At 40.8% G+C, this 65,079-nt stretch overlaps 3 protein-coding genes across 5 annotated transcripts in view; all 3 read right to left on the bottom strand.

Annotated features, from left to right (window-relative positions):
• The window catches only part of LOC133622945 (solute carrier family 2, facilitated glucose transporter member 11-like), a 19,111-nt gene extending 11,374 nt beyond the window's left edge, over nt 1–7,737 (bottom strand). The window contains exons 1-8 of the mRNA XM_061985804.1: nt 7,227–7,737; nt 7,051–7,149; nt 6,816–6,976; nt 4,149–4,273; nt 3,936–4,065; nt 3,699–3,847; nt 3,302–3,489; nt 2,529–2,639 (exon numbers count right to left, since the gene is read on the bottom strand). Coding sequence (XP_061841788.1) covers nt 2,529–2,639; nt 3,302–3,489; nt 3,699–3,847; nt 3,936–4,065; nt 4,149–4,273; nt 6,816–6,976; nt 7,051–7,149; nt 7,227–7,307 — 1,044 coding nt within the window. The 5' untranslated portion in view covers nt 7,308–7,737. The remainder of the gene's footprint in view (nt 1–2,528; nt 2,640–3,301; nt 3,490–3,698; nt 3,848–3,935; nt 4,066–4,148; nt 4,274–6,815; nt 6,977–7,050; nt 7,150–7,226) is intronic.
• A 9,060-nt stretch (nt 7,738–16,797) lies between these two features.
• On the bottom strand, nt 16,798–19,557 carry LOC140679280 (probable RNA-binding protein 19). Its single transcript, XM_072914371.1, has 4 exons — nt 19,522–19,557; nt 19,255–19,440; nt 16,880–17,006; nt 16,798–16,811 (listed from the first exon to the last, which is right to left on the bottom strand). The coding sequence occupies exons 1-4, from the start codon at nt 19,555–19,557 to the stop codon at nt 16,798–16,800; spliced, it is 363 nt and encodes a 120-aa protein (XP_072770472.1).
• Nucleotides 19,558–33,336: 13,779 nt separating this feature from the next.
• LOC133622944 (solute carrier family 2, facilitated glucose transporter member 11-like) lies at nt 33,337–61,291 on the bottom strand. Of its 3 annotated transcripts, none has more exons than XM_061985801.1 (12): nt 61,184–61,291; nt 55,795–55,893; nt 55,560–55,720; nt 52,434–52,558; nt 52,221–52,350; nt 51,984–52,132; nt 51,587–51,774; nt 50,813–50,923; nt 44,658–44,759; nt 44,498–44,573; nt 44,294–44,421; nt 33,337–35,143 (listed from the first exon to the last, which is right to left on the bottom strand). In XM_061985801.1, the coding sequence occupies exons 1-12, from the start codon at nt 61,223–61,225 to the stop codon at nt 34,949–34,951; spliced, it is 1,506 nt and encodes a 501-aa protein (XP_061841785.1). In that variant the 5' UTR covers nt 61,226–61,291; the 3' UTR covers nt 33,337–34,948. The 3 variants fall into 3 exon arrangements, with proteins under 3 accessions (XP_061841785.1, XP_061841784.1, XP_061841786.1); XM_061985800.1 differs by lacking the exon at nt 61,184–61,291 and adding an exon at nt 55,971–56,061; XM_061985802.1 differs by lacking the exons at nt 33,337–35,143; nt 61,184–61,291 and adding exons at nt 42,333–42,505; nt 55,971–56,061.
• Nucleotides 61,292–65,079: the final 3,788 nt, after the last annotated feature.

Genomic DNA, 65,079 nt, shown 5'->3' with positions numbered 1-65,079 from the left:
GAGTCCAACCCTCACTGGAAACGTGTCCGACTTACTGCCGGCAATGCGGACCAACCTCTGACACTGATCATACAGGGAGCGGACCACCAAAATCAGACAGTCCGATACCCCATACTCTCTGAGCACTCCCTACAGGACTTCCCGAGGGACACGGTCAAATGCCTTCTCCAAGTCCACAAAGCACATGTAGACTGGTTGGGCAAACTCCCATGCACCCTCAAGGACCCTGCCGAGAGTATAGAGCTGGTCCACAGTTCCACGACCAGGACGAAAACCACACTGTTCCTCCTGAATCCGAGGTTCGACTATCCGGCGTAGCCTCCTCTCCAGTACACCTGAATAGACCTTACTGGGAAGGCTGAGGAGTGTGATCCCACGATAGTTTGAACACACCCTCCGGTTCCCCTTCTTAAAGAGAGGAACCACCACCCCGGTCTGCCAATCCAGAGGTACCGCCCCCGATGTCCACGCGATGCTGCAGAGTCTTGTCAACCAAGACAGCCCCACAGCATCCAGAGCCTTAAAGAACTCCGGGCGGATCTGTCGGTACCTGTCCGCTGCCTCAGGAGTCCTATGAGCCAAAAGAACCTGATAGGACTCCTTCTTCAGCTTGACGGCATCCCTCACCACCGGTGTCCACCAACGGGTTCTAGGATTACCGCCACGACAGGCACCAACTACCTTGCGGCCACAGCTCCAATCAGCTGCCTCGACAATAGAGGCGCGGAACATGGTCCACTCGGACTCAATGTCCAGCACCTCCCTTGTGACATGTTCAAAGTTCTTCCGGAGGTGGGAATTGAAACTCTCTCTGACAGGAGACTCTACCAGACGTTCCCAAAAAACCCTCACAATGCGTTTGGGCCTGCCAGGTCTGTCCGGCATCCTCCCCCACCATCGCAGCCAACTCACCACCAGGTGGCGATCGGTTGAAACCTCCGCCCCTCTCTTCACCCGAGTGTCCAAAACATGAGGCCGCAAATCCGATGACACAACTACAAAGTCGATCATGGAACTGCGGCCTAGGGTGTCCTGGTGCCAAGTGCACATATGGACACCCTTATGTTTGAACATGGTGTTCATTATGGACAATCTGTGACGGGCACAAAAGTCCAATAAAAAAACACCACTCGGGTTCAGATCCGGGCGGCCATTCTTCCCAATCACGCCTCTCCAGGTTTCACTGTCGCTGCCAACATGAGCATTGAAGTCCCCCAGTAGAACGAGGGAATCACCCGGGGGAGCACTCTCAAGTACTCCCTCGAGCGAATCCAAAAAGGGTGGGTATTCTGAGCTGCCGCTTGGCGCGTAAGTCAGGACCCGTCCCCCCACCCGAAGGCGGAGGGAAGCTACCCTCTCGTATACCGGGTTGAACTCCAACGTGCAGGCTCTGAGCCGGGGGGGCAACAAGAATTGGCACCCCAGCCCGTCGCCTCTCATTGTCGGCAACGCCAGAGTGGAAGAGAGTCCAGCCCCTCTCGAGAGAACTGTTTCCAGAGCCCTTGCTGTGCGTCGAAGTGAGTCTGACTATATCTAGCCGGAACTTCTCGACCTCACGCACTAGCTCAGGCTCCTTCCCCCCCAGCGAGGTGACATTCCACGTCCCAAGAGCTAGCTTCTGTAGCCGAGGATCGGAGCGCCAAGTGCCCTGCCTTCGGCTGCCGCCCAGCTCACACTGCACCCGACCTCTATGGCCCCTGCTATGGGTGGTGAGCCCATTGGAGGGGGGACCCACGTTGCCTCTTCGGGCTGTGCCCGGCCGGGCCCCATGGGGACAGGCCCGGCCACCAGGCGCTCGCCATCGTGCCCCGCTTCCGGGCCTGGCTCCAGAGGGGGGCCCCGGTGACCTGCGTCTGGGCGAGGGAAATCTGGGTCCTTTATTTTTATTCTTCATGGAGGTCTTCGAGCTGCTCTTTGTCTGATCCCTCACCTAGGACCAGTTTGTCTTGGGAGACCCTACCAGGGGGCATAAAGCCCCCGGACAACATAGCTCCTAGGATCATTGGGACACGCAAACTCCTCTACCACGTTAAGGTGGCAGCTCAGAGAGGAGAAATAAATAAATATAAATTATATATATGAATGATGTAAATCCTCCCGACTTGGTCAATTGAAAAGTGTAAAGTGAAAAGTGTGGGCACCCCTGAATTAAAGACTGACTTTATAGTTCTGATGTTTGCTTTTAGGAATAGTTAGCTTATTTTGTATACTTTATACTCCAATTTGCATTATTTTCTGTGTATTGAGTTCAAATGTCATGGTTTCAAATACATTCAAGTTATATGTTGTGTCTAAAATAAACAATTAAGCCAGCCTTAGATAAAAAAAAGAAAAGAAAAAAAAAAGGGTCGCTAAAGAAAGTAATCTGAGGTCTGGCAATGACGACAAGCGAGTGTACCTTCAAAAATGATTTCTATTTTATGGTAAACGTACAACTTATTGTTGCTTTAGCCCTTTTCTGCACTACTACAGTATAAAACATCACATGCCTAATAGTCTTTGCAGCAAATGAAATGTAAAATACTCACACATGTCAAAGCAGTGAGGCATTCACAGGCACCAGTGCCCAAGGTTGCATACGGTATTTTGTCATTAGGAATTCCTGCTTCTCTGAACACATATTCTGCGTAAAAATAGATCTGCGTAAAAAACAGAAGAGAATAGATTTAAAATTAATTGTTCATTTATATACAAAGTAACCAAATTGAGGCTTTTTTTTATGATCCACATTGCGATTTGTAGTATGAAGAAGACATTTATAGCAGGGGTATTCAACTAAATTGTTTTGGGGCCATTTTATCCAGTAGGAAAATGATCTTTCCTTTTTTGTATATTTTTGAGAAACAGCATCCTCTATGGTAGATATTTGATTTTGGTCTATTTGTCAGAGTTACAGGAGATATTTCTGTAAAAAACTAGTCAAAGATCCTCTCTATGACAGCACTCAAGTGTTTTTAAGAATCTGCTGCAAAGATATGAGTGTCTCACAAGTTTTTTTGAACTGAACTTGCGGGCCACCAGTTGAATAGCCCAAATGGTGAAAAAGAGAGGATCTAAAATGGAACCTTGAGGAACACCACTAGTATAACTAAAGATGTTGAACAAATAACTGCTGACTGCATCTGAAGTAAACAAAATACAGCAACACCTTAGTTACATAAATCACATTGTAATTACCAAAAAGGAAAGTACTTAGAGAGGTGCCTTGAGGAATGCCTCAGTTATGTATAAAACAAGTTTGGACCCCAGTGTTCTGTGTTTGCTACCAAGGTCTGCCAATGAGTTTTCAGTGGTCACATACGGCGTTGATTCCATTGAGCTGCTGAGCTGCATTGAGAAGCATGATGGTGATAAGCTGCCAGCGCATGTCGCGGTCCGCCAACAGTTCCCACGGCTTTTTGGCCGTGATTCCAACCAGGTTGTTCCTCTCGTTCTCAATTTCCTCAATTTTTTTTTTACAATTTGCAGCACCGTGGAGTTGCTTTACGGCTGCGTGGGAGAAGAGACAACAATGTGTTGACTGATGTCCTCACATATCTGGAATGGCACAAGGTCCTTTTTTTGTGAAAATACAAAAAGATTGACTGCATCAAATATGATCAAATACTTGATCTTCTGGTGATGAAAGCATATGTTTCTGCCTGTGACGATTTCTGATAAAATCATGTTCACTGAACAGAATCAGACAGTCCTTTTACCTTTTTTGCATCCCTCATCATCTCCTCTGTCAATGAGGAGAAAGCAAGGACTCTCCGGGAACCAGGGGAGGGTCAGGAGCTGCATGATCGCTGGGATAGCCGTGGTGGACAGCAGAATGGGCCAATACTCTTCTCTACCCAGCAGCTCTCTGTTGAACCACACAGCTTGTCTCGTACTATACACACACTTCCAAATATTGACATGTTACGCCAGTCATAACAACAAAATATGTTTACTTGAGCCCCATCACTTGTCCAGTCAGGATCCCCCCAGTGAGAAAAACAGAGGTCCCCATTCCCATGAGGCCACGGATGGCAGTCGGAGCGATTTCGGTCAAGTACAAAGGTTGAACACAAAGGCCAATGCCTACGTATATGTAAGTAACACATGGTCACATATGGTAAGCAAACATTTGTTGAACATTCTAAGCATATTTCATTATGTGTCACCTGCATTTACTCCAATAATAAGACGGCCGATGATGATGAGTTCAAACGATCCTGTTCCATAGCTCAGACCCATCATCAGTGCAGCAGTTATTGCCAGAATGTTGTTAGTCAACAACGTCCCTTTCCTGCAGCAACATAGACGTATGACCTTATATGACATGAAACTGAAGCCACAACATTAGGTACACCACACATCTAATGAGAAAGTTGTCAACTCAGTTTATCCATTGAACAAAGTGTGTGGTTTGTAGTTGTCTGAGGTGGACTGTCTTCTGTGAACCCTTTGGAACAGGGGTGGCCACACTTTTTCTGCAGTCGAGCTAATTTTCAATTAACCAAGTCGAGGGGATCTACCTCATTTATATACATAGTTTATATTAATTAATTATTATTTTTTTGTTAACAAGTTAAAGGTGTTTAATGATAATACAAGCATGTTTAACACATATAGATTCCTTTCTTTCATGAAGACAAGAATATAAGTTGGTGTATTACCTGATTCTGATGACTTGCATTGATTGGAATCAGACAGTAGTGCTGATAACGTCCGCATTTTCAAATGGAGGAGAAACAAAGTCCTCCTTTCTGTCCAATACCATATAAAAGTGGTTGTTTTTTGACATCTTATTTGTCCAGCTTCCATATTCATTTTTATACACTTTACAATAAATACATTGGCGGCAAACTCCGTAGCTTGCTAGCTTGTGCACGCCAGCTTTCTGAGACTCTTATTTTGTTAGCGCAGGCAGGAAGAAGCAGCGCTTTTATTGTGAAGACAGGAACTGTGCAGTCGGTCTTTAGAGTTTTGACAGCAGGTACGGCGCGAGAGTCTGTTGAAATAAAAAGTGTTTCTCGCCTTCCTGTCCATTTATTCTTAATAATGAGCTTGCAGCAACCAGCGTCATCTGTGAAGAAAGTGACGTCTTGGTGAAGATCGCAAATTTTTAGGTGTATTTTTTTAATGCCTGGCTGGCGATCGACTGACATAGCCTCTGCGATCGACCGGTAGCTCGCGAATGATGTTATGGGCACCCCTGCTCTGGAGACTTTCAATTTTCATTATATTCAAAGCCAAACAAGACATAAAAGTCCTTAAAAATATTTTGTATTAAAAAAAAAAAATGTTGCCTCAAATTTGTTAATAGACTTCAGTCCTAAAAAAATATATACATTATTTCAAGGTTGTTGTTTTTTTGACAGGTTAAAATGACTAAATTAACTAATATTACGCAAATGTAGACTAATTGACAACTGTGGCATCATTTGATCAAAAGGCCTTCAATGGGTTAAAATCAGGGCTGCCAAAAACAACTCCTTAACTCATGTGATTAATCACAAAAAAAATGATGGCATGAATCATTTGTCACCGCAGATTAATCAAGCAAGTTTATTTTGACAGCATATGCTCCTTTATCTTAGTTGGGGATGGTTACCTGGTGTGCTCGCTTCCAAATTTCACTTCAAAAATACATCCAGACGGACGGGACTTTATATTACATAATACTTTATATTATACTGCTACCAAGTTTTGAGCAAACAAATGATGAGTAAAACATTTTTTTAAATGTCACTGGATGACATTCTGACAATAAAATTGTACTTGTGTCCAAACCATTTAGTTAATATAATAACATAATTTCATGAATACGGTTCGGGTTCGGTGAATGCGCATATGAAACTTGTGGGGTTCGGTACCTCCAACAAGGTTAAGAACCACTGATTTAAACCATGCAAGCGAGTAATAACTTGTGATTAATCATGATTAATCCAACTAAAAAAGTGATACAAATTAAATAATCATTTGACAGCATTAGTTAGATTTTTTTTTTTTAATTAAATGTTTGGTATTTTTGTTTAGGACTGAAATTGATTAAAAGATCTGAGCAAAGAAACAAAGAAAAAAAAATCCCAAATGTTTTTATGCCTTTTGAAAAATGAAGGACTTTTATGTAAGGCTGCAACAATTCATCAAATAATTACTATTAATTAAACTAGAAAAAGCTTTGATTTATATTCTTTATTAACTGTTTAATGAGTGTAACTAATTAATATTGACAATTCGTACCGCATGGAGTGCAGGGAATGCGTGAAATATTAAAATGCGTGAACATAGTTTCCGCACATGACAGCGGTTTTGTGGGGGGGTTGTGATCTGTGTGGCAGCGAACAGCGAAGATTTTTAAAATGTACTTTTTCCTTAATACACACATGTTAAAAGTGCAATTTCAATAATGATGATTTGCATTTATTAGAAAAAAAGAAAGAAGGTCTTGGCATGCAGAAAAATTGATGTGTATTTCAACAATTTTCCCTAAAACAAGCTTAGCAGCTATGAAGTATGTTTTATCCGATTCACACAATCGATAGCTGCAGGCCTACTGATATGTCCTTTTAGGCTTTGGGGTATTGTGAAATAACAAGTGCAAGTGTATCATTAACTTGTGAAATAATTGGACATTGACATTTTTAAATGTAACATTAAAAAACTCTTATTGGAAAAAACGCAAACTAAAACTGAAATGACTGAATTTACTGAAAGGGAAAAAACATTTCTGATGAAATGAGATAACCAAAATACGGCATAAAAAAGTAGCTGCCGGATTGTTCACATTGCTCTTGTCTTGGATCATAATTCACTGTGATTCATTAAAAAATGTAAATCCATACCTCCCCAGCTTTATTGACAATGTTCCTCCAACTGTCACTCCTACTAGTCCTCCAAGGGTAAATATTGACACAATGATGGACCACAAAAAGGTGAGAGCGTCCTCTGCAATTCCGGTCTGATAACGCACTGTCCACGTTTGGTTGATGAACTCTTGCACATGCTACAAACATGGAAAATATAGATATACCACATTGATCAAAATGAGAAAATGTCCCAAAAATAGAGCAGTATTACCTTAGTGGGTGCATTAATGATGGAGACGTTATATCCATACTGGAAGCTTCCTCCTATACAAGCAGCAAAGGTTGCCAGAAGAAGGGATTTGTTTGGAAACTCCAGGAAAGACAGGCAAGCACAAAGAAGAAAACATTTAATTTCACCCCACTGCAAAACAACTTAACACAACATACCTTTATACCCAGTCTTGTTTCTTCCGGCTGTTTAATCAACAAGGGCGTATATTCATAATTGTCCCTATTATCTTTCGGCATTTTGTCTGTTCCCCACACAGCGTCCTTCTTAAGCTCGCTCTCGAAAGAAAACCAAATCTGACGGGAAAACAGTTTTATACTGCAGCAAAACACTGTTCTTCAGTCATAACAATATGACCGTGGCCTGTGAAGAATCGATACATTTCCACTTGGAAAAAATTTCACACATGGGGCCGTAAAATGTGGATGTTGCAAGAAGTTTTCCCAGAAAAAACTAACTGGAGTAATTCATGAAGTCCACAAATGTAATTATACAGCTTACAAAATAGTGACAAAAATGTATTTTCTTTTTGGTGTCAAAGCAGGCCATGACGTTTTATGCATATGTGTTACAGCCGCAGGACGTACAGTATGAAGAATTGAGTAAATTACCTTGATTCGTGTGTCAAGAACAAAGGTTGCGACTTTAATTTGCAGTAAATCATTTTAACAAAGTATTACGGTGAAACAAGCCCATTTTGGTGTGGATGACTAACATTTCCAAACTAAGACCAGCCCTTTAATGTGGTGTTTTTTTTACTATATATTGAAACAATGTTAGGCTATCAATCAATGTTTATTTATATAGCCCTAAATCACAAGTGTCTCAAAGGGCTGCACAAGCCACAACGACATCCTCGGTACAAAGCCCACATAAGGGCAAGGAAAAACTCACCCCAGTGGGACGTCGATGTGAATGACTATGAGAAACCTTGGAGAGGACCGCATATGTGGGTAACCCCCCCTCTAGGGGAGACCGAATGCAATGGATGTCGAGTGGGTCTGACATAATATTGTGAGAGTCCAGTCCATAGTGGTTCCAACATAATAGTAAGAGTCCAGTCCATAGTGGGGCCAGCAGGACACCATCCCGAGCGGAGACGGGTCAGCAGCGCAGAGATGTTCCCAGCCGATGCACAGGCGAGCGGTCCACCCCGGGTCCCGACTCTGGAAAGCCAGCACTTCATCCATGGCCACCGGACCTGTGCCCCCCCCCCCCCGCCCCCCCCTCCACAAGGAAGAGGGAAGCAGAGGAGAAAAGAAAAGAAACGGCAGATCAACTGGTCTAAAAGGGGGGTCTATTTAAAGGCTAGAGTATACAAATGAGTTTTAAGATGGGACTTAAATGCTTCTACTGAGGTAGCATCTCTAATTGTTACCGGGAGGGCATTCCATAGTACTGGAGCCCAAATAGAAAACGCTCTATAGCCCGCAGACTTTTTTTGGGCTCTGGGAATCACTAATAAGCCGGAGTTCTTTGAACGCAGATTTCTTGCCGGGACATATGGTACAATACAATCGACAAGATAGGCTGGAGCTAGACCGTGTAGTATTTTATACGTAAGTAGTAAAACCTTAAAGTCACATCTTAAGTGCACAGGAAGCAAGTGCAGGTGAGCCAGTATAGGCGTAATATGATCAAACTTTCTTGTTCTTGTCAAAAGTCTAGCAGCCGCATTTTGTACCAATTGTAATCTTTTAATGCTAGACATAGGGAGACCCGAAAATAATACGTTACAGTAGTCGAGACGAGACGTAACGAACGCATGAATAATGATCTCAGCGTCGCTAGTGGATAAAATAGAACGAATTTTAGAGATATTACGGAGATGAAAGAAGGCCGTTTTAGTAACACTCTTAATGTGTGATTCAAACGAGAGAGTTGGGTCGAAGATAATACCCAGATTCTTTACTGATTCGCCTTGTGTAATTGTTTGGTTGTCAAATGTTAAGGTGGTATTATTAAATAAATGTCGGTGTTTAGCAGGACCGATAATCAGCATTTCCGTTTTCTTGGCGTTGAGTTGCAAGAAGTTAGCGGACATCCATTGTTTGATTTCATTAAGACACGCCTCCAGCTGACTACAATCCGGCGTGTTGGTCAGCTTTAGGGGCATGTAGAGTTGGGTGTCATCAGCATAACAGTGAAAGCTAACACCGTATTTGCGTATGATGTCGCCTAGCGGCAGCATGTAAATACTAAAGAGTGCAGGGCCAAGAACCGAACCCTGAGGAACTCCGCACGTTACCTTAACATAGTCCGAGGTCACATTATTATGGGAGACGCACTGCATCCTGTCTGTAAGATAAGAGTTAAACCACGACAAAGCTAAGTCTGACATACCAATACGTGTTTTGATACGCTCTAATAAAATATTATGATCGACGGTATCGAAAGCAGCGCTAAGATCAAGAAGCAGCAACATAGATGACGCATCAGAATCCATCGTTAGCAGTAGATCATTAGTCATTTTTGCGAGGGCTGTCTCCGTAGAGTGATTTGCCCTGAAACTGGATTGAAAAGGTTCACAGAGATTGTAGACACTAAGTGTTCACTTAGCTGCTGTGCGACAATTTTTTCGAGGATTTTCGAAATAAAGGGAAGGTGGGACACCGGTCGGTAGTTTACCATGAGGTCAGGATCAAGGTTAGGTCTTTTGAGCAGAGGATGAATAACCGCTTTCTTGAATGCTAGGGGAACAGTGCCAGAGGAAAGTGATAAGTTTATAATATTTAGCACTGATGGACCTAATAATACAAAAATCTCTTTGATAAGTTTCCCAGGAAGTGGGTCAAGTAAACATGTTGTTTGTTTTATCCCACTTACAAAATAACACGGTTCAACGTCTTATTGACTGCCTGCACGACATCAAAGTCTGGCTTTCAGCTAACTTCCTGAGCCTAAATGAAGATAAAACAGAAGTTATGTTGTTCGGTCCAAGTCGCTCTCCCTCCCCCAACGTTGACCTCGGCACTCTGACCCCGTATCTCAGCGACTCTGTCACAAACCTGGGGGTAAAGTTTGACTCAGATTTTAAATTCGAAAAACAAATCAGCAGCGTCGTTCAAAAAAGCTTTTATCAATTACGCCAAATAGCGAAAGTGAAACCGCTTCTATCAAGACATGATCTTGAGAAATTAATCCACGCTTTTATCTCGACTCGTCTTGATTATTGTAATGCCCTGTATGTTGGCATTAGCCAGGCCTCCCTCGCCCGCCTGCAGCTCGTGCAGAACTCTGCTGCTCGTCTGCTAACACAGACCCGCAGACGTGAGCACATCACCCCTATTTTAGCGTCCCTTCACTGGCTCCCTGTGCGTTACCGAATACATTTTAAACTCCTTTTATTTGTTTTTAAATGTCTAAACAACCTCGCGCCAACCTATCTCTCCGACCTCCTTCAGCCTTACTGCCCCACCCGATCCTTAAGATCAGCCGATCAGCTGCTGTTGACGGTCCCTGACACAAGGCTGAAGCTTAGAGGTGACAGAGCTTTCGCCGTTGCTGCTCCCAAGCTCTGGAACGACCTACCCCTGAGTGTTAGACAAGCCTCCTCTCTTCCTGTTTTTAAATCTCTCTTAAAAACATACTTTTATTCCATGGCTTTTAACACTGAGTGATATCCATCCTGCAATGGTGCCCCATAATACACCTGCTGTGATCCTGTTTTTATGTTTTTATGTTTTTATTAATTCTATTTTAATTATTTATTTTTTATCGTGTTCTGTTTGTGTTGTGTTGTGTTTGCTCGGTACTCGTTTTATCTTTTAACCTGCTCATTGTACAGCACTTTGGCTACCCCTGTGGTAAATTTTAAATGTGCTCTATAAATAAAGTTGATTTGATTTGATTTGACTTACACGCCGTAATAGTTCCTCTAATGTTATTTCATCAAAAAGAGAGAGACTATTTTGTATTGCAGTATCCGTCGTAGATACAGTTGTATCTGTGTTAATAGAACCCAATTGTAGCTGGGATGCGTTGTCTTTAATCTCCTTTCTAATGAGTTCAATTTTCTTATTAAAGAAATTCATAAAGTCATCTGCCGAGTGGGTGGAGCTATTGGGAGGAGTCCCTTGTTGGGTTAGCGATGCTACTGTACTAAACAAAAATTTAGGGTCGTTTTTGTTGAGGCGGATGAGATTTGAGTAATATTTAGCTTTAGCTAATGTAAGCATGCGTATATACGATATTAAATTATCACTCCATGCTTGATGGAAAACCTCAAGCTTGGTCGCGCGCCATTTGCGTTCCAACTTTCTACATGATAATTTATGAGCTCTGGTTTCTTCTGTAAACCATGGGGTGCGCCTTTTAGGGGCCCTTTTTTGTTTTAGCGGTGCTATACTATCAATGGTTTCGCGCAGGGCATTGTCAAAGTTGTTAGTTAGGTTATCAATAGAGCCGACATAATTTGGGAATGGTGCCATTACCGAAGGCAGTAGGTCAGCAAGAGTCATCGTTGTGGCAGCATTAATGTTGCGGCTGCTATAGCAGTTATTATTATTATTAGTTTGTTGACAATGAGTCAGAACTTCGAATTTTATAAGGTAATGATCGGACATTACTTTAGTATATGGGAGTACCATAACTTTGGAGGTGGTGACACCCCTGACCAGCACTAGATCTATCATATTACCGTTGCGATGCGTAGGTTCATTTATTATTTGTGTAAGACCACAGCTATCAATTATAGTCTGGAGCGCCACGCACTGAGGGTCCGATGGGGTATTCATATGGATATTAAAGTCCCCCATTATGATTATATTGTCTGCGTGCGTCACTAGATCAGCAACGAACTCTGAGAATTCATTGATAAAGTCCGAGTAGGGCCCTGGGGGGTGGTAGATAACAGCCATATCGAGAGGTAGCGGTGCGACAGACCTCATAGTAAGCACCTCAAACGATTTGTATTTATTATTTAGGTTAGGGGTAAGGTTAAAGTTTTCATTGTATATTAGTGCGACCCCCCCCCCCACCCCTTTTGAGGGGACGGGCAATATGAACATTCGTATAGTTAGGAGAGGCCAGAGACAATTACTCGATGCCTGGACATCTTTCTAGCGAGATCACAAGTCCTGGCTATGTTTCTCTTTGTAATCTCTGACTGTCTCATTCTAGTGTCATTGGAGCCAACGTGTACAACTATATTCGCATAACTAGTGGTGCGATTAGCCTGTCGTACGTGTTTACTAGGCCTGTTGCGAGTTAGCTCCCTAAGATGAGCTTCTATGTCAGGTGCTCTAGCCCCAGGGATACACTTAATTGTGGCTGGTTTGCTAAGCTTTATGTTTCGGGTGATGGAGTCCCCTATGACTAAGGTGTGGTGCCCGGTAGACTGGGGTGTAGGACTAGCTAAAGAGCTAAATCTATTATGCGTCTCAACCGGTACACCGTAGCTTGTAGGCCGCTTAGGACTACTACAGGCTGGGCTAGTTAGCTCGCTACAGCTAACGCTAGCAGATGTGTCCGCAACATCTAAAGTTACGAGATTACTCTGCTCTAACTGGCGGACAAGGCCCTCTAGCAGAGCCAGCCTCTCCGTGAGTAAGGTGCAAGACGCGCAGGAAGCCATACTCACGGTGTTTTCTGTCACCGAGTGAAGTTCCTGCTGTCTTCCGGGAAGTCGTGGTCACGGTGTGCGGGGAGCCGCTTCCTTCCGACCAACGACCGGCGCCGCCTTTCTCCGCGTTAGCTTCGTTAGCTTAGCAGCTAGCTGCTAGCTAGCTGCGGGAGGGGTGGTGAGACAGAGATCGGGTGATTTGCAAGTTAAATAGTACTACTAAATATGTTAAGAAAGTAATAAAGAAAGCTGCAGAACAATTAAAAGCACACAAATAGAACGATACTTAGCTTTTTCGAAACAGCGAGCAGTCAGCGAGCAGTCACGCACGGTGAACCGGAACCGTGCGTGCCTGCAAAGCCTTCCCTGCCGTTTACCTAAATTCTAGTATTTGTCCTATGAAATCAAATATTAGTTTTTTCCTGACAGTCTATTTTGTACTGTTTTCAGTATGTGTTACCCCAGGATGCAGAGACGGCAGGTGAAGTGCAAGTAAGAGTAGGAATGGGTACCGTTCGCATTTGAACCGTTACTGGTATCAATTCCCCGGTACCTTTGAACTCAACGGTACCAATTTTTGGTACTTTTGTATGTGTTGATGAATGTTAATTGTTTGATGATAGTTTTTTTTAACGCAACATTTAAAAATGAGCTAATTACGTTAACTGTGCTGACCAGTAGTCATATCTAGTTTTCGTATGAAGTTTGAGTCTCATTTGCAATGCAGTTTCACTTCCAAGACATTAAATGGCAGTAGTGTACAGGCTATGTATGGTATGTTGTTTAACTCGGAAGTAGCTTTTTCCGTGAAGCTGAATGTGTTATGTTGCGCCCTACAAAGTGTTTACACTGTAAGTGTTGTGCTTTTTACATTATTGATTATAACATTCATCTTAATTAGGCCCGGCAGCAATGGCTGCGTAGGCCCTGTTGTAATTGCCCCATGCATTATTTTTCACCCACTTCGATCATTTTTAAGGCCTTTAATGTTTACAAAACTCAGCAATTTTTGCAAGCACGTCTAGTCCGAAGATAAATTGGATATTTTGTCGTTACCGAAGATGACATATCAAAATTGATTCTCTAGTGCCCCCTTGAAATTTTTTTTAAAATTTGCCCCTGCCACCAGATTTATGTATCGATGGAGACATCGATCATGACAGGACACACATAAAAGTCTCAAAAACCCATACATGAAAACAAACAGGATGTAAGCTACAAATAGCTAAGCTACAGGAAAAGCTACTCGTTAAAAAAGTAGCTAAACTACTGCCAAGCTACTAGAAACTGTAATTAAACTACGATAGCTTAGCTACATGTAGCTTGTTACTGCCCATCACTGTTTATTGTTTATACTTCATATGTAGTGTCGTCACGATCTGATGTGGCGGGGGGAGTTGTAAATAACAGTTAAAAGTTATGGGTTAGTCAGGCTTAGTTAACAATAGCTTGCTTCATTTAATTAAACTAATACTTTAGCAAACTAAAATGTATCTGATTATTTCCATATATTGTAAATTGTACATTCTTTATTCAGATAGATAGCCCAGCCAATCTTTTTTTTTAGCCCAATGTGGCCTCCCAGAGTCAAAAAGTTTTGACATCTCTGTACTAGATTGATGTTAGATTTTGTTCAAGCAGACTTCAAAGCGACTAATGAGAAAGGATGTATCTATCATCTATCAATGTCCCCACAACTTCTTACCTTCATCTTCACTGTCTTCCTCTTCTTCCTTCTCATCTTCTGACTCTTTAGAGTCAAAGTTGAGGTAATCATCTGCAGCCGGCTTCTTCTTGCTTTTTTCCTTGCCACTGTCGGGTTCGACTAGCTGCTGCTTCTCCACTGTGTCGTTTGCCCACGTCGAGGCTTGGCTGCAATTCTGATGCACTGACACGAACTCCTTGAATCCCTCATCGTCTTCCAGCTGACACACCAAAGAATGGTTAAAAACATTTTCACTTTCAACAGTGTATATATACATTGTGACGGACTGTGAGAATGTTATGTCTGATGCCTAGAGCCTTGTGTGTTATGCCATCTTGTGTCATGCCCGCCTACCATGCTCATGCAAAATGAAACATCATTAAAATATATTAAAAATGTATTTGATTAATCAAAATTATGCCACAGCAATCCTGTGATTAACCTGTTTTGGAAAGTAATCCTTTGACAGCTTTTCTAATTTAGGAATATGTTAATGTTGTAGTAGGTAGTGGTAAAAACATTGCAATATACTGACAGTTAACCTGTTTTGGAAAATAATCCTTTGACAGCTTTTCTAATTTAGGAATATGTTAATGTTGTAGTAGTTAGTGGTAAAAACATTGCAATATACTGACAGTTGCTTTAAGTCATGTACACAAATGTATTTGATTAATCAAAATTATGCCACAGCAATCCTGTGATTAACCTGTTTTGGAAAATAATCCTTTGACAGCTTTTCTAATTTAGGAATATGTTAATGTTGTAGTAGGTAGTGGTAAAAACATTGCAATATACTGACAGTTGCTTTAAGTCACTGTAAGTAGCTTTAGGTAACCATAATAACATTATGGTTACCTAATTTATCAACAGAAGAGTCAAAGTAGACAGTAGTATATTTGATACAGAGTTCATATTTGACTTAGATTGTGCAGGTGCACCTAATGTAATGCAGGATTAAGTGCATTACTAGACATGTTTACATGTACACAAATAATCGTAATAAATGCCCAGTCAGAAAAATGCAAAAACATTCAAACACTTCAATATGAAGGTTCTAATCCGATACGGTCTTTATGGAAAGAATGTATTGCCATACGCTATTTCGAACAGCGTCCATGTAAACACCCATTCAGATACTGTCTTTATGTTTGGGGTAAAATCACCATACTGCGCAAGTTTGCTATGTCATCTTGAAAATAATGATTAAAAAAATTACCTTAACAAACACGGCGCCAGAGAATGAAAAATACAAGGAGCAAATGAGCTGAGGGAGTGCAGACAACGCTATTTAGATCCAACTTGAGCGAAACGTTACGCATCATGCAGCAGTATTGCTAAGTGCTAAACAAAAAATACAAACTATGAAAATAATTAAACAATCAGTTACTGCACAATGTCTGCCTCCACTGGGACGCCGACTGATGAGATGTTTGTATCACTAGGTTTAGATGAAGAATTAATCATAATCCACCTGGAGGAAAAACAAAGGGTGGCCACAAACGAGCGTTTTACTGTATCATTCTCGCCATCTCTGGGTGTAAATTGAATGTCAAGTTGACCAACTTCTCGGTTTATGGCCACACCCTTCTACTACACAAGTGAGAGACATGGTTTAAAATCTATAATTAACTTTCACCAGTATTTAGGCTGTCCGTATTTAATGACTTACAGTTACAATGCATAAAAAAAAGAAAAGCGTGTTCTTGTCTTACATAAGGATTGTGAATCATAGGCAAAATTCCCCAAAAAAGTGCAGATCCCCTTTATAAGTCTCAACGCATGCACATGCCCTAGGGGTGTGAATCTTTGGCCACCACACGATTTGATTCTTGGGCGTAACGATTCGATATATTCAGACCAATTCTCGATTCAAAATCAATACTTTTTTTTAACAATATTGGGTGCCAAATTTATGATTACCTACATTTCTCCATAAAATAGAAAACGAGCTCTGATACATTTTAATAAACTGGGTTTGTTTAACAAAATGCTACCCAAACACACATAAATATAAATATGTGTAACTGATTTTGTTTAACCATTTTACCAGTGGCTTTAAAATGCTACCTAAGCATACATACAATCTATTTCAAAGTTTATTTATATAGCCCTAAATCACGAATGTATCAAAGGGCTGCACAAGCCACGACATCCTCGGCTCAGATCCTACATCAGGGCAAGGAAAAACTCAACCCAATGGGCTACACATTTTGAAACAATTAAGAATAGTTACAAATAAGAATCACGATTCAATCAAAAACAGTTGTTTTACACCCCTAATATGCACAACACGATCGGTTCAATGCATTTAGTGTCCATGTAAAATGTGGATTTGGAATTCCAGTCAACCAAGGTTTAGATTAGATTGGACACATTTTGCGCATTTAAATATAGCAAATGTTTCCCTAAAAAAATGTTACGAATGTTACTCACATTTTCCAGTGTACTGATGGCTTCATTTTTACCCTTCTTCACCTAAAACAGTGACGAAAAAAACAAAAGCAATGAAGAGGCTGGTATCCTTGTTAAAAAAAAGCAAATACTAATATGTTCCGCCTTTTCATTGTCAGTTTTAGTTGGTTTGGATGGTTTGTCTGGAGCTGAGCTCTGAGTGTGTTTGCTCCAAGCTTTTGCTTTAGTGGGGTCTCCAAACGACTTGCACATCTCCACCTGCAAAGAAGCAGAGATACACGTCACTAAGCTAGCAAGAGCCCTTGAAATGCTGACAGTTAAGATACCCTACCGATACTAGCAGGCCCGGCCCTAACCAATCTGGCGCCCTAGGCAAGATTTTAGGTGGCGCCCCCCCACATCGGCAGTGAAGTGTATATACTCACAAGAAACCGAATAGCTTTGTCTTTGACCTTTTTTTTTTACTTACAACCAGAGGTGGGTAGTAACGCGCTACATTTACTCCGTTACATCTACTTGAGTAACTTTTGGGATAAATTGTACTTCTAAGAGTAGTTTTACTGCAACATACTTTTACTTTTACTTAAGTATATTTATAGAGAAGGAACGCTACTTTTACTCCGCTACTTTTACTCCGCTACTTTTACTCCGCTACTTTTATCTACATTCAGCTCGCTACTCGCTACTAATTTTTATCGATCTGTTAATGCACGCTTTGTTTGTTTTGGTCTGTCAGACAGACCTTCAAAGTGCCTGCCTTACTGGTGACGTTTCACTTCGTTCCACCAATCAGATGCAGTCACTGGTGACGTTGGACCAATCAAACAGAGCCAGGTGGTCACATGACCTGACTTAAACAAGTTGAAAAACTTATTGGGGTGTTACCATTTAGTGGTCAATTGTACGGAATATGTACTGTACTGTGCAATCTAATCATAAAAGTTCCAATCAATCAATCAAAAGTGTGAAGGAAAAAATATACTTTTTTTATTTCAACCGTACATCCCGTCAAAAGCCTCAAGACTGACCGCACATGAGGACGTTCCTGTCTTCACAATAAAAGTGCCGCTCCATCGCGCCTGCGCTTTCAAAACAAGAGTCTCCGAAAGCCAGCGCAAACAAGCTAGCAAGCTACGGAGTTTGACGCCAATATATTTCTTGTAAAGTGTATAAAAACGAATATGGAAGCTGGACAAATAAGGTGCCAAAAACCAACCACTTTCATGTGGTATTAGACAGAAAGGAGGAACTTTTCTTCTCCTCCATTTGAAAACGTGGACATTATCATCACTACTGTCTGATTACAATCAACGCAAGTCATCAGAATCAGGTAATACACCAACTTATATTCTAGTCTGCATGAAAGAAAGGAATCTATATGTTAAACATGCATGTATATTCATTAAAACATCTTTAACATGTAAACAAAAACAGCAAAATAAATACATATAAATTATATACTGTATATATCAATGTATATGTATGTATATATATATATATATATATATATATATATATATATATATATATATATATATATATATATATATATATATATATATATATATATATAATATATATATATGTGTGTGTGTATGTTACTCATCAGTTACTCAGTACTTGAGTAGTTTTTTCACAACATACTTTTTACTTTTACTCAAGTAAATATTTGGGTGACTACTCCTTACTTTTACTTGAGTAATAAATCTCTAAAGTAACAGTACTCTTACTTGAGTACAATTTCTGGCTACTCTACCCACCTCTGCTTACAACTATACCTAATATATAAAGGGGTGGAAAAGTGACTATTACCTGCAGGGCAAACATTAGCTAACCAGAAGGCAATAACAATGTAAACAAAAACACCTGCTTAAAAGATCTAATACAAATGTCCCTGAGGAATGTAAGGTGGGAGTACTGTAATGACCTAACGTTACATTATTATTTTCCATAACAATTTAGCCCCCTCCACAATATTAACCCGATGTTAAAACAGAACTAGCTATTTATTGATTAGCAATTGCCGAATCATGTAACATTAGCTTAATGCTAAAAAGCCAGGTTACTATCACATTCTGTAACAGACAAATAATTTCATGTAGGCTAACGTTACCTACCTGCTACCTCTGTCTTTTCTCGTTTCTCCTCCTCTTCTTTTCTCTTTTTTCTTCCCTGGGCACCTGACAGTTTTGGCCGTTTTGACATCTTGTGTTGATTTTTTGATGTGGTGACGTCCAAAAAGAGTCATGATACGGGAGGGGGGGGGGCGCCGTGCGGGGGGAAGGGGGGGGGGGGGGGGGGGGGCGCAATGTTGTAACAAATAATATTTCTATTAAATAGGCTTTAATTTGCATTTTAATTAACGTGGGATTATTTTTTGTATTTAGAAATAATAGTACCAACTTTTTTTTTTTTTTTTTTCTCCAACATTTGTGGCACTGGCGTGGCGCCCCCTGATGGACGGCGCCCTTAGCATTTGCCTATACGGCCTATGCCACGGGCCGGCCCTGGATACTAGCGATGTGTCCACGAAGCTCCTGTTAAAATGTTTCAAGGCATTGTTCGCATCTTCCTCACTTTTGAAGCCGACAAAGCCAAACTTGCGGAACTTGCCACTTTTGGTGAACTTGAGGGTGCAGTCTGTTACGGTCCCAAAGTCCGCGAACATCCCTCGAAACCTCTCCTCCTTCATCTGAGCACAAGTTACTACATGTTCAAGTCGGCTACAATAATCGTGTTTAGCTGCCACCTTGCATGCAAGCACGTAACTTACCCCATTTGGGAGGTTTTTAACGATGAGTCTCGACATATTTGTAATGATAGTGTTTGACCACATGGTGGTAGTAAGAGTCTACAAATGACTAGGAACCAATATATAGTATGTGTCAGGTAGGACTCTGGAGAGAGGTACACACCTTGTACGCACGAGTGGTGAAGTAGCGTTTGTAATATGTGATTGTGATTAAAAGACAGTTCTACAAGTCATCCAACGATGTGTTATTTAAAACAATAACATAACATGGTACCAGGAGTGAACGAAAATTGAAGTGGTGTATTGTGAAAAGCGACATGGATTTGAAGCCACCTGAAAAGCTGAAGCTAAGTGGAAATGTCGACAGCAATTGGCGCACCTTCAAGCAGCAGTTCCAACTGTACATGGCGGCTATGGCACTGCAGGATAAGCCGGATGCAAGGAAGGTAGCGTTATTGCTTACAATAGCAGGCCCACATGCCATTGAAGTTTACAAAACTTTTGACTCACTGAACTCTCGACGTCGGCGAACGACGCAGCCAGCTACTCATCATGGGAGCGGGGGGAGGGACTGAGCGAACGATTCGTTCACCACGGATTAACGACATGAATCACTCAGTGAACGACAGAATCAGGACTCGCGAACCTACTGACACAGAGAACAGACTGTGTCGCGGAGAAGGACGTCACATTGAGGCTCTCGTTCAGTCACTGTGCGCGTCGTTCATTGGGTGCTGAGGGCTTGTGTCGTTCGCGAACTGACACACACCGAGATCTGCCGCTGGGGAAGCTGTTACTGACTGACTCATGATTCGCCGACCTGCACACAGAACTGCTGCTGCAGAAGTGATTCAGGTTCACGTACTGAACTGTGCTGACTGTGGCGCTGTGTCAGTCACTCACTCCCTACACAGAGCTGTGTAGGGACTCACGTTCACCCTATTTGCTGCTTCTCCCGCGAATGTCTGCACTGTACTGTACTACGCACGCCCCCCCCCCCCCTCCTATTTTTTTTGTGTGTGGGGGGGGGGGGTTCGGTGAACAAATTTTTTGAACGACTCAATTTAAGGAACTGATTCTAGTGATTCAGTACAGTCAAAGGAACTGCCGATCCCATCACTAGTCCACCGCAGCCATCAGCGTGGGAGGTGACAACGTGCATGTCGTGTCAAGGGGATGGAAGTCGCAGCCTGCACAGCAGAAGAGTGACGTCATGTTCCAATGCAAGCGCTGTGGATCGCAGCACAAGCCAAAGCAGTGTCCAGCATTTGGTAAGCAGTGTTCCAAATGCTATGGAAAAAATCACTTTGCCAAACAATGTTTTGCTAAAGGAAAACCATGCGCTAAAAAGGAAAAATCTGTCAATGTAGTGAAGGACACTGATCTGGGTGAAACATTCTTTGTTGGCCTAGTGAACAGTGAAAATAAAACTGAAGAAGTAGTCAATGCTGTTGAAAAAGACAAGTGGATTGCACCGCTACAAATAAATGGAACTCGAGTTAACATGAAACTAGATACTGGTGCAAAGGCAAACTTGATCAACATGTCAGACATCAAGGAATTGAGAGAAAAACCAAAAATCCACAAAACAACAGTTGCACTGAAAGACTACAATGGTCGTAGCATTGACAGTCTGGGCACATGCAAATTGAGAGTCACTGTAAAAGGAAAAGTGCACTACCTGCTATTTTCAGTTGTCACTGAAGAACGCGAGTCAATATTGGGTGACAAAGCATGTGAAGTTTTAGGACTGGTGAAAAGAGTGTATCTTGTGAACACAGATGTGAGCGCTCAAAAAATTGAAACTGATTCAATAGTGCAGAACTATGCTGGTGTGTTCACTGGTTTTGGTGCTTTACCTTTTACATACAAAATACAGCTTAAAGAGCAGGCACGTCCAGTTGTCCATGCAGCGCGAAGAATTCCAGCAGCACTTAAAGAGCGTCTCAAAAAGGAACTGGACCGGATGACAACACTGGGTGTAATAAAGAAAATTGAGGAACCAACAGATTGGGTAAAGTCCATGGTCTGTGTGAAAAAGAAAAATGGCGATCTAAGAATATGCATGGATCCAAAAGACTTGAATGAAAACATAAAACGTGAGCACTACCAAATACCAAAACGTGAAGAAATAGCCAGTGAGATGGCTGGCGCAAAATATTTCTCAAAATTGGATGCTTCAAATGGCTTTTGGCAAATCAAACTAGACGAAAACAGTAGCAAATACTGCACTTTCAACACGCCTTTTGGTCGCTACTGTTTCCAACGCCAACCATTTGGGATCAAATCTGCATCAGAAATATTCCATAGAGCAATGAAACATATCATTGAAGGCTTGGAAGGCGTGCAAGCGTACATCGACGACATTGCTGTGTGGGGAAGAACAGCAAAAGAACACAACGAAAGGCTGACCAAAGTGTTGGAAAGAGTACAACAATTTGGACTCAAATTAAACAAAAAGAAGTGTCAGTTTGGAGTGTCAGACATTTTTCTGGGAGACAAGCTCAGTGCACATGGCGTTCAACCTGACGATGAAAAAATACACGCCATACAAAGAATGCCGAGTCCCACAGACAAGACAGGTGTACAGCGTATATTGGGCGTGGTCAACTATATTGGCAAATTCATCCCAAACCTTGCTGTGAAAACATCCTGCATTCGTGAACTCCTTCACAATGACACAGAGTTCAAGTGGACGTCCAGGCACGAGAATGAGTGGCAGAGACTGAAGTAAACACTCACTACTGCACCTGTGCTGACGTTCTTTGACCCTACAAATAAAACAAAGGTGTCAACAGATGCTTCAAAAGATGGACTGGGTGGAGTTTTACTACAGGCTGATGGTGAACACTGGAAACCAGTAGCCTATGCATCACGATCCATGACACAGGCTGAATGTAGGTATGCTCAAATAGAAAAGGAATGTCTAGGGTTAGCATATGGCCTGCAGAGCTTCCACAACTATGTTTATGGTCTCCCTACCATCACTGTAGAAACAGACCATCGCCCACTAGTTTCCATCATCAAGAAAAACTTGAATGACATGACACCACGAATACAACGTTTCATGATGAAGATGCAGCCATATGATTTTCAGCTCATCTACACACCTGGAAAGCACTTGATACTGGCTGATGCACTCTCAAGAGCACCCATGGAAAACAGTGTCAGTGCTACTGAAGAGGATGTACAAAACCATGTGAATATGGTGTCAGCTGCACTTCCAGTGTCAGACATAAAATCACAACAAATCGCTGAGGAAACGGCAAAAGATGAAGAGTTGCAGCGTGTTATTACCAACATGCAGAATGGATGGCCTCCACGGTTCTTCCATGTTAGAGGTGAACTAAGTGTTGTAGATGGACTTTTACTGAAGCGAAACTGAATAGTCATTCCACAAACATTGAGGCAGGATATACTACAAAGAATCCATGAAGGTCATCTAGGGATTGAAAAGTGCAAGAGACGAGCATGCGACACTGTATACTGGCCTGGAATCAACAAAGACATTGACAACATGATTGGCAGATGTTCAACATGTCAAAAATACAGAAACAAACAAACCAAAGAACCCATGATATTGCCTGAAGTTCTTACTGCACCATGGCAGAAAGTGGGAATGGACTTGTTTTATTTGAACGGCAAAGAGTATGTTGTTGTAATTGACTACTATTCTAATTTCCCTGAAATGGCTTTGCTATCAAGCACATCATCAAACTGTGTGATCACGCATGTCAAATCTATATTTGCTAGACATGGTATACCGCATACTGTGGTGAGTGACAATGGACCATGTTTCAACAGTAAAGTGGCTTGTCACCCTCTGAACTACTGATGAACAGAAAGCTTCGTACTACACTACCAAGTATGTCTACACCAACGCAGAGTCAAAAAGTACAACGGAAGCTAAAGCAACAAAAGCTAAAGCAGAAGTCGTTTTATGACAAAGCAGCCAAATCGCTTCCACTACTATCACCAAGTGACACAGTGAGAATTGAAAGTCCTGATGGTTGAAGAAACATCACCACGATCATATACTGTGAGGAGTGAAGAAGGACAGATACTACGTCGCAATCGTCGCAGTTTGCTGAGGGTTCCAGAGACTGTTCCACACCAAGCAATAGCTGAGTCCGAGGTTTCATCTACACCCACTGACTGTGAAACAATGCCAATGCAGCACATGAATGAAGATGTGACTGACGATCCTGAACCTGTGTTGAGAAGATCCACAAGGCAGATCAAGAAACCTGTGAATGATGACTACGTGTATTATTGAACTCGTATAATATCAAACTGATTGACAAGCTAAAGAGTTAATGTTTTTAAAAAATATTTTAAATGTTTTCTAATACTGTGGTGCATGGATAGTTTTTGAAAAGATTGCATATTCATGTGGTCAAGATAGAAAAACAAGTTATTTGTTTAATACATGACATGGTATTAGCAATGGGTGCTTAGTTTAGAAAGGGGGATGTAATGATAGTGTTTGACCACATGGTGGTAGTAAGAGTCTACAAATGACTAGGAACCAATATATAGTATGTGTCAGGTAGGACTCTGGAGAGAAGTACACACCTTGTACGCACGAGTGTTGAAGTAGCGTTTGTAATATGTGATCTTGATTAAAAGACAGTTCTACAAGTCATCCAACGATGTGTTATTTAAAACAATAACATAACAATATTTTGTGTTTACAAAACCTTAAACTAAGCCTAAACTTGGAGTTTTTATATTTGTCAACAAAACGAGCGTGTATAGACACCTACTCCGCCATGTTGAATAGGGCGTGCTTCTTCTCTTCTTCTAGTTTCCTGGCCGGTTGCATTTAGAGCTTGCTTTGAAAGTGCAAATCGCCATCTACTGCATCGGAGTACATAACATCCGCTCAACATACAGTACGGTACTGTCAGTACTGTACATTACTACTATTCATTACATGTATAAACAATAAATTAATATTAATATATGTATATATTTTTAACTGTATATAGTATAAAAAAAACCATACATTCATACTCATTAACAATACTGTATATTCTATTACATTTTCTTGTGTCCTTGATATTTTATTATGTGTGCTACTATGGAGGGCGAAATGGGACAAAATTAGTATAAATAAACAAACCTTTGAATAATTACTTGAAAACGTCATTATTAATTGTAACTGGAATTAAATACGTGATTGAATAATTATTTTGACGGTAATTTAATTAATGTACAATTAAATTAAATTATTCTATCATTAAGTTTATTACTGACTAAGTAAATCATTATTTAATTAATTATTTTACGATTTATTTTATTATTGATTATATTGTTTCATGATTTAAATATTTTTTTAATGATTTAATTAATTGATGACACAAAGCTTATAGTAATTATTGAAATACTTTATTTAACTTTGTCCCATTTTCCCTTTGTTGGCGCCTCATGAATGTATTTGGTCCAACTGTCAGTGGGCAGGGCGAACACGAGTCCATTGATTGCAACTGGAAGTGCCGCCTAACCAATCAGATGTTAGAATCCGCCCACTGACTTTGATGGCTAAATTGATAGATAAAATGGGTCATGGTCTGCCGTCAGGGCCAACAAGGCCTTCTCTGCTGGCCTAACATACCCAGAAATCATGATCATAATTAAAGATGAAAGTAATTTTTAATTTACTTTCTCTAAATATCTAAAATTATTCACATTCTCTTCATGTTATATTAAGCTCCTTCCAGCGCAGTGCAGTTGTTTTTAGTTTATAGAGTTTTTATCCAATCAAAATTCAGCTAGCTTATGTTGCCATGCTGTACGAAATCTGCCACAGGCCTTCAGATTCAGCAATGCGGGTGTCCGTGCACTGTAAGTGAACGGGACATAGTGATAGACAGTTGCAATAGCCAATCAGATCACACGTTGCTGTCAGTGAGGCCTTCTCGATGGCCTAATGCAGCTAGTGATGTTATGAGCCAGGTATCATAAGAACTACATTACCCAGCATGCCACAGCAGTGAAGAGCATGTGCAGTAGCCCCGTTTAGGTTTAATGTAGACATGCCGGCAGCGCAATGTTTTTGATGAGCACGCTATGGAGTAAACTTTAAGAACTCAGCCAACACACCTCGTCTGCATCTTTTATGATTAGACAAGACAACACATATATTTGCAAGGCCATTTTCAAGAAGGATATTTAAAGAGAAACTACATCTTGTGAGACCATCTCGGCCAAGCTTCTGTATAGTATTTCTCCAGCGGTGGTCATGTGCATAGGTGGATTAATGAACGGGCCTACCGGGCCCAGGCCCAGGGGGCCAGAGGCCCCAAGGGGCCAGGCCAACTTGGCCCCGCGGCCGCGACGCATGCAAAACTACTTTTGCAAAAATAATAATCTTAGGCCCCAAGGGGCCAGGTCAACTTGGCCCCGCGGCCGCGACCCACAGAGGGCCAGAGGCCCCAAGGGGCCAGGCCAACATGGCCCCGCGGCCATGATCCATAGCCGGTCAGAGGCCCCAAGGGGCCAGGTCAACTTGGCCCCGCGGCCACGACCCACAGAGGGTCATAGGCCCCAAAGGGCCAGGCCAACTTGGCCCCACGGCTGCGACCCACAGAAGGCCAGAGGCCCCAAGGGGCCAGGTCAACTTGGCCCCGCGGCCACGATCCATAGAGGGTAAGAGGCCCCAACGGGCCAGGTCAACTTGGCCCCGCGGCCGCGACCCACAGAGGGCCTGAGGCCCCAAGGGGTCAGGCCAACTTGGCCCCGCGGCCACGATCCATAGAGGGCCAGAGGCCCCGAGGGGTCATGCCAACTTGGCCCCGATCCATAGAGGGTCAGAGGCCCCAAGGGGCCAGGCCAACTTGGCCCCGCGGCCACGATCCACAGAGGGCCAGAGGCTCTCAATCATTATTATCAAAGCTAATTCTCAAATTGGATCACACAACCTCACTCACATATTCTTTATCAATTATTAAAGGTTGTTTCTGAATTTTGATCACAGAACTTAATGCAAATATTCTTGATTGATTGGCAAAGCTCATTCTCAAATTTTGATTACACAACCTTACTCTGACAAATTATCATTATCAAAAAGCTCTATCTCGAATTTGGATCACAGAATCTCACTCAAGTATTCTTAGCTGTGCCCCTCCCCCATCGAGTCTTTCATAAACCGGTCTGTTCTTTTAGAATCTCCTCATTTGGTACTTTGAACTCGTGAGTGACTGCTCAAAATTTGGTTTCCTTTCCCTCAGTTCAGACTCAGAGATAATTTGAAATCATTCCACAAGAAGTTTAACGCGCGCACACACACGACACACACACACTTGAGTTGAGCATTACTTGGAAATTCTTATATTTTCCATTTTGCTGTTATTATCAGCATCTTCCCATTTTGTCCTTTTCTTTCAAAAAAGTTTACAGTCTGACATTTGTCACTGCTGTCAGTTAATAACTTTTTGGTCTTTGACCCATTTTGTCATTTTCTCGATTCGATCGTCACTGACCACTCTCTCCTGTCTGGCAGACATCGTTGCTGCCATCATAGCCAGCAAGCTGCCTGCAGATAGCAACATTTTGGTGTCCTTTGTGAAAATATTTAGAAAGTAGACAAAAGTACACAAAGTTGTACAACTATTATCTTTATGATCTTTTTTTTTGTTTGTTTGTTTCTCTGTTACTGTGTGTGGCCAATTAAGCGACTTTTGGCCATACCTGGCTGGTGACATTTAGCGACTTTCTGGTTGTTGTTAAAATTAATAATAGCAACAGTTCTCTTCATCTTAATGCAATTTATTGTGTCTGTCTCTCCACATTTTGCCATTAGGTACTTTGAGCTCTTGTTGGTCAGTCACTCTAAGGTACATCATAGCTAGCAAGCTGCCTGCAGATAGCGACATTTTTGTGTCCTTTGAGAAATATTAAGAAAGAAGACAAAAGCACAAGACATTGTACGATTACTATCTTTTTAAAAATTATTTGTTTCACTGTCAGTGTGATTGAGCGACTTTACCGCTAGATTTCACGTCTTTTGGCCATACCTGGCTAGCGACTGAAAACATCATTTAGCGACTTTTTGGTTGTGAAGATAAGTGGTAAAAGCAGATCTGCCTGTTGGTCTTCCCACATTTTGCCATTTGGTACTTTGCACTCTTGTTGGTCACTCCAAGGCATTTGTCCCTGCCTTCAGCTAGTCACTTGGCTCTTTTGGAATTTATTTCACTGTAATTGGCTCTTTCTTTCTCCTCAGTACAAATCAGTCTGTTCCCTTGCCATTCATCACTGACCACTCCGCTCTCCTGTCTGTCAGACATTGTTGCTGCATGCAGATAGCTTGGGGTCCTTAGTGAAAATATCAGAAGAGAAAAGTACACAATTATCTTAATCATCTTTTTTTATTCACTGTCAGTCCTTCAGTGAGTCCCAGTGTGTTGGCGATTAAGCAACGTTGGCATTCGATTTAGAGACTTTTGGCCATACATGACTGGCGACTCAAAACGTCATCTAGTGACTTTCGCTGTCTGAGTTTAGCATTGATTGGAAATCTGTTATCAGTTCTTATAGAAATCAGCTGATTTCTGCTTTTGACTGTTAATGCTAGATAGCTAGTTTTGAAAATTGCATCACTCACACACACACACACACACACACACACACACACACACACACACACACACACACACACACACACACACACACACACACACACACACACACACACACACACACACACACACACACACACACACACACACATAGTTGGTTAAGCTGTTGTGATAGGCAAAGAGCCAATGTGCACAGAAAGAAGGGAAATATGGATCATAAACGTCTAAGTGGAGGAGCTAGGAAAAAAATTCAGCAAGAAAAGAAAAAAAAGGAATCAGTTTTACTTGAGAGTGTTCCAAATATCTCCAGCTTCTTCATTACAAAGACATCTGCTGAAAGCAATTCTATAAATGCTACTGCAAATTCAGCTAAGGTTAGCAATGCACCTGAGCTAGCATGTAGCTCCCAAGATCCTGAGACCACTACAAGTGTACGCACTGAACCAAATGCTTCGGATGCTAATGATTCAACCAACTCAGCAGTAGCCAGTTGCTCGGATGAATGTGAGGTCACTGCACCTCTGGACAGCATAGAAAATGAGTTGAATCTTTCTTCAACACCATCTACAGTGACAACTCTACCTAGTGATCCCGCTAAATGGGCTGATACCCTCACTGAGTCAATGAAGGAAGTTCTTATTCAAAGAGGTGCAAAATCATTTCACAACCGTCACAGCTATTATCCAGCTTCTGTGAGGAACAGTGGGCTAGGAGGCAAAACCCGATGCCTAAACAATGAACATTTTACTTCACACTTGCCCAATGGACAACGAGTACAAAGAGAGTGGATGATGTACTCTCCCTCTACTGGTAATGTTTACTGCTTTGCATGCAAACTGTTTTCCCCAAAAACGCATTCTTTTGTGACAGGCTATTGTGATTGGAAACACTCAGAAAGATTTGGTGAACATGAGCGAAGTGCTGAGCACATAACCTGCATGCAAGCAGTCTTGAACCGCGCCACAGGTGCCACAGTTGATGCAGACCTGTTCAAACAGTTTCAGGCAGAGAGCAGCTATTGGAGGCAGGTGTTACAAAGAGTTGTTGCAGTCATTAAATTCCTTGCAGAAAGGGGCCTTGCATTTAGGGGTAAAAATGAATCATTAGGGTCTCCTCTCAATGGGAACTACCTTGGTATTCTGGAGGTCCTGGCTGAATTTGATCCCTTTCTAAAGGATCACATCAGAAAGTTTGGGCAGATGGGTCGAGGTAATACCTCATATCTGTCCTCCACCATTTGTGAGGAATTCATTGAATTGATGGGTGCAAAAACCAAACAGGCTATAGCAGATGAACTGCAAGCAAGCAAATACTACTCTATCATTGTGGATTCAACCCCAGATTTATCTCATGTGGACCAATTGACATTCATATTCCGTTTTGTTAGCAAAGAGGGCAGTGTTGTTGAACGCTTTGTGGGTTTTGAGCCCATTACTAGCCATACAGGTGAAAGTTTGGCTAACTGTGTCATGTCTGTGTTGGAAAATCTAGGGTTAGAGCTGTCAAATTGCAGGGAGCAGGCTTATGATAATGCCAGCAACATGTCAGGGAGGTATAATGGGTTGCAGGCTCACTTAAAGAAAAGCAACCCATTAATACACTATATTCCATGTGCAGCTCACTCTTTGAATTTGGTGGGAGTCAACAGCATTGACAGATGTGGAAATGAAGTCTCTAAGTATTTTGACTTGATTCAGTCTATTTACAACTTCACAACTGCATCCACACACCGATGGGACAGGGTATTTGGCAATTCCAACATAGATCTCACACTTAAAGCTTTATCCAACACGCGTTGGAGTTGCCGTGCAGAATCTACCAAAGCACTGTGGCAGAACTACAGTAAAATAAGAGCAGCACTACAGGGTATTTCCACTGATGACACAGAGAAACGAGACACACAAACTGAAGCTGACAGTCTAGTGCGGAAGCTGGATTCACTTGAGATGGCCTTCATGGCAGGCTTTTGGGACACTGTTCTGTCCAGATTTCAGGCCACAAGTCTGCAACTTCAAAAAGCAGACATGGACCTTGGTACAGCAGTTAGATTGCTGGAATCTCTGCGCACCTTTGTTCTCTCCCAAAGAGATCTATTTGATCATTTTGAGCAGAAAGTCTTAAACATGTTGGGTGGCACCCCATCTTACAGGGCTGAACGGACGAAGAAACGTAAAAAGTTTGCTGATGAATCAGCATCCCCAGATGTTGTGCTTGAGGGAAGGCAACTGTTTCAAATAGAGACATTTATTGCCTCTATTGATCAACTGAGTTCAAGCCTTAATCACCGTCTGGAGGCCTACAAACATCTGAACAATTTGTTCAGTGTCCTTTTCTCTTTGGATACAGAGTCCAATGCTTCAGTCCTTCACAAGGCCAAGATTCTCACTGAATCATACTCATCTGACCTCAATGAAAGTCTTGGACAGGAGCTTATACAGTTCAAATCTTTTATACAGCTCAACAACACTGATGAGGAGAGGACCCCTTCAGGACTGCTCAAAACAATAATACATTTTGGACTACAGCCTACGTTTCCTAATACATACATTGCACTACAGATTTTTCTCACTCTACCGCTCAGTAACTGTGAGGGAGAACGCTCATTCTCTCTTTTGTCAAGAGTCAAAAATGAGCTGCGCACAAGAATGACTCAGAAAAGATTAAATGCGTTATCTCTAATGGCAATTGAGAGTGAGCTGACAAGAGAGTTGGACTTCAATGATGTGGTGGATGATTTTGCGAAATTGAAAGCACGAAAGAAACCCCTTGCTTAAAGGTGCACTGTGTAAGATTTTTAGGTTGTTATTTCCAGAATTCACCCATTCACTAATGTTAGGCTACCTGTTTTCATGAATACTTACCACCACCATAAAATTCTAAGTATCCATTATGACTGGGAGAATTGCACTTTCGCCATTTCTGGGAACTGTCTGTCACCTGGATTCTGAAGATAGGATTGACTTTAGGCAGAAGCTTGGTGCTTTCTCTGGCAAACTGAACCTCAAGCTTCATTCTCTGCAACTTTGCATTCTTGTTCAGACTTTCATCGACAAGGAACTTTTCAACTTCCCCACTATCGTGAAGGGGCCACCAAAAGATTTCAGTGTGTCCAGCATGTCTAGTCTCTTCTTCTCCTGTCTTTGAGCCATCTCTTGTTTCTCGTCAGCCCAACTCTCGAATTTTGCCTTCATGAGTTTACTCCAGTTGAGTTCAACCTCTCTTTTTGCTTGTGCTGCTGCCTTGAAACCTCTGAAGCTCCTGGCTCTTCTGTAAAATTATTGACCTATTGACTGCGTTCAGTGTGCCCAACTTCTTCAGTCTGTAGTCCACCTTTCCACATTGTCTCTCCATCCCAATGTTGTGCACAGGGGTGCCATCAATGTTACTAGCCTGTTCACTGACAGGGTCCATTGGGAAGGTCTCCTCATCCATCCCATAGTCCATCCTCTGCCTGGCCAGGACAGTCTTCAGATGGGGCAGCATGAGATCTGTCAGCTGCTTCACTTCATCCAAGTATTCGGCAGCCACGTCTGACACTGAGTTCAGGACATGTCCAGTGCCTGTCCAGCCACTATAGCATTCTTGCTGTCTACATCCAGATCCACCATGAAACTCTGTAGCACTTGCTCCATCTTCATATCGGCCTCCGCCAACCGCATCACTTTATTCATGGCACTGCTGAAGCCCAGTGTAGTGTGGGTGCCACAAAAGATCTGCCCTGCTGGTTTTTCCAAGTTGTTCATCTCTGCCAACAGCTTTGAAAAGCCTTTGTTGTGCTCTGTGCTGTCAGTCATATGTGCATCTACAAGTTTATAAACATCCTCCACATTGACTCCTCTGACCGACGCCAGTATTTCGAACCCCATATCCACTTGCATTTCTATGTCCTCAGTGGTAAGACAGGCAGAGGAAATGGGCTATCTTGACCTGCATGCAGCCCTTGTACCATGAACTGGCCTACACCTTTCTTTGTGGTGCTCTCCGATGCATGTGTTATCATTTTACCTTTCTCCTTCTCCTCCTCAAGCTTTCCCACAAAATAGATACAGACTTTGAGCCTCAATTTGCTGCACAGCTGCCGTTATGCCAAAGTGTTTTCCTAAGATATTATTTTATTTTTAATGATAGAAGGGAGGAAAAGGGGGCAAAAATCATGTCCAATTTAGTTTTTTGGGTGGGGTGGGGGGTTTATTTCATGATAGGTACCAACTTCCAATACATAATATCTCTCAAATGACCCAATGCACCATCACTGAAGTGGGCGTAATCATTTTCCAAATTTTTTATTTTTAGGCCATTTATCCCCTCCCCCTACCTGTGTCTGTGTGAAACCTGTGCTTGTGGCCTAGTGGTTAGAGTGTCCGCCCTGAGATCGGTAGGTTGTGAGTTCAAACCCCGGCCGAGTCATACCAAAGACTATAAAAATGGGACCCATTACCTCCCTGCTTGGCACTCAGCATCAAGGGTTGGAATTGGGGGTTTAAATCACCAAAATGATTCCCGGGCGCGGCCACCGCTGCTGCCCACTGCTCCCCTCACCTCCCAGGGGGTGATCAAGGGTGATGGGTCAAATGCAGAGAATAATCTCGCCACACCTAGTGTGTGTGTGACAATCATTGGTACTTTAACTTTAACTTTTGTCTGTGTGGTATACCTAATAGTGTGTGTGCAGTATGTGCACTCTTCTGTACAGTACAGTGTGCATGTCTGTTCACAGTATACAGTATTTCTTGCATAGTGCGTGCGTGTGTGTGCGCGTGCACGCGCGGGGTTGAGGGGCCAAGACCATGTCAGGCCCAGGGGGCCAAAATTTCTTAATCCGCCCCTGGTCATGTGGTGACATAAATGATGGTATTTTGAGAGGTAATCATTGAAGTCGGACATCACTGAAGGCCTAGGTGGGAAACGCATAGCCCCCACTGGTCAAATGAGACAAAATGAAAAAGTAAACGTGTCATTAATTAATTAAATTAATTGAATCATGAAATAATTAAATCAACAATTAAATTATACATGAATTTGATAATTAATTAAATGATTACAGATTTAAATGTCATTTTGCATAAAATCAATTAATGACACATAAAACACATGTATCTATTTATTTCCAATTATAATAAATTAATGACACATTTAAGTTGTAATTTTTTTTAAATATGTTTTGCTCCTTAAATTAATCTGGCTGTCATTTCTAATAATATCAGTTATTTTTGAGTAGTCAGTAGATAACTAACTGTACTTGGGACGCCCCCTTTCCAATATGCCGCGTGTGATGTCATCTACAGAACTGGAGTTGTCACAGTTCAATTAAATGCAGAACAGAGGAACCCAAGGATGCAGATGGACTGTGAGTAAAACAGTTCTTTATATAAAGAAAAAGTACTCACAACAATGAGGACATAACAAAAAGCGACGGTGCGAAAAAAAGAACACAAAATGAGCACCGTGAAAAAAGGGCAAAAGCTAATACAGAAAAATAACTAAACTTGGGTCGGAGTTGCAAGACGTGCAAACTACCATAGTACGCTAAGCTGGATGGCACTGGAAATAGCCAAGAAGGTAAGTAGCAAAAATGGTGGTAGCGGCGGTGTATATTGTAGCGTCCCGGAAGAGTTAGTGCTGCAAGGGGTTTTGGGTATGTTGTGTTTATGTTGTGTCACGGTGCGGATGTTCTCCCGAAATGTGTTTGTCATTCTTGTTTGGTGTGGGTTCACAGTGTGGCGCATATTTGTAACAGTGTTAAAGTTGTTTATACGGCCACCCTCAGTGTGACCTGTATGGATGATGATCAAGTATGTTTTGCATTCACTTATGTGTGTTAAAGCCGCATATATTATGTGACTGGGCCGGCACGCTGTTTGTCTGGAGTAAAGGCGGACATGACGACAGGTTGTAGAGGACGCTAAAGGCAGTGCCTTTAAGGCACGCCCCCAATATTGTTGTTCGGGTGGAAATCAGGAGAATGGTTGCCCTGGGATATTTTCGGGAGGGGCACTGAAATTTGGGACTCTCCCGGGAAAATCGGGAGGGTTGGCAAGAATGCTCACAACTCCGCCCACAAGGAAACACAGGAACTCTAAGAGGAAGACAAAAAGTAAGAACCAGGTGCTGCACCAACAAAGGAAAACTGAACATACAAACCACAAGGTGGCAGCAGGCGGTGACAGGAACACATTCTCCCGCATAGACAGTGTAGATAAAGGCATATAAAACAATTATTTTGATCACTTAATTGCATGTTTTTGTCACCCTGGTCCATGATTACTTCAACACACCCGAGAGGGACAAAGGGTAGAAAATGGATAGATGGATGGATGATATGATTAACATTACAGGCAAATAAGGAATATAAAATAATCTCCATTTCCGGACTTTCATGCTCTTCCATAGACATCATAGCCTGTGTTTTAAACTCATGTTCTTTCAACATTTCCTCAGGCATCTTGAGGAAAAAATCAGTAGAAGAGGATGCAAAATCGAATACTAGCGTATTACCTTCTTTTTCTCTAATTTTTCTCATTCTTTCTCCACTTTTCTGCAGGTTCTGGCTCAGTCATTCTCCCCATTTCATTTCAATCCTCAAATAACACGTTTTTTTAGTTTTTGTTTCACTCAAAAATAGGGCTCTACTACCACCTAGAACAATTCAGAGCTTTTGACCATGAAAAGTTTAGTGACCATTCAGTAAAATTGACAAAAGATTACAACAATGACAAAAACTTGAAATGTCACAACATCATACAGTGCATGGATGTGGAGCTATCTTTAAGCATTTAAACAAAGCAGGAAAAGGGAAAACAAAAATAATAAAATAAAATAAGCGGAAGGAGATGGATGGATGGATGGAAAACTACAATCTTGAGATTTTATCCTGAAGATGCAAACAGTGTCATTCCAGAGTCATCAGTGCTGCTGCCCTTCTTTTTGTTTCTGGACTTAAACTCATTCTGGATTTCCAGGAAGGTTTTGTTCTTAGTCTCAGGGATAAAAAAGAAGATGTAAATCGCCACCATAGTGCATATTCCCATAAACACCAGGAAGCAGTACTGCTGCAGATGGATCTGTGGAAACAAAGCACAACACTCTTTCTTTTTTCCGCTGACACAAATTGTTGTGTGTTGGTTTTATGTTAAGCTTTCATCAGTGGTTAGCTTCTTTGTACAAAAAATAACTCAAAAAAGTATTGTGTAAACAATTTCAATAGAATGTGCATGTGAACTGCAATGTGAACGGAAGTGCTAAAAGTTAGCACGCTAGCCAGATCAGTCAAGTAACAAAATATGACTATAGATGTACAGTATACCTGCAAAATGAGCTACAAAAGCTAGCTTGAAACATTAGCAAGATAACATGCTAATGTTAGCATGCCAACAGTTAGCATACGTCAAGTACCACACTGTATATTGTATTCAGTGGAAAATCGATTTACAAACCCCTTTTCGTTTTACGTACCGCAGGCCAAATGAAAATATGCTAAGGTGTACAAATCATGTCTTGTACTAACGTTTCATCCACCCATTGAGTGCCTGCATGAATTGATTACGTGGACCCCGACTTAAACAAGTTGGAAAGCTTATTCGGGTGTTACCATTTAGTGGTCAATTGTACGGAATATGTACTGAACTGTGCAATCTACTAATAAAAGTTTCAATCAATCAATCAATGCAGAGGAGCCATTTTGTGCCCGGCAGCACATCCATTGTGAGCGGGCTAATCGATCTCCGGTCCTCACCGCTTATTCAGTCAATAAAGTGCTGCTGTTAGCTAAGGTGCTACTTTGTGTACTTTTTAAGTGTTTTTTAAGACCATGTACAACATTCTTCTAGTGTCACTAGCTCAATATTAGTCCAAAGAAAGCAATGGACAAGTAATGTGTGGTTTCAGACAGTCAGGAAGTATCCACAGCGTTGTCGACATTATCTCGTCCTCCTTTCTGCTGCCCACAAAGAAGATTAACCAAAAAGGTAAAGTGGATTTTACTTTTTTACTCCTAATTATTGTAGCCACCTGGCTGTTAACGTTAAGGAGTGATGTGATTTGAAACTGTGAGTGCACCACAGGGCTAGTGACAATGTGTGTGTGCGCAGTTCAGCAAGTTGTTGTTTTGACTTAAGTTAAAGTTAAAGTACCAATTGTCACACACACACTAGGTGTGGTGAAATGTGTCCTCTGCATTTGACCCATCCGCTTGTTCACCCCCTGGGAGGTGAGGAGAAAAATGAGCAGCAGCGGTGCCGTGCCCGGGAATCATTTTTAGTGATTTAACCCCCAATTCCAACCCTTGATGCTGAGTGCCAAGCAGGGAGGTAATTGGGTCCCATTTTTATAGTCTTTGGTATGACTCGGCCAGGGTTTGAACTCACAACCTACCAATCTCAGGACAGACACTCTAACCACTAGGCCACTGAGTAGGTTTGTAGACTTTATTATTAAATAGAAAGTTGATCCATCACTTACCGGTACTTGTTATGTTAGTTTGAAAAACAGTACCGTAGAGCACTTTATTTTGTGTTCAAAGTGTACAAACCTTAACTAAAATAAGGACTTTTGTTGAGGGCTGGACCCAATATTCCTGTTTACATTCTTTCTTAAGAATACATTTGCTTCAATATACAGTACAAACCAGAGGTGGGACCAAGTCATTGTTTTGCAAGTCACAAGTAACTCTCAAGTCTTTGCCCTCAATTCTCGAGTCAAGTCCCGAGTCAAGACAGGCAAGTCCTGAGTCAAGTCCAAAGTCAAGTGAGTTTTGAGTCCTTTCAAGTCCTTTTAACCACAGACTAATGTATTTACACAGATTGTGTATGCTTTTAAAACGCTGTATTTATTTATTAAAACAAGTGCATTTGAAATTGCAGGGAAAAAAATAGTGCTGACATTGCACTTCATAATATTACTATTAGCCAGTCATTTTAAACATTTAACTCATTTCTTTACAGAATAAACACATTTGAAAAAACAAGTGCAACTGTACTTATTTGCACAAAAGTGTTAACATTGTATTTCCATGGCATATTGCATTGTAACTAGTTCCACAGCAGTTTCTATCCTGTTCTTACCTTATCTCATTGATCTTATCTCATACTGTATGTGTTTTTATGTGTGCGTACACATGAAAAACATAACAAATACATGAACATAACAATGAACAGAGTTGTACTTTTTAGATGTCAGGGCCCTATGTAATATGTACACATATTCTTAATATAGTATACATTTTAACTGACCTTTATTTGACTATGTTTGTCTTTTTGTAGGTGGCTAAAATACGCGGTGCTGCTGACCACCGTCTAACGTTACATTACTGTGTGTGATACATTGACTAACGTAACGTTATGTGTAGGTACCTCATGCAACCCTGCTTAAAAAAAATCACTTCACAAAAAGTATGAATAAGGTAGCGAACTGCAGTGGACGCAACAGATTGCCGTGTTTGCAATGACGTTATAACCAGAGACATCTTATAAGTAGACGCAGCATTGGCTGCTGTGACGCGAGCAATTTGGCCGCCATCTTGAAGTGGTGATGAGGAGCCGGCGAGCAGCCTAAACTGACAGTTGACACGTAAAAAACAAAGATGCCGGGCTGGTGTTCAGCGTTTTCCTGCTCATGAGCGGACTGTTGAAAATAGGAATCGGGGGATTACTTTTCACAAGTAAGATTTAACATTAACGTACTATTGGTTATATTTTGTGAAAATACTATTACCACCGAGTTGAGAAAGAGCAAAGATCTTCAATATTTGTATGTGGAAAATCACAAATCTTCTGGGGTAGGATGACGCCCCTACAGGGGTTTGGTTTACAAACTTTCAGCCCCACCTAAAACAAAATTCACCAGCCGCCACTGATTATGATGCATTTTCATTTTAGGCAAAATATAAGACAATACTTTCTTAACAGTATAATTGTAACCAGGAATAAGTCTTCAAGTAACAATATTCAAATACTAACATTGTTGGGTAAGACAGAATTTGGTTTTATTCTGAATCCAGTGAAACAGATTGGTGGTTTTAGCTGATACAAAGACTTTCAGGTGTTTATATATGTTTATGTATAAGTATTTGGCAGACGCTTTTAACCAAAGCGACATATATAAAAAATACATATAAAACAACCACTGTAAACATTATCATTTAAGGGAAGAATGTAATACAAAATATCAATACAAAGTGTCAAGACAGAATAAACTCTCTGCTGCTGCAGCAACAGAGATACAGTCTATAGGTCCCTAAGATATATAGATATCTAATGTATTCATACATTGTTTATGTAGGATATACGCATGTATATATAACCTAATCATATTGTTTCTTGAACTTAAAAATAGCTGGCCGTTTTTTTCCCCCTTCTCTGGGATTATATTCCCAGTTTTGATCTCGGACGTCTGGTCATGTATAGCATATAAGAATATTCAATTACTGTTAAGCAAACTATGAAAAATAAAACACGGCAAAACATGTGTCCTTTATCATAGCTACACGTATGACAAAAAAACGCCTGAAAATCAGTGGTATTCAGTGAGGTAAAATGAATTAAATGACAGTTCATTGCTCCTGCCAAATGAATTGCACTGAGTAGAGCGGATCACCACTCCAAGATGGCGGCCCCGCGTCTCGTCAGCGCCAGTAGGCAGTAGCGCTCCATGCTGCGTACCCTTAGAAGATGTCTATGGTTATAACGTTAGCAGTGAGTTTACAGCCTCACTGATTTAACTACACAGCAAATAAAAGTCACGTTACTTAGCCAATAAATGTTAGCTTACATTCAAAACTTACCCTTCTTTGTGCATCTTCAAATGTCGAACGAAGTTGGAAGTTGTTTTGTCTCCGTCTGTAATATTCAAACTGCATGTTTAACATACTGCAATTCGTTTTTAGTTGACCAAGTCGTAGTTTTTATACCCGAATGAAACCAACTTTGGCATAATTTTTCCTTACTGGTGCGTTGTTTGACAACTCTTGTAAGTGGTTGTCCTGCAATTTGTTTGGATGAATGCTGTGGAATGAAAACAACGTGGATCTAATTTGATTGGCTGTTGTACTGAGAGCACACACGCTGAAGGCAGCACACATGCGGATAGATAGACCGACACGTACAAAATGAAAGATACGGAGTGCTCCTGAATAACTTTTTAATCTTTGGGTTTTGGGGAAAGTTGCAAGTCATGTCAAGTCAAAAGGCTCAAGTCCAAGTGAAGTCACAAGTCATTGATGTTAAAGTCTAACTAAGTCAGGTTGCAAGTCTCTTTACATTTTGTCAAGTCGTGTCTAACGTCATCAAATTCATGACTCGAGTCTGACTCGAGTCCAAGTCATGTGACTCGAGTCCACACCTCTGGTACAAACTGTTTTATTTATGAACCCTGTCCACGAACCATTTCTACTGCTTGCCCCTCTCCAGTTAGATAAAGTGAGGTTCCATTGTACCTGCAAAAAAAGTTCAAAAAGATTGTATGCTATAGCGTTAGCATGCTAATATGGTAATGTTAGCATGCTAGCAATTGACTAATATTAGCAGGGAGCATTTGGACTTCATAAAGGTTTAAATTGGTTGAGAAATGTGGACGTACAGTAGGGAGGGGATTCATATGGCCCCACTCCTGGGTGGATCTCGCATGAGAGGAAGAGCGGAGTTAATAATTTTGCAAAGCAGTCTGCTGAACGTGATGGACAGTGCCACTCTACATAACAACTGACGCTGTGGTCAAAGTTAGAATTGCCACTTATCACATTTTTGTTATGTTTAGACTAAGGGGAGGTGACGGCAAACAGACACCAGGGGGCGGTATATACAATTATTTATTATATATATAGTGAATATATATATATATATAAATAATAATAAACAATACTACTGAACTAAGGAAATGGAGTGTGAACTAGAATACAAGAGTGTGTGGTGTAAGACTATGTGTGTAGTTAGCTGAAGTGTGTTACCAAGTGTTGACGAGAGCAAACGAGACAGTACATGAATCAGGCAGGTGATCCGGGGCGAGAGAGAGGCGTCAAAGTCCAGGGGCAAGCGCGGAGTCAAGGAAACGAGGGAGGCAGTCAAAACCCAGGGCAACGGAAGGTAAACACTGCAGAGGCACGGGAGAACAAACAAGGATGTAAGACACGAGGGAAACATGCAGAGAGAGAGAGAACATAAGCCTTACGGTACACCATGAGAAAACTATGTTCCCGCCTCGATCCTAGGGTCCACTGGTCTTTTAACCAGCTCGCCCTCATCAGTTCCAGGTGTGCAGATTGCCGGTGAGTGATTGCACCTGGTGGCTGCTGCAAGGAGGGGACGCGCGTGGTGCGTCCCTGGATGTGCGCACCCGTGGGCGTGTCCCGAGGTGCGCACAGACGGATGAGCGGCGTTTGCAGGAGCCTGAGCCGTAACAGTACCCCCCTCCTTATGGACAGCTCCCAGATGTCCTACCACAAAAGGCACAGGAACAAAAGTCAAGGGAGGGCGGAGGGGTGAACTGGTGGTGGGTCGCCGTTCCAAATGTCCCCGAATCCACTGAGGACGAGTCTGGTGGCGGCGCCGAGTAGAACGCCGCTGAGGCCGGCGAGGCGGGCGACCAAGGAACGGCCACCATCTTGGCCGTCGGGAAGGCAGACGCGAGTGACGCAATGGTGCGTCTCGCCGGAAACGAGGAGGAGACGTCTGAGGCGTGGAAGCAGCAGCGGAAGTAGTCATCGGCGTGGAAGCAGCAGCGGAAGTCATCGGCGTGGAAGCAGCAGCGGAAGTCATCGGCGTGGAAGCAGCAGCGGAAGTCATCGGAGTGGAAGCAGCGGACGTCAAATCCGGAGACGAGGAGGGCAGCTGAGGAGCTGACCGAGGTGCTGAAGTCGGCGGAGCAGGCCGAGGTGCTGAAGTCGGCGGAGCAGGCCGAGGTGCTGAAGTCGGCGGAGCAGGCCGAGGTGCTGAAGTCGGCGGAGCAGGCCGAGGGGCGAAGGTTGGCGGAGCAGGCCGAGGGGCGAAGGTCGGCGATGCTGGCCGAGGGGCGAAGGTCGGCGCTGCTGACCGAGGGGCGAAGGTCGGGGCCAGCCTGGGAGCTGATGGAGACGCGGGGGCCAGCCTGGGAGCTGGTGGAGACACGGGAGCCAGCCTGGGAGCTGGTGGAGACGCGGGGGCCAGCCTGGAAGCTGGTGCTAGCTCGGGGACAGGTGCTAGCTCGGAAGCTAGCTCGGGGACAGGTGCTAGCTCGGAGGCTAGCTCGGGGACAAGTGCTAGCTCGGAGGCTAGCTCGGAGACAGGTGCTAGCTCGGACGCTAGCTCGGGGACAGGTGCTAGCTCGGACGCTAGCTCGGGGACTGGTGCTAGCTCGGACGCTAGCTCGGGGACAGGTGCTAGCTCGGACGCTAGCTCGAGGACAGGTGCTAGCTCGGACGCCAGCTCGGGGATAGGTGCTAGCTCGGACGCTAGCCCGGGGACTGGTGCTAGCTCGGACGCTAGCCTGGGGACTGGTGCTAGCTCGGAAGCTAGCCTGGGGACTGGTGCTAGCTCGGACGCTAGCCTGGGGACTGGTCCTAGCTCGGACGCTAGCCTGGGGACTGGTGCTAGCTCGGACTCTAGCCTGGGGACTGGTGCTAGCTCGGACGCTAGCCTGGGGACTGGTGCTAGCTCGGACGCTAGCTTGGGAACTGGTGCTAGCTCGGAGGCTAGCCAGGGGACTGGTGGCTGCGGCTGGGAAAAGCGGAAGACAGGTGGATTTAGTCTGGCAGGGGTTAGCCTGAATTGGTGCAGCTGCGCCGCCCCATCAGCACAGCCACCAGTACTATCCCCCCCCCCCCTCCGAAAGCGGATGCCAGACGCTTCTTGCTGGCTGAGGAACAGTCACTAAGGGTGGGAGGAGGGTGTCCAGGTGACGAGAAAATTCCTCCTTGCTCATATTGCTACTGAACATGACTTTCCATGACAGCTCGGCAGGACAAGACATCTCCGGTGTGGAGCGGAAAAAAAAAAGACATGGTGAATGGGGCAAGAGGAGGAAAAAACAATTTCACAGGGGGCGGAACGAAAGTCACTAGGGGCGGGGCTAAGGAACTGTGCCGTCAGGTCCTTAATAATTTTGGCGGGAACTTACTGTTATGGTTTGCTAAAGGGGAGGTGGCGGCAAACAGACACCAGGGGGCGGTATATACAATTATTTATTATATATATAGTCAATATATATATATAAATAATAATAAACAATACTACTGAACTAAGGAAATGGAGTGTGAACTAGAATACAAGAGTGTGTGGTGTAAGACTATGTGTGTAGTTAGCTGAAGTGTGTTACCAAGTGTTGACGAGAGCAAACGAGGCAGTACATGAGGCAGGCAGGTGATCCGGGGCGAGAGAGAGGCGTCAAAGTCCAGGGGCAAGCGAGGAGTCAAGGAAACGAGGGAGGCAGTCAAAATCCAGGGCAACGGAAGGTAAACACTGCGGAGGCACGGGAGAACAAACAAGGATGTAAGACACGAGGGAAAACACGCAGAGAGAGAGAGAACATAAGCCTTACGGTACACCATGAGAAAACTAAGTTCCCGCCCCGATCCTAGGGTCCACTGGTCTTTTAACCAGCTCGCCCTCATCAGTTCCAGGTGTGCAGATTGCCGGTGAGTGATTGCAGCTGGTGACTGCTGGATGTGCGCACAGACGGATGAGCGGCGTTGGCAGGAGCCTGAGCCGTAACAATTTTAAGATATTCAACACTCGACTGCCCCCCCCCCCAAATCGTCACGTTTCATGTGTCAGATAAAATGGGGCCATATGAATTACTTTCCTACTAACACTTTTTTAACAAAGGATAATGTTACACGACCAGTCTGGTTGCGCCAAACACTAAATCTATCAAAGCATTCATTAAAGTTGAACAAAAATAATACAACAAGAGAAGTATCTCCACGCTCTTCTTTTGAAAAGTCGTTCTCTACAGAAGATACGGGCATATAAGTCAACAATATTATTTGCTCATGGGGCAGGACAGGACATGACAACAAAAAAAAAGAGAGCGAGATCAAATGTTACGAAAATTGAGAATTATGGGAAAACAGGAATTTTTGTAACTCTGAAAATTCTTGATTTGAACGTCCAGCATGTGTGTTTATGGTGAAATGGTTTGAATCGGTTGAGAAATGTAGGAAATGTGGAAGTTTAAAAAGTTGCCCATTTTCATCAACTGCGATGAGGTGGCGACTTGTCCAGGGTGTACCCCCCCTTCTGCCCGATTGTAGCTGAGATAGGCTCCAGCGCCCCCTGCGACCCCAAAGGGAATAAGCGGTAGAAAATGGATGGATGGATATATTAATGTTGTTCCCCTAGGGGAAACTGGGTAACACATGGCACACTGACAAAGCTTAACCTATTGTTACTATAACAATCTACAAGGTTAATTGAGTTTGCTTCTTTTTCTTCCCCTCCATTTATTTGCTTTCTTTTGTATTTCATGTTATCATTACATGTACAGTATGTATTGTTGCATATAAAACAATTGTATTGTTGATAATAGAAGTAATTATTGTTATTATTCATTATCAATAGTGCTATTTCTATTGGTATTTGTATTACTCCATTTGTACTGTAATAATGTTCATTGTCATTTCCGTGTTATTAATATTTACTTCACTAACTGCTTCTTTGCAATCACTTTTACCATCATATTTGTACATATCGTATTCGCTAATGCTGTTCTGTTGTTGTTGTTGTTGTTGTTATTGTTGTGTTGGTTGTTGTTGTCTCTTTGTCTTATCCCCCTGTTGTCCCTGCAATTTCCCCCCTCTGTCTTCCTTTTTTTCCTCTTTCTATCCCCTTCTGCTCCGGCCCGGCTGCACCAAATAATAATATAAATCCATTTAATAAAGTCAAATACAAATAAGGCAACAAGATAAATATCCTACACTATCCTCCACTTCTCTTTTATAAAGTAAATCTGTACAGAAAATATGGGCATCTACATCAACAATATGATTTGCCTGAGTAGCTGGACAGGACAAAAAATAAATAGATAAATAAAAAATACAATAAAATAAAAAGTTGCCCAATCATTTCGAATAGGAACAAATGTCAGAGAAAACGTGGAATTCCTGGAAATTGACATTTTTGGAGAATAAAACAATGTGTGAGATGAATGTTATGTTACTTTGCAGCTTTCACACAATAGAATGTTTATATTCATAAGAGTTGGACATAAGAGTTTCCTCAAAATCATGTTGCCTATACTGTACTCACCACAATAAAAGGGAAGATCATGCTGATTAAAAACAAGCTGGTCCAGTTTATGGAACCTGCAATCATGTAAGCTGCAGGCCGTGAGTTTTGTGTGAACAGTTCCACGGTCAAGATGTTAGTCACACCGCCTTGGGAGAGAACAAAGAAGACGCCACTGTCACATGGAGCTTTTGAAGTGAAACAAATGTAAAAAAAAATGTTTACCAGGTCCTAATCCAAAGCTCAGAATGAAGGCAAAAATACATGCCATGCTCAGGTAAGGAAAAACTGAACTGGTTTCCTGGGTATCAAGCAAAAACACAAAGATGTGCTTAATGCAACATATAATAGTACATATAATATGTTTGCGTGTAAACTTTAATACCTGTAAGGTCATGGTCAGAGTGAACAAAATGCAGCAGATACCCATCAGCGTGTATCCCCCAATAATCAGCACTCTCCTTCCCAGCCTCTCAATGAGCAAACCCTGCGAGACATGCAGCACATGGCAAGTCTGAAAACATTGCATGAAAGCACTTCCTCTCCATCTGGCACTGACCTTTCTTGCTACTTGTGCCCATTTTGTTCCATCACACTGCACGGCAGTAATGTGCATTATTTTCAGAAAACATCTTACAAAGAGCATATGAGCCCAGCTATTTCACATCCTATTGATATTTTTTTATGTGTTTCAGACTCAAGGTATTTATGTTTTTTACAGTTAAGATAAGGCATTTACAGTAGCCTACAAACTCTGTTCTTAAACACCCATTCATCCATTTGTTTTATACTGCTTGTCCTCACAAGGCTGACGGGTGACCTGGAGCTTAACATAATTAGGATTTTGACCAAAGTGAATGAGAATAACATGACTCTACACCTTTTTTTGTTAAGTACATAACTCATCATGTGTTCATTCATAGTTTTTATGCCTTCAGTGACAATCTACAATGTAAAAAGTCATGAAAATAAAGAAAACGCATTGAATGAGAAGGTGTGTCCGAACTTTTGACCTGTACTGTATATATTACGGGAGTCATGTTGAATCGAAAATCAATTCTGAATTGAGCCGTCACCCTAAAATTTGGAATTGAATCGTGAAGTGTCCAAAAATTCCCACATCTAAAGATAATTACGTCAATCCGGATCAGGTTTTGAACCCCGTTTCATCTGGCAGAGCAGGAAGCGAGGGGGAATAAGTTCATACTTGCCAACCTTGAGACCTCCGACTTCGGGAGATGGGGGGGTGGGGTGTTGGGGGCGTGGTTGGGGTGGGGGCGTGGTTGGGGACGTGGTGGGGCGTGGTTAAGAGGGGAGGAGTATATTTACAGCTATAATAATAATAATAATAATAAATTCACCAAAAGTCAAGTATTTCATATATACTGTATATATATATATATATATATATATATATATATATATATATATATATATATATATATATATATATATATATATATATATATATATATATATATATATCTTAATAAGGTTATCCAAAAAATAGTGCTCGATACCGTAGTAGAGCGCAATATATGTATGTGTGGGAAAAAAATCACAAGACTATTTCATCTCTACAGGCCTGTTTCATGAGGGGGGGTTCCCTCAATCATCAGGAGATTTTAATGGGAGCATTCACATACCATGGATTATATAGGGCACAGAGTGGGTGGGTACAGGCTGGTGTAGGGGCGTGGTGATTGGCTCATGTGTTACCTAGGAGGTGTTTCCGTCTGTGGCGGCATGCTGTTACAATTTCGCTGCGCTTGTTGAGGGATGACAGGTCTGGACGGTAAATAATAAACAATTTTTCTTTCAAGCATAGGTTGCATCTTTTATTACCACTATTGTAAGGTGTGCTGGATGCAATAATTTGCCATGTTATTGAATATTCAACATTATTGTCTTTGAGACAAAACTGTTTATTATTTACCGTCCAGACCTGTCATCCCTCAACAAGCGCAGCGAAATTGTAACAGCATGCCGCCACAGACGGAAACACCTCCTAGGTAACACATGAGCCAATCACCACGCCCCTACACCAGCCTGTACCCACCCACTCTGTGCCCTATATAATCCATGGTATGTGAATGCTCCCATTAAAATCTCCTGATGATTGAGGGAACCCCCCCTCATGAAACAGGCCTGTAGAGATGAAATAGTCTTGTGATTTTTTCCCCACACATACATATATATATATATATATATATACAGTATATATATATATATATATATATATATATATATGTATATATATATATATATATATATATGCATATATATATATATATATATATATATATATATATATATATATATATATATATATATATATATATATATATATATATATAAAAAAGAAATACATGACTTTCAGTGAATTCTAGCTATATATATTTATTTTATTATATATATATATATATATATATATATATATATATATATATATATATATATATATATATATATATATATATATATATATATATATCCATCCATTCATCCATCCATTTTCTACCGCTTAATCCCTTCGGGGTCGCGGGGGGCGCTGGAGCCTATCTCAGCTACATATATACCGTATATATATATATATATATATATATATATATATATATATATATATATATATATATATATATATATATGTGTGTATATATATATGTGTATATTTATATATATATATAGATAAAAGAAATACTTGAATTTCAGTGTTCATTTATTTACACATATACACACACATAACACTCATTGTTGTACTTGAAAGTGCAATGTTTTGCAGCCAGAAGCACAGCCATACTAAATACACAGTAATGAAAACACAGTTGTTCTACTAACTGTACTGTGCTTGCTGCTTACTTACTAAAAAAAAAAACCCAACACTTACCTTTCACTATTTGAGTAGCCTTTGTTCTGCCATTGGTGTACTGGCCGGCGATCTCTGAATCCGGGAACATATCCGTCACGGATTTGTTGAAGACATCCGCAAATGAGAACGAGATGTTGCTTCCAGCTATCAGCATAGCCATCTTTGTCTCGGCATATGTTACACCATCTGATCTCCATTTAGCGAGGTGGCACATAATACTGGGCTGGGACACCGGTGCTGCGCTGCCGACGCTTTGTGCTTCGCTGTCTGTTCATAACTGAGTATATCCGTTCGGCCACCGTGTTCAATGAAGAAGTATGTTCTACAAAATTTACAGGCAGCATACCCCTTCGAACTGCCCTGAATAAACTGAAATTCTTGTTTCCATTCGTTTTGGAACTTACAAGCGTGTTTCTTCATCTTATTTGTCGTCGGCGTCGCCATTGCTGTATCTTCCTCGTCCGCATGGAGCTGGAGGGGGCGTGGCCTCCAGCTCCGGCTGGAAATCGGGAGAAAATCTGGACAAAATTTGGACAAAATTTGTCCCGGGAGATTTTCGGGAGAGGCGCTGAATTTCGGGAGTGTCCCGGGAAAATCGGGAGGGTTGGCAAGTATGAATAAGTTTGCGGTAAAAATGTATATGAACCACCCTGCCATTCGTTGTTTGACATTTTCCATGCGCTTCGTCATGCAAAAAAGGGGGCCCCCATGGATCATGGGCCCTACGCACAGGAAGTGTTCTGCATTTATGGTATGCCGGTGACTCACACAAAACCAGGGTTAAACCACCGTAACGCTTAACAGCTCAGTGACATCAGCACATTGCACAAGAGCTCATGTCAGCGAGCATCGAAAGATGTATTTTGGGCAGGTGCTTATTACATTTTTATTTACTACTAGCCTAAAAGCCTAGAAGAAGACTGCATACCATACATGTTCCTACTATTTTACTTTTAACAGTGCTTAACTTGTTTTTACACAGTAAGAAAATAAAAAGCAAGATGCGTGCTGCACTACGATGGTGCTTCTCAGTTATTTTTTGTCATGACCCCACCTGGGGACATGAATTCCCTCGACCCCTTTAATTTAACTACCGACAACTTGATAATATACATAATATGGATGATATTCATATATTTATCTGTACAATTATTTATCTATCTCTACAAAGCACTGTGTGAGTTACATTCTTTACATATGCCACTGACGACGACTGTTTTTTCTTTTCATTCCGCTCACAAACTTCTCTTCACCTCCATTCACTCTGTACACATGTTCCAGTGTACTAACTCCTTCTACAGCACAGGTGTCAAACTCAAGGCTCGGGGGCCAGACGTGGCCCGCCACTTCATTAAAGTATCAATAAAGTACTGTACCTTTTCTTACTAAATGTATTCTTTCTTTCTATTTTGGGAGAAAAAAATATATGTACTTCATGTAATCGCAAATTATGTTAACTTAAATGTTGTCGATTATGCAAAAATATATTTTCAAACCATTTTTTTAAATATATAAATAAATACTAATTCTCCAATGTAAAAGTAGCAATAGATTTCATGGTATAATTGTGAAATTTACTGTGGTTTTTACAGCATTTTTCTTTAAATGAAAAAAAACAGTACTTTTTTACTGTAATAAACTGTGGTGCCATTTTGGCATTTACAGTAATACACCGAAAAATCTACAGTTGTTGATTTTACTGTAAAATTGCAGTTTTTTTTATTTACAGTAAAAAAAAACAAATGTAAATTTTACAGTAAAATTCTGGCAACTGAGCTGCATTTTTTTTAAACTATAAAAACAGCAGTACTGTTTTTCCATTTACAGTAATACACACTACATTTTGAGGTGAAATTATTGCAACTTACCATATTTTTTTTACATTTTACTTTTTAAATCTATTAATAAAATGCATAAAAAGATTGTGTGGTAATAGTATTCACTGTTAGAAGTGGCCCTCTGGGGCCAAACATAACTGCGTTGTGGCCCTCAGTGAAAACGACTTTGTCACCTCTGTTCTACGGGGTAGAACAGGAAGCCTGCTGATTAGTTTGGGCACTGCTGCCATCTACAAACTTGTCAACTTTTGCATTTCAAAAATAAACAGAATTTCTGGGGGAATGGGTGAAAATAAGAGATTTTCATTTTCATCACAGTCGCCATTAAATCAATAAAATACATTAATAAAAAGGAGTCTTGACAGGACTCATGTCAACTGAATGACATCATAGTGTCACTAGCCACCGCACCACCCACTCTGATGAATGGGAGGTTGTTAATGTCTGTGATATCATACAATAATATGACATGAAACATTGGGTATAAGGCTTCCAAGTGAGAAAACCTGATATATTGCATAGATTAAAATAAAAACACAGTTATGGGCTCCTTCATGGCACTTATGGTTGAGGAATTCTTCAAGCTGGCCTACATTTCTGATTTAATCTTACAGAAAGTAAGAGGAAGTGTGACCAGCTGCATGCTCTTCTTTAAGTATCGATTATAAGTGTGTGATTTTTTGTCAAGACCAGGGGTGCCCATTACGTCGATCACGAGCTACCGATCGATCGCAGAGGATGTGTCAGTCGATCGCCAGCCAGGCATTAAAAAAATAGACCTAAAAATTAGCAATCATCAATCTTCACCAAGACGTCACTTTTGTCACTTGATTGACATTAGCGGCACCCGAGGGTCTTGTGAGATGACACTGACTGCTGCAATATCATTATTAAGAAAAAACGACCGACAGGAAGGCGAGAAACACTTTTTATTTCAACAGACTCTCGCGCTGTACCTGCCGTCAAAACTCTAAAGACCGACTGCACAGTTCTTGTTTTCACAATAAAAGCGCAGCTTCATCCTGCCTGCGCTAACAAAATAAGAGTATCAGAAAGCTGGCGTGCACAAGCTAGCAAGCTACGGAGTTTGCCGCCAATGTATTTCTTGTAAAGTGTATAAAAAGGAGTATTAAAGCTGCACAAATAAGATGCCAAAAAACAACCACTTTCATGTGGTATTGGACAAAATGGATGTTATCAGCGGATGTTATCAGCACTACTGTCTGATTCCAATCAATACAAGTCATCAGAATCAGGTAATACACCTATTCTTGTCTTCATGAAAGAAAGGAATCTATATGTGTTAAACATGCTTGTAGTATCATTAAACCCCTTTAACTTGTTAACAAAAACGTCTCTTTCATAAATAAATAAATATAAATTATATATATGAATAATGTAGATCCCCGACTTGGTCAATTGAAAAGTGTAAAGTGAAAAGTGTGGGCACCCCTGAATTAAAGACTGACTTTATAGTTCTGATGTTTGCTTTTAGGAATAGTTAGCTTATTTTGTATACTTTATACTCCAATTTGCATTATTTTCTGTGTATTGAGTTCAAATGTCATGGTTTCAAATACTTTCAAGTTAATATGTTGTGTCTAAAATAAACAATTAAGCCAGCCTTAGATTTAAAAAAAAAAAAAAAAAGGGTCGCTAAAGAAAGTAATCTGAGGTCTGGCAATGACGACAAGCGAGTGTACCTTCAAAAATGATTTCTATTTTATGGTAAACGTACAACTTATTGTTGCTTTAGCCCTTTTCTGCACTACTACAGTATAAAACATCACATGCCCAATAGTCATTGTAGCAAATGAAATGTAAAATACTCACACATGTCAAAGCAGTGAGGCATTCACAGGCACCAGTGCCCACGGTTGCATACGGTATTTTGTCATTAGGAATTCCTGCTTCTCTCAACACATAATCTGCGTAAAAATAGATCTGCGGAAAAAACAGAAGAGAATAGATATAAAATTAATTGTTCATTTATGTACAAAGTAACCAAATTGAGGCCTTTTTTTACGATCCACATTGCGATTTGTAGTATGAAGAAGACATTTATAGCAGGGGTATTCAACTAAATTGTTTTGGGGCCATTTTATCCAGTAGGAAAAGGATCTTTCCTTTTTTGTATATTTTTGAGAAACAGTATCCTCTATGATAGACATTTGATTTTGGTCTACTTGTCAGAGTTACAGGAGATATTTCTGTAAAAAAACTAGTCAAAGATCATCTCTATGACAGCACTCAAGTGTTTTTAAGAATCTGCTGCAAAAATATGAGTGTCTCACAAGTTTTTTTGAACTGAACTTGCGGGCCACCAGTTGAATAGCCCAAATGGTGAAAAAGAGAGGATCTAAAATGGAACCTTGAGGAACACCACTCGTATAACTAAAGACGTTGAATAAATAACTGCTGACTGCATCTGAAGTAAACAAGATACAGCAACACCTTAGTTACATAAATCACATTGTAATTACCAAAAAGGAAAGTACTTAGAGAGGTGCCTTGAGGAATGCCTCAGTTACGTAAAATACAAGTTTGGACCCCAGTGTTCTGTGTTTGCTACCAAGGTCTGCCAATGAGTTTACAGTGGTCACATACGGCGTTGATTCCATTGAGCTGCTGAGCTGCATTGAGAAGAATGATGGTGATAAGCTGCCAGCGCATGTCGCGGTCCGCAAACAGTTCCCACGGCTTTTTGGCCGTGATTTCAGCCAGGTTGTTCCTCTCTTTCTCAATTTCCTCCATTTCCTTTTTACAATTTGCAGCACCGTGAAGTTGCTGTACGGCTGCGTGGGAGAAGAGACAACAATGTGTTGACTGATGTCCTCACATATCTGGAATGGCACTAGGTCCTTTTATTGTGAAAATACAAAAAGATTGACTGCATCAAATATGATCACATGCTTGATCTTCTGGTGATGAAAGCATATGTTTCTGCCTGTGACGATTTCTGATAAAATCATGTTCACTGAACAGAATCAGACAGTCTTTTTACCTTTTTTGCATCCCTCATCATCTCCTCTGTCAATGAGGAGAAAGCAAGGACTCTCCGGGAACCAGGGGAGGGTCAGGAGCTGCATGATCGCTGGGATAGCCGTGGTGGACAGCAGAATGGGCCAATACTCTTCTCTACCCAGCAGCTCTCTGTTGAACCACACAGCTTGTCTCGTACTATACACACACTTCCAAATATTGACATGTTACGTTAGTCATAACAACAAAATATGTTTACTTGAGCCCCATCACTTGTCCAGTCAGGATCCCCCCAGTGAGAAAAACAGAGGTCCCCATTCCCAGGAGGCCACGGATGGCAGTCGGAGCGATTTCGGTCAAGTACAAAGGTTGAACACAAAGGCCAATGCCTACGTATATGTAAGTAACACATGGTCACATATGGTAAGCAAATATTTGTTGAACATTCTAAGAATATTTCATTATGTGTCACCTGCATTTACTCCAATGATAAGACGGCCGATGATGATGAGTTCAAACGATCCTGTTCCATAGCTCAGACCCATCATCAGTGCCGCAGTTATTGCCAGAATGTTGTTAGTCAACAACGTCCCTTTCCTGCAGCAACATAGACGTATGACCTTATATGACATGACACTGAAGCCACAACATTAGGTACACCACACATCTAATGAGAAAGTTGTCAACTCAGTTTATCCATTGAACAAAGTGTGTGGTTTGCGGTTGTCTGAGGTGGACTGTCTTCTGTGAACCCTTTGGAACAGGGGTGGCCACACTTTTTCTGCAGTCGAGCTAATTTTCAATTAACCAAGCCGAGGGGATCTACCTCATTTATATACCGGTATATAATTTACATTTATTTATTTATTTATTTTTGTTAACAAGTTAAAGGTGTTTATTGATAATACAAGCATGTTTAACACATATAGATTCCTTTCTTTCATGAAGACAAGAATATAAGTTGGTGTAATATCTGATTCTGATGACTTGCATTGATTGGAATCAGACAGTAGTGCTGATAACGTCCGCATTTTCAAATGGAGGAGAAACAAAGTCCTCCTTTCTGTCCAATACCATATAAAAGTGGTTGTTTTTTGACATCTTATTTGTCCAGCTTCCATATTAATTTTTATACACTTTACAATAAATACATTGACACCAAACTCCGTAGCTTGCTAGCTTGTGCACGCCAGCTTTCTGAGACTCTTATTTTGTTAGCGCAGGCAGGAAGAAGCAGCGCTTTTATTGTGAAGACAGGAACTGTGCAGTCGGTCTTTAGAGTTTTGACAGCAGGTACGGCGCGAGAGTCTGTTGAAATAAAAAGTGTTTCTCGCCTTCCTGTCGTTCATTTATTCTTAATAATGAGCTTGCAGCAACCAGCGTCATCCGTGACGAAAGTGACGTCTTGGTGAAGATTGCAAATTTTTAGGTGTATTTTTTTAATGCCTGGCTGGTGATCGACTGACACAGCCTCTGCGATCGACCGGTAGCTCGCGACTGATGTTATGGGCACCCCTGCTCTGGAGACTCTCAATTTTCATTATATTCAAAGCCAAACAGGACATAAAAGTCCTTAAAAATATTTTGTATAAAAAAAAAATGTTGCCTCAAATTTGTTAATAGACTTCAGTCCTAAAAAAGTATACACATTATTTCAAGGTTGGTTTTTTTTGACAGGTTAAAATGACTAAATTAACTAATATTACGCAAATGTAGACTAATTGACAACTGTGGCATCATTTGATCAAAAGGCCTTCAACGGGTTAAAATCAGGGCTGCCAAAAACAACTCGTTAACTCATGTGATTAATCACAAAAAAAATGATGGCATGAATCATTTGTCACCGCAGATTAATCAAGCAAGTTTATTTTGACAGCATATGCTCCTTTACCTTAGTTGGGGATGGTTACCTGGTGTGCTCGCTTCCAAATTTCACTTCAAAAATACATCCAGACAGACGAGACTTTATATTATAAATAAATGATAAATGGGTTGTACTTGTATAGCGCTTTTCTACCTTCAAGGTACTCAAAGCGCTTTGACACTACTTCCACATTTACCCATTCACACACACATTCACACACTGATGAAGGGAGCTGCCATGCAAGGCGCTAACCAGCAGCCATCAGGAGCAAGGGTGAAGTGTCTTGCTCAGGACACAACGGACATGACGAGGTTGGTACTAGGTGGGGATTGAACCAAGGACCCTCGGGTTGCGCACGGCCACTCTTCCACTGCGCCACGCCGTTATATAATACTTTATATTAAACTGCTACCAAGTTTTGGGCAAACGAATGATGAGTAAAACTTTTTTTAAATGTCACTGGATGACATTCTGACAATAAAATTATACTTGTGTCCAAACATTGGGGGCTTTTTAAAGTTGATTTAAACCATGCAAGCAAGTAATAACTTGTGATTAATCATGATTAATCCGACTAAAAAAAGTGATAAAAATTAAATAATCATTTGACAGCACTAGTTAAAAAAATTACATGTTTGGTATTTTTGTTTAGGGCTGAAATTGATCAAAAGATCTGAGCAAAGAAAGAAAGAAAAAAATCCTAAATGTTTTTATGCCTTTTGAAAAATGAAGGACTTTTCTTTAAGGCTGCAATGATTAATCAAACAATTACTAATTATTAGGTTACTATTAATTAGACTAGAAAAAAGCTTTGATTTTTATTCTTGATTAACTGTTTAATGAGTGTAACTAATTATCAATCAATCAATCAATGTTTATTTATGTAGCCCTAAATCACAAGTGTCTCAAAGGGCTGCACAAGCCACAACGACATCCTCGGTACAAAGCCCACATAACGGCAAGGAAAAACTCACCCCAGTGGGACGTCGATGTGAATGACTATGAGAAACCTTGGAGAGGACCGCATATGTGGGTAACCCCTCCCAATTGTGTCAATTAATATTGACACAATTCGTACCGCATGGAGTGCAGGGAATGCGTGAAATATTAAAATGCGTGAACATAGTTTCCGCACATGACAGCGGTTTTGTGGGGGGGTTGTGATCTGTGTGGCAGCGAACAGCGAAGTATTTTAAAATGTACTTTTTCCTTAATACACACATGTTAAAAGTGCAATTTCAATAAAGATGATTTGCATTTATTAGGAAAAAAGAAAGAAGGTCTTTTTGATGTGTATTTCAACAATTTTCCCTAAAACAAGCTTTGCAGCTCTGAAGTATGTTTTATTCGAATGACACAATCGATAGCTGCAGGCCTACTGATATGTCCTTTTAGGCTTTGGGGTATTGTGAAATAACAAGTGCAAGTGTATCATAAACATGTGAAATAATTGGACATTGTAATTTTTTAATGTTACATTAAAAAACTCTTATTGGAAAAACGCAAACTAAAACTGAAATGACTGAATTTACTGAAGCGCTTTGAGTACTTTGAAGGTAGAAAAGCGCTATACAAGTACAACCCATTTATCATTTATTTACTGAAAGGGAAAAACATTTCTGATGAAATGAGGTTACCAAAATACAGCATAAAAAAGTAGCTGCCAGATTGTTCACATTGCTCTTGTCTTGGATCATAATTCACTGTGATTCATTAAAAAATGTAAATCCATACCTCCCCAGCTTTATTGACAATGTTCCTCCAATGGACACTCCTACTAGTCCTCCAAGGGTAAATATTGACACAATGATGGACCACAAAAAGGTGAGAGCGTCCTCTGCCATTCCAGTCTGATAACGCACTGTCCACGTTTGGTTGATGAACTCTTGCACATGCTACAAACATGGAAAATATAGATATACCACACTGATCAAAATGAGAAAATGTCCCAAAAATAGAGCATTATTACCTTAGTGGGTGCATTAATGATGGAGACGTTATATCCATACTGGAAGCTTCCTCCTATACAAGCAGCAAAGGTTGCCAGAAGAAGGGATTTGTTTGGAAACTCCAGGAAAGACAGGCAAGCACAAAGAAGAAAAAAATAAATTTCACCCCACTGCAAAACAACTTAACACAACATACCTTTATACCCCGTCTTGTTTCTTCCGGCTGTTTAATCAACAAAGGCGTATATTCATAATCGTCCCTATTATCTTTCGGCATTTTGTCTGTTTCCCACACAGCGTCCTTCTTAAGCTCGCTCTCGAAAGAAAACCAAATCTGATGAGAAAACAGTTTTATACTGCAGCAAAACACTGTTCTTGAGTCATAACAATATGACCGTGGCTTGTGAACAATCGACACACTTCCACTTTGAAACAATTTCACACATGGGGCCGTAAAATGTGGATGTTGCAAGAAGTTTTGCCAGAAAAAACAAACTGGAGTAATTCATGAAGTCCACAAATGTAATTATACAGCTTACAAAATAGTGACAAAAATGTATTTTCTTTTTGGTGTCAAAGCAGGCCAGTACGTTTTATGCATATGTGTTACAGCCGCAGGACGTACGTTATGAAGATTTGAGTAAATGACCTTGATTCATGTGTCAAGAACAAAGGTTGCGACTTTAATTTGTAGTAAATCATTTTAACAAAGTATTATGGCGAAACAAGACCATTGTGGTGTGGAATAAACAGGAAGTCGGCCATCCTGGTTTGCATCAGCCAGTTTTTGGCTAAAAGCAGGGGTCGTAATTTAACAAACTCCTCTTAGAGATTTTGACCATCCATCCATCAATTAAAATTAAATATAGTTACGTACTTATCCATACTCATTCATGGTGGGCGGAGCCCTGCTGCAAAAACTGCTCCTCGCCATTATCAGTCAAACTGTCATTATATTACTTTAGATAATCAGATAGAATATTGATAGCATAGAGTTCACATTTTAGTTCTAAAAACCAAAGTGTAAATCTACTAAAAATTACAGTAATTGTGTAAAAAAAACACCCAAACCTCTCGTTGTTCAAAGCTACAGTATATAGTATAAACTAATTTGACCATATAATGTTGCTAAAAACATCAAATAAAGTAATAAATTATATTATCATAGACATTTCTGTATTTGGCGGTGCTGTACATGCTTGAACAGTGCGTCCGGAAAGTATTCACAGCGCTACATTTTTTCCCACATTTTGCTATGTTATAGCCTTATTCCAAAATGGAATAAATATTTTTTTGTTGAACTCACAATACCCCATTATGATAATCTGAAAAGTATTTTTTTTGAGTTTTATTTATTCATTTAAGAATAAAAAGCAAAAAAAGGCACATGTACATAAGTATTCATAGCCTTTGTTCGATACTTTCTTGATGCACCTTTGGCTGAAATTACGGTTGAGGGCGTGGTTAAGAGGGGAGGAGTATATTTACAGCTAGAATTCACCAAGTCACGTATTTCATATATATATATATATATATATATATATATATATATATATATATATATATATATATATATATATATATATATATAAGAAATACGTGACTTTCAGTGAATTCTAGCTATATATATATATATACATATTTATTGTATTATATATATATATATATATATATATATATATATATATATATATATATATATATATATATATATATATATAAATAAGAGAAATACTTGAATTTCAGTGTTCATTTATTTACACATATACACACACATAACACTCATCTAGTTACACACACATAACACTCATCTAGTCACGTCCGTTGTGTCCTTGGGCAAGACACTTCACCCCTTGCTCCTGATGGGTGCTGGTTAGCGCCTTGCATGGCAGCTCCCGCCATCAGTGTGTGAATGTGTGTGTGAATGGGTGAATGTGGAAATACTGTCAAAGTGCTTTGAGTACCTTGAAGGTAGAAAAGCGCTATACAAGTATGACCCATTTATCATTTATTATCTACCCATTGTTGAGTTAAGGGTTGAATTGTCCATCCTTGTTCTATTCTCTGTCACTATTTTTCTAACTATGCTGAACACCCTCTCTGATGATGCATTCTGCTTCGTCTCCTTGTTGTGTACGCAGTTGTGCACTGCACTCTCTAAAAGCAGTAGATGTTATTGTCACATATGCATGTACAGTAGATGTCAGTATTGTCCTGTTTAAGAGTGTCACAACATTGCTGTTTACGGCAGACGAAAACGTGACTGCTGTTGTTGTGTGTTGTTGCCACGCTGGGAGGACGTTAATGAAACTGCCTAACAATAAACCCACATAAGAAACCAAGAACCCGCCCTCGATCATTCTACAGTTATAACGTGATTGGGCAGGCACGCTGTTTATATTGTGGGAAAGCGGACGTGAAAACAGGCTGTCGAGACGTCACTCAGGTCCGCATGAATTTCGGGAGACTTTCGAAGAAAATTTGTCCCGGGAGGTTTTCGGGAGAAGCGCTGAATTTCGGGAGTCTCCCGGAAAATCCGGGAGGGTTGGCAAGTATGATATAGGTTAACCCTTTCTGGTTTGTTAATGGAGATCTGGTATAGCTTCTATTAGAAGCAATTTTATTCACAATGTTTTAATGGGCAAATATATATTGCTTGCAGCAAGGAAAATAAAAGTTATTACTACTGTCGAAATGGCTGTCGGACAGGACATTGGCGGATATACAAGGCTACTTTGTGTCGTGTTAGCGTTTAAAAGTAATACCCAGAGTGCAGCGAATTACAAATATGGCCGCCGTCAACCCAAAATGCATTGATGCATTATCAATCAATCAATTAATCAAAGTTTTATTATATAGGCCTTAGTCACAAATACCTCAAAGAGCTGCACAAATCACAATGAAATTCTCGGCTCTGATCCCACATCAGGACAAGAAAAAACTCAACCGAATTGGAACAATGATAAACCTTGGAAGGGACCGCAGATGGATAGGAACGTGATTGATTATGTGGGGGTTAACTTTGTGGTTCGCTATGGTGGTCTGGTGTCGCTTCTATTAACAGCAATTTTATTCACTATTATTTAGTAGGTAATTATAGATTGCTTGTAGCAATGTAATTAAAAGTCATAGGTCATACCACTAATGCCGAAATGGCTGTCGACATGACATGGGCGGACCCTCAGAATCTTGTGTTAGCCCTAACCCCAAAAATCTCTGGGATCAAGGTGGTACATGGACTTCCGGCGGCACATGTAATTTGGCCACTAGAACATTAACACGTGGCGTCGGTACATGAAGTAGCAAAGAAGTAGCAAAGAAGTAATAATAATGGGTAGTCGTCCCCAATTTGCAAAAGCCATGTCTTGTTATTTAAAGTTGTTGTATAACTCTGTGTACATTTTTTAAAAGGCAGTTAAAACACATTTGTTTAAGCGTGCGTTGCAGTGATATTACTGTAATGTTCCATTATCATTTTTGTTATTGTATATATTTATTATTAGTAGTATTCATATTTATTATTATATTCATTATAGTAGTTGAAATGTTTCTTTTTGTATTTTTACCACGTGAAACATTTTCATTGGTTATACAGAGAATCACTTAATTAAATATGGGACGGCGTGGCGCAGTGGAAGAGTGGCCGTGCGCGACCCGAGGGTCGCTTGTTCAATCCCCACCTAGTACCAACCTCGTCATGTCCGTTGTGTCCTGAGCAAGACACTTCACCCTTGCTCCTGATGGGTGCTGGTAGCGCCTTGCATGGCAGCTCCCTCCATCAGTGTGTGAATGTGTGTGTGAATGGGTAAATGTGGAAGTAGTGTCAAAGCGCTTTGAGTACCTTGAAGGTAGAAAAGCGCTATACAAGTACAACCCAAATATCCGAACACAGTGTTACTGTTCAAACTGTGTGTAATGTTACAGTGGCCAAAAAATATTAAATAAAATGCGCTACTGTATTTTAATGTTGGTAATTATAGTGGTAGTTTGAGAGCCAAGTGTTTTCTGAGGTGGTACTTAGTCAAAAAGTTTGAGAACCACTGCTGGACAGTACAGTAATCAGTTCGATTATACTTAGAAAATGTATCTGCTAACACTTCCTGTTAGCTTTTTATTATATGTTATCTTTATATGGTGTTATTGTATTATAAGGATTAAATTATATAGATTACAAAGGAGTTGACGTTTTTATATACTTGCATGACAGTTAGGTATCTACAAAAGTTACTTTATTATCAACACCGTTAATAAATGTGTTATGATAACATAAGATTGAGTCTGGAACTAATCACTGTGCAATAAAAAAGTGATACAATTTAGGAAGGAACTTGGATGTCAACTAGCATCATGGAATGTTCAACTTTTAACAGATAGCAGACCACCTCAGAGTGTAATCCATAAAGTTATGTGAGATTTGAGAATGCCTTTTCAAAAGATCACTGTGGAGGGGGGCGTGGCCTGCGGGCCTGCAGCAAAGCGGGGTGTGCCAGGACCGGCCTCAAAGTCAGCCACAGGTGCGTAGATGGCCCAGGTGGGCCTTATTATCTAATCACCTGTCGCTCTGTTTAAACAGCAACCGGGAGAAGAGACGTTGTTGGAGCTGGGGCAAGAGCGTGAGAGATATACACTTTATGCTGAAAAGCAAAAATGATGAAAAATAAACCAGTGTTGTATCCTGGAACCCGGGCTCTCGTGTCAATGCTTGGTGGTTCGGAGGACCCACGGGAGGGCAACCTCCACAATCACATTGGACCAGATTTACTAAGATTTTAGAGTCTGTGGTTTGCCCCCAACATCTTGGAAATGTGCAGACAACAATAAAGAAGAAAACTTACGTGAAGAAAAGTTCTGACACCCTAAACCCTCTTGTTTATGATTTATGATATAAACATTAGCTGGTCATTCAAATGTTTCGTCTCTGATTGTCAGTGTAGTCTGCAGTGTCATTAAATAACAAAATATTAGTTTTCTCTTGCATGGTTTTAAAACACTTCTGCAAATGAAAGCAAAACTGGCTTGATGGCAGAAAACTTAACTCTTTAGTTACAACATCATCTCAAGTTGTACTTTCGTAAGCGTTGAAAGTAAATAGGAAAGACTACACCTTAGAGTTAATTTCCAATATTTATTACAATGCACTCATGTAGATGTTCTCTTATTGTGCAAATCAATAATGGGAGATTACTGCACACTGCATAAAAGTTTGTTCACTGACAAACACGCTTTATGCATTGCTCATAGACCTAACCAGTGGAAAGTTAAAGCTTTAGGTATTTGTTGTTGATCATAAGAAGCAATAACATCTAATCTAGAATCATTCTTCTTTTTAATACTGCTCATTACAGTTAATTTAGTTAAGAAAAAATATTATATGCTATGAATAAAATGTGAGAAACATAAGAAGCCTACCTTTTTACGCGGTAACACAGGTGGGTCCTCAATGGGCTCCATTATAAATCTGCTATGATTTTTAGAATCAAGCGTAGACAAATAAGTAAAGGACTTGTTTAGCTGAATGTTGCTGCAAGGTGCAGCATATGATCTGTGCTCCATGAGGGGGGTTCGGGTGGAGCGGTGGTGGTGGTGTGTGTGTGTGTGTACTGCTTGGGGCAGAGGCTTGTGATTACTGGCCCATATAGTGAAAACAAGTATACAGTTGTACTGTTTTCTCAACTATGTGTGGCTTTTTACCATTTTGTCTGCAAAATATAAAATGCGTAAAATTATAACTGAATCTATTGTTTTATGCCAGGATACATTGATCAGTCCGTTGCAGAGGTGGGACCAAGTCATTGTTTTGCAAGTCACAAGTAAGTCTCAAGTCTTTGCCCTCAAGTCTCGAGTCAAGTCCCGAGTCAAGACAAGCAAGTCCCGAGTCAAGTCCAATGTCAAGACTGGAAAGTCTCAAGTCCTGCATTTTGAGTTTCGAGTCCTTTCAAGTCCTTTTAACCACAGACTAATATATTTACAAAGATTGTGTATGCTTTTAAAACGCTGTATTTATTTATTAAACAAGTGCATTTGAAATTGCAGGGGAAAAAATAGTGCTGACATAGCACTTCATAATAGCACTATTAACCAGTCATTTTAAACATTTAACTCATTCCTTTACAGAATAAACACACTTGAAAAAACAAGTGCAACTGTACTTATTTGCACAAAAGTGTTAACATTGTACTTCCATGGCATATTGCATTGTAACTAGTTCCACAGCAGTTTTTATCCTGTTCTTACCTTATCTCATTGATCTCATCTCATACTGTATGTGTGTTGATGTGTGCGTACACATGAAAAACATAACAAATTCATGAACATAACAATTAACAGAGTTGTACTTTTTAGATGTCAGGGCCCTATGTAATATGTACACATATTCTTAATATAGTATACATTTTAACTGAGCTTTATTTGACTATGTTTGTCTTTTTGTAGGTGGCTAAAATACGCGGTGCTGCTGACCACCGTCTAACGTTACGTTACTGTGTGTGATACATTGACTAACGTAACGTTACGTGTAGGTACCTCATGCAACCCTGCTTAAAAAAAATCACTTGACAAAAAGTATGAATAAGGTAGCAAACTGCAGTGGACGCAACAGATTGCCGTGTTTGCAATGACGTTATAACCATAAACATCTTATAAGTAGACGCAGCATTGTGACGCGAGCAATTTGGCCGCCATCTTGAAGTGGTGATGAGGAGCCGGCGAGCAGCCTAAACTGACAGTTGCCAGGTAGAAAACAAAGATGCCGGGCTGGTGTTCAGCGTTTTCCTGCTCATATGAGCGGACTGTTGAAAATAGGAATCGGGGGATTACTTTTCACAAGTAAGATTTAACATTAACGTACTATTGGTTGTATTTTATAAAAAGAATATTACCACAGAGTTGAGAAAGAGCAAAGATCTTCAATATTTGTATGTGAAAATCACAAAGAAATCTTCTGGGGGAGGATGACGCCCCTATAGGGGTTTGGTTTACAAACTTTCAGCCCCACCTAAAACAAAATTCACCAGCCGCCACTGATTATGATGCATTCACATTTTAGGCAAAATATAAGACAATACTTTCTTAACAGTATAATTGTAACCAGGAATAAGTCTTCAAGTAACAATATTCAAATACTAACATTGTTGGGTAAGACAGAATTTGGTTTTATTCTGAATCCAGTGAAACAGATTGGTGGTTTTAGCTGATATAAAGATTTTCAGGTGTTTATATATGTTTATGTTTAAGTATTTGGCAGACGCTTTTATCCAAAGCGACATACATAATAAATACATAGAAAACAATCACTGTAAACATTATCATTTAAGGGAAGAATGTAATACAAAATATCAATACAAAGTGTCAAGACAGAATAAACTCTCTGCTGCTGCAGCAACAGAGATACAGTCTAAAAGATATATAGATATCTAATGTATTCATACATTGTTTATGTAGGTTATACGCATGTATATATAACCTAATCATATTGTTTCTTCAACTTAAAAATAGCTGACCGTTTTTTTCCCCCTTCTCCGGGATTCTATTACCGGTTTTGATCTCGGACGTCTGGTCATTTATAGCATATAAGAATATTCAATTATTGTTAAGCAAACTATGAATAATAAAGAACATGTGTCCTTTATCATAGCTACACGTATGACAAAAAAAACGCGTGAAAATCAGTGGTATTCAGTGAGGTAAGATAAATTAAATGCGCTACAGTTCATTGCTCCTGCCTAATGAATTGCACTGAGTGGAGCGGATCACCACTCCAAGATGGCGGCCCCGCGTCTCGTCAGCGCCAGTAGGCAGTAGCGCTCAATGCTGCGTACCCTTATAAGATGTCTATGGTTATAACGTTAGCAGTGAGTTTACAGCCTCACTGATTTAACTACACAGCAAATAGCTAAATTGCTGTGTAGTTACCATCTCCACCGCTGTGCCGTTGATGAAGAGTGGAGCGTGGCTGGACTGGTGCTTCCTGAAGTCAACGATGATCTCCTTATTATCTTATGAATGACAGTCATCTGGAAGATATCAAGTACAGGAAAGGTCTGAGCAAAGCAGCGTTCCATTATCAGAATGTTATTACTGACCAGGGAAAATCGGCATGCCTTAGTATGAGTAGTAAGAGTGCCTCTTAAGACTGTTTTGAGAAAAGAGCTGTTTCTTTGCTAATCGCTATGCTTTAAGCAGCAAGCAAAAATTTGAGTTGCAAGCATCCCCGCCTTTGATTGGTGTAGCAAATGTCACCTCATTAGATCCGACCAAAACATCTGGTCTTACTCACTATCATCAGCTTATAGCTAGAGATGGACATAACTTTGTTTTGTACCTTGTAAGTGAGTCTGAAGGACAGTGCTGAGAAGAAGAAGTGGACGATATTCATTGAATTGGAGAAACAAATCATCAAAAACATGACAGAGTGTCGTCAACTTGGTGATGCAATTTGAACGTATCACTGCTCGTCTGCACCATACTGAAACAGAATGAGTCTATCAACAGCTAAAAAAGTTAAAATAATATACAAACGGCAGATGTTTAGCCATAGAATATGGATAAGATGCTGATGGTGTGTTTGAGGGTGAAGCAGCTGGAAGGAGAGTCCATTCTCCAAGGTAAATGCTGTACATTATTATTACATTGCTTCATAAAACTGATATAGTTGTTAGTAGTACATTCCTTTGTATTGTTTTTATACAATATTTATTATCTAAAAGTTTGTTTTTCTTTTTAAAATGCATGTTAAGTGTTAAGATGGTGCTGTTTAGGGAGGGGGCAAGCACCAGTGACTGATTTGAGATACAAGTGTTTTGAGTTAAGAGCTCCGTCAAAGAAACAATTAAGCTCGTAAATTGCGGTACTACTGTGTAACAAACTGTAAACGCATCTTTAGATTTTTCAGTATGCAGCTTTCGATGGAAAAATGTTGGTCACCTCTCACCTGGGAGTTTCATACATGAATCCTTTAGAGAGTAATCAACAAGAAGAACAATACATTATACTGTATGTACGTTGTGGAGGAATAGATGCTTTGCTATGTTTAATATGTTACATACACTGCCCGGCCCAAAAACTCTGTGAGACTTTGTTGGACGGCTTTTAACTGCCAGACATGCTTTGGGGATTTCCATAGTAATAAATCCAGCAATCTACGATCATATGGAATAATAGAACACACATATCCCAAAAGGAAATAGGATTTTAAAAAACTGAAATTAAAACATCTACTGTCGTTTTTACAGTGTTACTGTAAATGGAAAAACGGTACTGCTGTTGTTTTTACGGTAAAATGCTGGCAACTCAGCTACCAGTTTTTT

This window comes from Nerophis lumbriciformis, linkage group LG12 (genome assembly GCF_033978685.3).
Source record: "Nerophis lumbriciformis linkage group LG12, RoL_Nlum_v2.1, whole genome shotgun sequence".
Classification (NCBI taxonomy): Eukaryota; Metazoa; Chordata; class Actinopteri; order Syngnathiformes; family Syngnathidae; genus Nerophis; species Nerophis lumbriciformis.
This window is presented reverse-complemented; position numbering and strand designations above follow the sequence as displayed.

Coding starts and splice junctions, on each gene's coding strand:
- LOC140679280 (XM_072914371.1), bottom strand. CDS start 19,557: ATGTCGAGACTCATCGTTAAAAACCTCCCAAATGGG. Junction 19,441..19,521: donor TTAAAAACCTCCCAAATGGG/GTAAGTTACGTG, acceptor ACTTGTGCTCAG/ATGAAGGAGGAGAGGTTTCG. Junction 17,007..19,254: donor ACACATCGCTAGTATCCAGG/GCCGGCCCGTGG, acceptor GCTTCTTTGCAG/GTGGAGATGTGCAAGTCGTT.
- LOC133622944 (XM_061985800.1), bottom strand. CDS start 56,051: ATGCCGAAAGATAATAGGGACGATTATGAATATACGCCTTTGTTGATT. Junction 51,775..51,983: donor TGATGAGGGATGCAAAAAAG/GTAAAAAGACTG, acceptor TCTCCCACGCAG/CCGTACAGCAACTTCACGGT. Junction 35,144..44,293: donor TGATCTTCCCTTTTATTGTG/GTGAGTACAGTA, acceptor TTGTTTCCACAG/ATCCATCTGCAGCAGTACTG.